Raw genomic sequence first — 63533 nt, forward strand, 5'->3', positions numbered from 1 at the left:
CAGGTAAGTACACCTTCAGTGCTGTCATTTCTCCAGTATTACTGACTGAGAGGAAATGACAGTAACTTCCCTATTTATGTTTAACATTGAATCAGAGATATAATATTTTAGGAAAAAACATTTCCTCTTATTTGCCTTTTAACTTGTTTAAAAAAAATCCCAAATCTATAATCAGATCTTTTCAGCTTTCAATAATAGATTTTCCTTTGGATTATTCAGTTTTCAATGTCACAGTTCCACCTGCATTCATCTGCTGTGATCCACTATGTTCTCTGCTAGGAAGACCTGTGGGCTTAAATCTGTCCAAACAAGAGTCTAGTAGACATCCCGGGTATGATAAAGTTTGAAACACGAAATAATAAATTATAATATAATAAATAACTATAAAAAATAATAATATAATAATAATAAAATTAATTTCCCCACGATTCATTATTGCTCAATTCTGCAAGTGTTCTAATTTACTATCGCTGTTTTCTAGCTGGTCTAAAACAGCTTTTGATGTAAAGGGACACTGTTTGGTTGCCATGGACAATCTCAGGTTTCCAGGCAGAAAGAATAGTACATATAATAAAAAACTGCAGGCAGGGCACTGGACAAATCATTAGGGACAAAACGGGATGTGAAATGATTTGATACAGTAATGTAATCTGTAAGATTACAGTGTACTGTATGTGTTATGCGTTTTGTACTTTTTAAATTTGCCGCCTGGCTCCGCCCCCATGCGTTGCGACGCTCGCAGGGAACAGAGCCCGGAACACAGAGCATCGGGCAGAGGACACCGTGGGGGGGACATCGCAGGATCCTGGGGACAAAGTAAGTTACCTATAACAGGATTCTGCAATGCAATCTCGAGCGTGGCTCGGGGTTAACGCTAATGGTACCGAAATTTAACCCCCCGCCCACACTCCGGATTACCGCCAGGGAGGTTAGGTGTCAATGGGGCGGGTTTACTAAAATATGATAAAGTATGACAACATGAAGTGCATCTGTGTTCACTTCAACATTCAGGAACTATGTTTTAATTTCTTCTCTGACTGGATATTTGACGTGAACACAGACTCCCGTCACTTCACTGCACTCCATTTAGCTTTACATGTTAGTAAATCAAACCCAGTACTTAAAAAAATTGAAAGACAATTGTTAAATGAGACAAAATTCCCAATAAAAAAAGTCCTTATTGTAATTTAGGAAAGAAATGCTGAAGATGCTATTGAGGCTCTTAAGGAATATGAGCCCGAGATTGCAAAAGTCTACCGCAGTGACAGAAAATCTGTACAAAGAATCAAGGCAAGAGAGATTGTGCCAGGAGACATTGTTGAAATTGCAGGTGAGCATCTTAATGTCTTAATATTGAAGAATATATTTCCCTATATACTCTAATTTCAGATGTGTAGCTCAATCCATAGCCACTGTTTCAACGAACATTATCTTTCACTAGAACATACACAATAGGGCAACTTGCTTCTGTGCCATTTTACCCAAGGATGCAATGCATACAACAAATTACTGGCTTTTGATAGATAGAGAAAACTTGCAAATCTATGCCTTTTGGAATATGGCTTTGCATTGCATAATCTGCTGAATATTATGGGGTTTACTCACGCAAAAACAAGATGTACCTTTTCACAAAATGGAGAGAAAAACGGATTGAGAAAGTAATCTAGACCTTCTCAAAAAAATAGCAGACTTTGTGGGCACAACAAGAGGCAGTACGTATATAAAAAAAATAAACTTTACAATTATTGTTAAAATCCCACATAAAATAAATCACTACAACACACAGTACTTAGCAGTAGTTCAACAGATACCCAATTGCAGACATTTCAATGATTTAGAGCATGTAAAACTGTCGATATACAAAAAAGTATGAGCAGATATCAGAGTCAGGTCCATAACTCCTCCATGCTTGATATGGACCTGACTCTTTGATATGTACTCATACTCATGGATGTTGTCTTGGAAATGACTTAATTTGTAAACTTTGGACGTGTATGCTTTTATAGATGCTGACATGTCTTTTTACTTTATTTCTTTTGTAATTTTCGAAACTTGAAAAGAAAGATTACATAAAAATATTTTTTTAAATGACTTTGTGGAATCATAACGTTAGTTTAAAAAAAAACTTTTTTTAAATGTTCCTTCCTAATTTAAAATATTATGAGCTCTATATAATGCAAAATTAAATTTTCATCAAAATACTGTGTAAATTTGTAAAACAAAAAAAAAGTATATTCTTGTAAGTCAAAGACATCTATCTGCATTGTTTGCAACCCCTATGGCAATTGCAAAAGCTGTTTTCTTTTAAGGCGACTTTGCAGTCCTAAACACACAAATAATAAAACAAATACTGGTGTATACTGAATTTATAAGTGTATCTTTATTTTTATATTTGCTAATCTGTAAAGGGTCTATACTACTTAAAACAATGATAGACAATCATAAAAGCTCCAAAACACACACTGACTATTCTAGGCGAAATGTGAGCCTTTCGAAAACATTACATACATTCAAGCAGTGAAAGCATCTACTGCTTAAAACCTTTCATAAAATCCTTTATGATTTTAAATAACAAAAATAAATCTCTTTAAAAGGGGTTTATTATTTGCTAAAGCAGTAAGGCAGAGTTTCTGAACCAGGGTTCTATGGAACTCAAGGGTTCCTCTAGTGCAGGGATATGCAATTAGAGGACCTCCAGCTGTTGCAGAACCACAAGTCCCATGAGGCAAGACTCTGACAGCCACAAGCATGACACACAGTGGCAGAGGCATGATGGGACTTGTAGTTTTGCAACAGCTGGAGGTCCGCTAATTGCATATCCCTGCTCTAGTGGTTGCTTGAAGTTCCAATTTCTGCCTCTCGGATAATTTCTCACTGATTCCCATTGATTTTTTTTTAGCTATCTGTAAGCCCTGGTTCAGCTGAACTCGCACGATTTCACGATTTCACTCCCGCTGGCAGTGCCGATTTCGGCCGCGATTTAAGAGAAATCTGTGCAGGTTTCTGCTCAGATGTCAATGTAAATTGCAAAAAGTAGTACAGGAACTACTTTTTGAAATTGGTGCAGCGCGGCAGATGCGGCGTTGCACCAATTAGGACGGTGTCAGTGCCGACAATTGCCGGCAAATGCCGCCGATTTGAGATGCGATTTCACATGTGAAATCGCATCTCAAATCGAAGCAAATCGTAGTGTGAACCTGGGTTAAGGGGGTAATTCTTCCCAATGACCACAAGTGTAAGGATCATTCTTCCCACTGACCATCACATAAATGTATCCTGAGTTGTAGATAAAGTAATTTTTAGCAGGGGTCCCCTGAGGCTGGAAAGGTATTTTGAGGGTTTCTCCGTGTTGAAAAGGTTGATAAAGGCTGCTCTAAAGGTGTTGTTATGAAATAAAATTTAACTAAAATAAGTAACCCCTGAACATGTCAAAAGCATCCCTTAGGCCTGGTTCACACTAGTACAATTTCAAATGTCACTTGGGGCACACAGAATTGCACAAATTATATAACGTGATTTCAATGGTGCCCATTCACATCAGTTCAACACTACTGCAATGCGACTTTGGTGAAGGTACAGGTGCTACGCACCGCAATTTTGTGCCTCATAGACTTCAATGGTACCAAAAATGCATGTAAAATGCATGTACATGTGTTTTAATGCTTTTTCAGTCTTGTATAGCCTCCATCTCCTAACAAAAATGCATCAGCATGAAAAAAGCGTCAAAAACACATCAAAAACGCCCTACAAATCAGATCAAGTCAAAGCTGCACTAGTCTGGACCTAGCCTTACAGAAAACAGATCCCTGGTTGAGAACCTTTGGTCTAATGTACAATAACCAGTAAAAGGGCAGTTAACCCAAACAAATATTACAGCTTAGTTAATTTGAGAATTGCCGGAATCTTATTTGTTTCTGGGATATCGGAGCCGGTAAGATTTCACCAAGAGAATCACAGACATATAAGCCAACTTGATTCCAAAGGCAGCGGATCTTTTGTGGGGAAAAATGATTTTAATGGTAGTTTGAAAATAGTTAGTAGAAAATTCATAAACATTTCAGCTAGTTTAAAAGATGCTATAACTATGATAAACGTTTCTTCCCAGACATTGCAAAAAAACAAGTTTTTATGAAATAAAGACCTTGTTGGGGTTACGGTTGGGTTTTCACATATCTCTTGTCGTTCCTTCCTAGTTGGTGACAAAGTCCCAGCTGACATCAGAATCATCAGCATTAAATCCACCACTCTGCGTATTGATCAGTCCATCCTGACAGGTGAGACAGCCACTTTCACTATTAACTTTTTGCATCATACTTGTTCATTCATCTTGTAGATGCCTCACATAACATTTTTGCCTCCAACAGGAGAGTCTGTCTCTGTCATCAAACACACAGACGTTGTTCCCGACCTCAGAGCTGTCAACCAGGACAAGAAAAACATGCTGTTCTCCGTAAGTGATTTTGATATTGTTCCTTATTACTGGGCTTTTCGTTGAATTTATCTGTTGCTTTTGTGGAACAGTTGATCACCTTCTTTCTGTTTCTTAGGGTACCAACGTAGGAGCTGGCAAAGCTACTGGTATTGTCATTGCCACTGGCGCCAACACTGAGATTGGTAAAATTCGTGATGAGATGGCAGCCACTGAACAGGAGAAGACCCCCCTGCAGCAGAAACTTGATGAGTTTGGAGAACAGCTGTCAAAAGTAATTTCCCTCATCTGTGTTGCTGTATGGCTTATCAACATTGGACACTTCAATGACCCCATCCATGGTGGCTCTTGGATCAAAGGAGCTGTCTATTACTTCAAGATTGCCGTGGCTCTGGCTGTAGCTGCCATCCCTGAAGGTAAGAGCATTATTCTTTAGGGTGGCTGTAGCATACACAGATAGCAGTAGTCCATTTTTTTTTACTAAGAGTTACTCTTTTCACAAAGGTCTCCCTGCTGTAATCACCACCTGTCTGGCCCTGGGTACAAGACGTATGGCCAAGAAGAATGCCATTGTAAGGAGCTTGCCCTCTGTAGAAACTCTTGGTTGCACCTCAGTCATCTGCTCTGACAAGACTGGTACTCTGACCACCAACCAGATGTCTGTCTGCAGGGTAAGCCTACATAATGACCTTTATTGTGTGTCTTCATCTAATAGGGGGTGTTTTCTATATAAATACTGTCACTTTTTGTGACTATCTGGCATCCAAATCAATACATAAGAAGTATGTTTCAAAAGTTTTTTTTGTTTTTTTAATAGATGTTTGTGCTTGATAAAGTTGAAGGCGATGTCGCCTCCCTGAATGAATTCACTATTACTGGATCTACCTATGCCCCTGAAGGAGATGTGTAAGTTTAAATAGTTAAATAAACATTTCTGTTTACTGGTGCATTCTACTCAACCAATAGTTCCGTAAACTGGAACAGAGGAGGGAACACTAGGAGTTTATACACGGCACCATTTAACCTACGTGCCTACGTTGGAACCTACACTTTTACCCATTGCATACTTTTGCTTTCTATCTGCTCAAATCATTATTCTTGCATTACTTTCTATTTGCAACCATATCCCGCTGTATCTCTAATTTTCTCCCTCCTGTGCCCTTCTGTACAATTTCATACATTTTTTTGTTCTAAAACTAAATTCTTTACTCTACCATGGTATCTGCCATGTCCATTTTAAGACATCCTTTATCATTATGTTACCTAGCGTATATCTGCACATCTGTGTCCCCCCTCTATTCTTCTGTAAACCATCTCTCCCTGTCTCACCAAATCTTTTTCTCCTGTCATCCTTTCCCGGGGCCCCCTTTCTTTCTATGTGGTGTCCTCTCAGTCAGAAGAATGATAAGAACGTGAAAGCTGGCCAATATGATGGGCTGGTGGAGTTGGCCACAATCTGTGCACTTTGCAATGACTCTTCTCTCGACTTTAACGAGGTAAACATAAATAGTCTACACCACTATATGTTTCCCTTAAACTATGTTTGGCCTGTTTATCTAATGCTGCATGGGCTCATAGTTTTGTGAACTATACTAAAAACTCAGTGTAGTGACTTTTGTGATTGTGATAAACTAAATTACAATATGTTTTTTTAATTTCAGACTAGATGAGAAACATAGCACTCCTACTCTTAAGCCCCATACACACCATCAGATTTTCTGCAGATTTTTGTCTTCAGATTTACCAAAACCATATAATATGAGGTCAAACCTTAAGAGTTTCAATTTGTATGCAATCAGGCAGGCCCTTGTACTACATGGTTTTGGTAAATCTAAAGACAAAAATCTGCAGATAATCTGATGGTGTGTATGGGGCATTAAAGTGATTGTAAAGTCCTGTTTTTTTTTGGTTCAAAATAACAAACATGTTATACTTACCTGCTCTGTGAAGTAGTTTTGCACATAGCAGCAAGATCCTCCTCTTCTTGGGTCCTTCCCCAGCTCGCCTGCCCCTCCCTCCTGTTGAGTGCCCCCACAGCAAGCAGCTTGCTATGGAGGCAACTGAACCGAGCCGCAGCTCCGTGTGTCTATTCAAACACGGAGCATTTAAAATACAGTATGTGTCTTATGCAAAGCATGAAGTCATTTCTATCTCTAATTAACACTAAAGTCATTTAAGACTATAGGGTCAGCTAAAATTGCACTAATCATGTTCGTGTGGCTGCTGTGATGACATCTAGAAAATCTAAGCTCAGAACTTACCTTGTGAAACTTTTTCTTTTACCAGACTAAAGGTGTTTTTGAGAAGGTTGGTGAAGCTACTGAAACTGCTCTGACAACCCTGGTTGAGAAGATGAATGTATTCAACACCGATGTGAAGAGTCTGTCCAAAGTGGAGCGTGCCAATGCCTGCAACTCTGTAAGTACCAGATTATATATTGTGCCAGCCACCAATACTGGTCATTGCCTTAGCCATTGCATGTCCAGCACCTAAAGAAAAGCTTTTAATGTTTATACTTTGTGAGACAAAAATGCCTTTAATTTTTTTTAAACTGACCTAACAGGAGAAACAGCAGGATTAGATACAGAGACACGTTTTACTTATCCTGAATATATGATTTACACAAGAGTATATAACCTTCAAATTTGCAGGTCCATCTTGTGACAAGTTACCCCAGCTTACTACCAATATAGAAAGCTAATTACAGCATGTAACTCACAGCAAGTTGGCTGTAGTTTTTTCAAGAGACTTTCTATACCAGACACCTGCCTTGGACTTGTCATGTACAAGAAACCTAACTCCCATCCAACAATCTGCTTCTTAATTAACCCATGTAACACACTATACCAAACACCTGTTATTATAGGCACAGCTTTATGAAACTTAAGAAACTGTTCTAAGAAGAGTTCTATTTGTAAATTTAAGTTAAAAATACAAAACTTTAATTATTTACGATATTACCTTTATTTGTTTGTTAAGCTCAAAAAGATAAAGCTTTGAATATTTCATCATTTTCAAGAAAGCCTTAGTGGTCTTTAGGTCTATAAACCAGTTGCTGTTTTGAAAAAGACCTGAAGAGCTGGAAAGATCAGAGATTCACATATTTCAGGATCTGTCACCCAAGAAGGGCACACTAGCCGCCTCTCTCATTGCTAAGTTATGACAGACTGTGTGTCTTAAGTAAACATGGGGTATCTCCAGGTATGCTAGCAGTGCTGTTTTTTTATATTAGAAATCTGAGAATGCTTTGCGAACTCAGAGTCATGGATCTACCCAACATATTTTTTTTTTTTTAAACAAAAGAAAAAAAGAAAAGTCACACAAGTATACAGTACATTCCCTTTAAATGTCTAAATTAAATAGGATACATTAAATAAGATAGAGTTATTGAATCCTTAATGAAAAAAATCACAAGTATTACTTTAATAGCTAATTTACAATCAACCACAAATAAAGGACAACAAATGCCATTAATGAGAACCCTAACAAAGCAACACTACCCTTCTTATAACTCAGGTTATCAAGCAACTGATGAAGAAGGAATTCACTCTTGAGTTCTCACGTGACAGGAAATCCATGTCTGCCTACTGCACACCCGCCAAGGCTTCCCGTGCTGCTGTTGGCAACAAGATGTTTGTGAAGGTATAATACATTTTAAAACCTTATTTCACTGCAAAAGTAAACTGACGGAAAAGAGAAAAACTTTTTAACGGTGGAGTTTGGGGAGATTCGTGGTACTAATCATCTGTGCATTGTAAAGTATGTTATAATTATTTAGTGAACTGAAATGCATAAACATAAATTATGTGGGCGCAAATAATGTTTATACATGACATGCTGCCATCATCACAAGATGTAAGTAACACGGCATGGCATTTGTATATAGTGCTTAATCAGTATTCATGTGTATTTTGTTTAAGTTAATTTTTGTCTTATATTTTTATGTATAATATAGGGTGCCCCAGAAGGTGTGATTGACCGTTGTAACTATGTACGTGTGGGCACAACTCGAGTACCCTTCACTTCTGGTATCAAGGACAAGATTATGTCTGTAATCAAAGAGTGGGGAACAGGTAGAGATACCCTGCGTTGTCTGGCCCTTGCCACAAGGGACACTCCCCCCAAGAGAGAAGACATGCTTCTGGAAGACGCCACCAAATTTGCTGAATATGAGGTAATGCTGTGGCACTATTTACAAAAGATATGACGTTTTAAAACTGTGTGAGGCAATGTATGCCCCCCCCCCCCCCCTGTTACAAACACATGTCTGCGGAGAGATTTCAGCAGCCAGTTACAGGCAAATCATGTTTCCCATAATAGGTAATCACCATTATAAACAATAAATAAAACCATATCACTGAAAATCTAAAACTTAACTCACATTGACAGCAGAACTGCATATCTCATGCTAGCTCATTAGTATCTCAAAGTATAACCTGTTCTCTGTGCAAATACAAACTTATGACATTAATTTATATCTACTGATTACACTGCTGCAGCTAACTTAACTTCTATTCCACAGACTGACCTGACCTTCGTTGGCTGTGTGGGTATGCTGGATCCCCCACGTAAAGAGGTCATGGGCTCCATCCAACTTTGCCGTGAAGCTGGTATCCGTGTCATCATGATCACTGGTGACAACAAAGGCACAGCTATTGCCATCTGCCGTCGTATTGGAATCTTTGGTGAGAATGACGACGTGTCACACCGTGCCTACACTGGTCGTGAGTTTGATGATCTGCCTCCTGCAGAACAGAGAGAAGCCGTCAAACATGCTTCTTGCTTTGCCAGAGTCGAGCCATCTCACAAGTCCAAAATTGTAGAGTTCCTGCAATCCTGCGATGAGATTACAGCTATGGTATGCAAATCAATTATATAGAGATTTTTATTCCCTCCAAATTATATTGCACGTCTTTCCCTCTGACTGGTTGCATAACTGTACTATGTTTTTCTGCTGCAAAAGTCTAACATCGTATATTACTTTTTTTCTGCCAGACTGGTGATGGTGTAAATGATGCCCCAGCTCTGAAGAAGGCTGAGATTGGTATTGCTATGGGCTCTGGTACTGCTGTAGCTAAGACAGCCTCAGAGATGGTGTTGGCTGATGATAACTTCGCCACCATTGTGGCTGCAGTAGAAGAGGGCCGTGCCATCTACAACAACATGAAGCAATTTATTCGCTACCTCATTTCCTCCAACGTAGGAGAGGTCGTCTGGTGAGTTATTCATTTTCAGACACCATTCATGTCCCAGGGATCTCTAGAGATTTAAATGAGACTCCAAGTTTTGGTCCAAATAAAGTAATACGTTTCAAGTCACATTCACAACTCATTTTGTAATACTTTGGTTCATCCATTAAATTAGGTCACTATGGTGTTTATCATTTTTATTTGTCATGGGAACTTGACGTCTAGGTCCATGTTTTTGTTTCAAACAGTATCTTCCTGACTGCTGCTCTGGGTCTGCCTGAGGCTTTGATCCCTGTACAATTGCTGTGGGTGAATTTGGTCACAGATGGTCTGCCTGCTACAGCCCTGGGCTTCAACCCCCCTGATCTGGACATCATGGACAGACCACCACGTAGCCCCAAAGAGCCCCTCATCAGCGGATGGCTCTTCTTCCGTTACATGGCCATTGGAGGTATGGTGCATTGCTTTGTATTACAGTTTACTTTTTTTGTTCTTGGGTCATAAGTCTTTGTGTTTATAACCATACAAATCATCTTTCTGTTCAGGCTACGTCGGTGCAGCCACTGTTGGTGCTGCTGCCTGGTGGTTTATGTATGCTGATAATGGACCTAATGTAACTTTCTACCAGCTGGTAAGGATATGTTTCTATTTTTTTTTTTCTTTCACATGTTTTCTTCAAAGGACAGTTTTGTACATAATCAGGCAGTGAAGATTGCAAATTTCTCCTTTACTCCTTTAAGAAAATTTTAAAGAAGTATATAATTCAAAAGCTCCATCTTGAATATTGCTATTTAATAGAATATACGTTTTTCTTATTCTAATTTCTTTCCAAACCCAGAGCCACTTCATGCAGTGCACAGAAGACAATCCCGAATTTGAGGGCCATGAGTGTGAACTCTTTGAGTCTCCAGTTCCAATGACCATGGCTCTGTCTGTGTTGGTCACAATTGAGATGTGCAATGCTCTCAACAGGTAAAAACACTATCAGAATCTTCTATTCATTTTTCGCCTTTGTCACACTTTTCTTTTATTATTATATCAGAATGCCAAAAAGAGACATATTAATTCCTTCTTTTCTTCTTACAGTCTTTCAGAAAACCAGTCTCTGATCAGAATGCCCCCATGGGTCAACTTTTGGCTGCTGGGCTCCATCTGCCTCTCCATGTCCCTCCACTTCCTTATCCTCTATGTTGAACCTCTGCCTGTGAGTGAAAATTTTAAAGTTGCATATTATAAAAAGAAGAGCAGACTATAGTCATTGATTAAAGTATAATTTAGCTAATAAATAACAGACCACTTCAGTTTGTATATCATATATTCAATTAACGTTTACTTTCACTAATGTTCCTAAATTGTCATTCTGGCACACATAATGCCTTATTTTTGTTGAATTTGTGTTTATTATCCTTTTTGCAAAATAGAAGAAGTATATATATAGCGAAGCACATCCATTGCAGAGTAATGCCAAAAGAAATTAACAAAGACAGTTATTGTCTAAGCAAGGTATAAGGAGTGTGCCCCCAAGTAAACTAAGAGGAACAAGAACAAATAACATTATAACCAAATAACATAGACCATCATTCCCAGTGTACACAGGTATCAAGTCATGTAGGAAAGGTGTTGTATTCAATAGCCTGACATTGGGACCCTGGCATGTAGAGGGAAGGGCAGACGCATGTACCGCTGGAATGCACAGCCCATCAATAACAAGCCTGCCATTGCCCATAATGCATTATTTATAATCTAATGTCTAGCAAAGTCATGTAACAAATACATGCACCCATATTTCCTCCATTGTTTCAAAAACATATAGTTTATGTCCTGCAAAAGATGAACAAAATTAACAAGTTAGTGAACTTGACAAGAATCTGAAATCTGCTAGTATTAGCTTCATAATTACATATTAGGAAGAAGCTGTTGTTTTTTTCACTTTTAAAACTAACATCCTTTAAATATGAAACCAGTGCTGCATTTCATTCAAAAGTGCAGATCGAGAGTAATATTTTCAAACACACATCAATCTTGAAAGCTAAAAAAAAAATGTATTTTATTAACAAATCACCAAGTATGTGCATTAATTGTAGATTCTCTAGGACATTGCCTCATCCTGTTTGTTTGATCTATTCCTCAGATGATCTTCAAGTTGACACCTCTGTCAGTAGAACAGTGGTTCGTTGTACTGAAAATTTCCTTCCCTGTCATCCTATTGGATGAGCTTCTGAAATTTGTTGCCCGTAACTACCTTGAAGGTAAGTGCAATCACTTTAGTTTGTAGCAACGGTGGCTTATTTGTCAAGATAAATAGGCTGAATTTTAAAGTCAGTAAGATAACTGCTTTATACATTACTATCATAAACAGGAGCAATGTATCACTGTTCGAATGCAAAGTCTGGATAAGTTACAGAAATGTTACTAAATATCATTTCCATTTTAAATGTCTTCATATTAAACCAGTATTTTTCTATCCTCTCCCATAGGATAAATCTTTCCTTACCACCTCCCTGTTGTTGTTTAACAGGTATCCCATCTCATTGCATGCATTGACAGCATTATTGTCTGTATCATCTGCATGCAGTTACCCATATTCATTCACCTTCATGTGCTGCTCCACTGTCTGTCATCTGTAACCTAACCTGAGTACAATATGGCTTCCATATATGTCTTGTCAGTTCTGTCACCCAGTTTCTATTTACAGTACATCTACTTCATCAGTAGACATTTCAAACTCCTAGCACAAAAAAAAAACTGCAACTGTACTTTTACATACAGTCCAATCTAGTTTTTGTACTATGTAATACACATTAAACACTACGATCTATCAAACACGTTTACTTCACAAAATAATACATCACAAAACTTGCTCACTAAAACCTGCAATTAAAACATTAACACCCTACCACAGAAACACCTCACACGGACTTAAATAATTAACAATAATCTGATTATACCCTTTCTACCTGTCAGGGATTTCCCCTTTGTCCAGGTTTACTTTATGATTCACACTATGCGCCATTTATTTATATTTCACATCTATGTTGTCTCTTACGTCATCAAACAACCAGCGTGAGCTCCGAAAGGTCCAATCTTATGAGCTATGTTTGTTGCAATCTCTTTGACAGCTATGTTTGTTGCAAATGCCAATTTCTCAGCAATCATATGATATAAAAATTGTATCATATGTGCCAGATGTCAGATTTATTTTTGTGCAACCAAAACAAAGGTTTGAGTTAAAAAAGAAATAAATCGGATCAACGGATTTGAAAACATGTTATCACGTAGAAGACTTTTTTGTTCACAAAAAAGTATTGTTTGTTTCTGCTGACATGTTGAAAACGCTGCATGAAAAGGGCTGGTGAAATGGATCTATATATACTGTATTAGCTGCTTTTGTGTGCACCAAAGAAAAAAATCAGTGCATGACTGGGAAATGCGGCTCTGGGATGTAGGTCTCTGCCTAACTTAAAGGTAAGCTACTAAAGTACAAAGTACTAAAAGTGTCTGAAAAGGTACACTGCCTATGTTTCCCATATCAACCAGGTAATTCTTTCACTTCTCCAACAAGTATTAGTGAATCCTTGTAGGAATGATGGATTGGTTACTGTAAGCAACATGGCTTCTCTACTTTCAAACATCATCCCATAGAGTAACTTTTTAACCACTTAACCCCGGACCATATTGCTGGTCAAAGACCAGTGCACTTTTTGCGATTCGGCCCTTGCGTCGCTTTAACTGACAATTGCGCGGCCGTGCGACGTGGTTTCCAAACAAAATTGGCGTCCTTTTTTCACCATAAATAGAGCTTTCTTTTGGTGGTATTTGATCACCTCTGCGGTTTTTAGTTTTTGCGCTATAAACAAAAATAGAGCGTCAATTTTGAAAAAAATTTATATTTTTTACTTTTTGCTATAATAAATATCACCCAAAAATATTTAAAAAAATCCTCAGTTTGGGCCGATACGTATTCTTCTACATATTTTTCGTAAAAAAAAATCGCAATAAATGTTTATTGATTGGTTTGCGCAAAAGTTATAGCGTTTACAAAATAGGGGGTAGTTTTATGGCATTTTTATTAATATTTTTTTTTTATTAGTAATGGCGGCGATCAGCGATTTTTTTCGGAACTGCGACATTATGGCGGACACTTCAGACACTTTTGACACATTTTTGGGACCATTGGCATTTTTATAGCGATCAGTGCTATAAAAATGCATTGGATTACTATAAAAATGCCACTGGCAGAGAAGGGGTTAACACTAGGGGGTGGGGAAGGGGTTAAGTATGTTCCCTGGGTGTGTTCTAACTGTAGGGGGGGTGGCCTCACTAGGGGAAATGACTGATTGCTGTTCATACATTGTATGAACAGACAGTCAGGCATTTCTCCCCTGACAGGACCGGGAGCTGTGTGTTTACACACACAGCTCCCGGTCCTCGCTCTGTAACGAGCAATCGCGGGTGCCCGGCGGCAATCGCGCCCGCTGGGCACATGCACGGGAGTCAGGGACGAGCGGGGGGCGCGCGCATGCCTCAGGCTGAGCGCACGCGCCCCTAGTGGCCGCTTAGAGAGCCGACGTAGAGCTACGAGCTCTCGCGCAGGGGAGACGACCTGCTGCCGTATAACTGCGGCGGCTGGTCGGCAAGTAGTTAAACAGGAAATGAAAATGCACATACCGGTGCATATCCCGGGACAAGAAATTAATCTGATTTAGTTAAAAGCATACTGTAAGTCTAATTAATTTCTTCCCCCTCTTTCTTTCTTGACAGATAAACCACAGTAAAAGGAATTCAGCTTTTTACTGAAATAAGTCAGATATCAGCCCAAAACCTCCATTAAGACTTTCTGTTACATTATCCCTTACTGATGTCTCATCTCGATATTCTGAAACACATCACTGCCAACCTTCCATCTGTCTTACCAAAGCCCTTACTTCCTGGTGTCCACCAGGTCCGACTGCAAGGGCTGGGTTATCGATGGGCTGTTTTTCTGTTGATATACCGTATATTTTTTTTTTTTTCAAGTGCCTTCAAAGTTGTGCTTCCAATTGTGCCCCTTTTTATAGCACTCCCTTCATGTCATGCCTCAATTATTCCGCGTACAAGTGAAGGAAAATATCACCCAGCTGGAGTATACCAGGACTAAGAATGTCTTTCCCCCCCCCATTGTCTCCACCATCAGTGAGAGTTACCAAGCCAGTGTTTTGTAAATCGCAGCGTCATGTTATCCTGTTTCCAGCCCTCCGTGGGAGTTGCAGCTTGTAGCAAAGGAAAAAAATGGAAGCGAGAAAACCAAATGAAAACTGTTCTAGCTATTTATTAAAATTAAACAATAAGTTAAACTGATTTCTGTTGTCTGTGTTATTATTCTGTAGGGCATGGAGTATCTGTTTATTGCGTATATTGTTTACATTTCTATAAGTGTCTAAATATGCAAAGCTGGTATAAAAAGTGTGTGTATGAAAATCAATATGGATTTAAATACAGTTAAAGCCAAGTCTAAACCCAAGAACAAAAATGTAATACATTGCAGCTTACTAGTCCCTAAATGTAATGGCTGCATTCGTTTTCTTTTTTTTTTCCAGGGTTTTTTCCCCCCTTTATTTTCACCTGGTGGTCCTGTCAGTAAAATGCTTCCTTTTTGTAGAATTTATTGGGGGGGGTTTAAAAAATTTACAGGAGAGTTGGTAAGTTAAGGTATATCAGCGGAAGAATCATTAATGTCCCTGAGGATCTTAGTCCCAGAGAATTAAAGTGGTTGTTGTAACAAAACTTTCCACACTCCTCTTGAGTGCTTTCGTCATATACCGCTTCATCCAGTCTGAATATAGATATCAGATATTTCAAACCGCTGACAACCAATAACTAGACAGTAATAGTTTTGGCTGCTGAACATGAACTGTTTATTAGAACACAGAAACATTTGAGTAGGAGGTTTCCCGCTCCTGCTCATATTACTCTAGCATAGCCTCTCTGTATTCTTGCAGGTCCTCAAGGGTAGGTTTCCCTTCATCGCCAAACACAAAATGATCTGTAAGGCTCTCCCACAGCAATCCAGCGCCGCCAAAGTCATATGCCTCCGGAGAGCATTTTGTTCCTGCTCTGCATGCCATTGCAGAGCCCGATAATGATTGTCCAACTCTATCTCCTGCTGGACCAGCCTGTCCAACTCAGTCACCCATTGCTCCTGGAGCCGCTCTCCCAGGAATGTCATCCTCAATGCCCGTTGGTCACAGACCCATTGCTCTGGGGTTGGAAAGCACTTACCCTGTTGCATACCAACGACCTGGAGGGCTCCAATCCAGAGTCCTACGTGAATCTGCTGGCTGAGCTCCAGGTATTCATCCACAGACACAGTCCCAGAGTATGCTGAAAGGACAATCCACTGCAGCCCCAGGAAATCTCCGCTGAGGTGGCTAAATCTGGATCCCGGTGAAGGTTTGGATGTCCCAGACTTCAGGAAGCATCCCACTGCTTGCCACCAATGTAACGAAACGTCCCACACTCCGCTTGAGTGCTTTTGTCATATACCACTTCCTCCAGTCTGAATATAGATATCAGACATTCCAAACCGCTGACAACCAAGAACTAGACAGTACTCGTTTTGGCTGCTGAAAATGAACTGTTTATTAGAAAACAGAATACAGGCTTTTAGACATTTGAGTAGGAGGTTCCCACCTCCTGCTCATATTACTCTAACAATACATCTGTAACCAGAAACTTAAATTAACATGAGCTAATAAACTAATCATTTACTCAGACTAGGTGACGCAGAGATATGACCTTTCAGGTCAGCCTTGCCGTCTCCTAACTTACAACTTACAATCCACATAAGTAGAAACACATCCCCCAATTCCTAAATACTTGTAGCTCCCTCAAATGCCAGGGCCTATAGTCGGTAGGCAAGAGGCTAGCATTCAGTCCCCTCCAAAAGCCTCTGTCCCAGGTGAGTCTATCACATTTGTGAGTGAACTCATATAGTCAGTCTGCATGATTCTCGTTCTTGGCTGCAGGGAAAAGTTGTCATTAGTAAGTGTGGGGCAGAGGACATTTACTCTCTGTCCGGCTGGCAGGGCTTCAGCTGGGTGTTTTTTAACATTCCAGGGCTCAGTCTCCTGCTGGGCAGAGGGGCCTGTTCGTCCCAGCTTCCTGAAGCTGTAGAGACACTGTAGGTGCTAGGCATAGGCCAACGGTGCTCTGCCCTGTTGTCAGCGAGTCAGCTGGGAGTAGAAGCTTTACTACATCAGCTTTTCACTAGAGAGAGTTGCCAACTGCCCCTGGAACTCCACAGTTGTTGCTGATGCTGGGCAGAGGTTGGTAACACTCTGCCTTGTTGCCAGAACTTCTGCTGGGGACTCCACATCATCTTCTCCGGCTAACCGTTGGGGCAGGAGGCTGGCTTTCTTCCACTCCCAAACTGTATAGCTGCCATTGGGGAGGTGAACCGGCTGCTTTCTCTTCCATTCCCTTATCTGGCTTTTGGGATGACATTTCTCTGTCACTGTCTCCCAGGTGCATGGATCCTGGCTGAGGAGTGAAGACAATTTCCTCCACTCTGACTGTTGGGAAGGAAGGACGACAACCTCCTCTCCATTCTCCCCCTGGATCCGCATTTGCTGCTGGGAAGTGACCATCTCCTTCTCACCCAGATGCTGTTCCTTCCTTAGCAAATAGTACAGATCAGGTTTAAGCTCTGAGACCCCTACAAGACCAAGCATAGCCTCTCTGTATTTTTGCAGGTCCTCAAGGGTAGGTTGCCCTTCATCACCAAACACAAAATGATCTGTAAGGCTCTCCCACAGCAATCCAGGGCCGCCAAAGTCATATCCCTCCGGAAAGCATTCTGTTGTCTCCTCTAACTATTCCAGGTCTGCGTGCCATTGCAGAGCCCGATAATGATTGTCCAACTCTATCTCCTGCTCAGTTACCCATTGCTCCTGGAGCCGCTCTCCCAGGAATGACATCCTCAACGCCCATTGGTCACTGACCCATTGCTCTGGGGTTGGAAAACACTTGCCCTGTTGCATACCAACGACCTGGAGGGCTCTCCAGGTATTCATCCGCAGACACAGTCCCAGAGTATGCTGAAAGGACAATCCGCTGCAGCCCCAGGAACTCTGATGTCAGATCCATATCTCCGTTGGGGTGACTGAAGTCTGCTATCCCGATCTTGGATCCCGGTGAAGGTTTGGATGTCCCAGACTTAAGCAAGCATCCCACTGCTTGCCACCATGTAACAAAAGGTCCTACACTCCGCCTGAGTGCTCCCGTCATATTCCTCCAGTCTGAATATAGATATCAGATATTCCAAAACGCTGACAACCAAGAACTAGACAGTACTCGTTTTGGCTGCTGAACATGAACTGTTTATTAGAACACAGAATACAGGCTTTTAAACATTTGAGTAGGAGGTTCCCACCTCCTGCTCATATTACTCTAACAATACATCTGTAACCAAAAACTTAAATTAACATGAGCTAATTAACTAATCATTTACCCAGACTAGGTGACTCAGAGATATGACCTTTCAGGTCAGCCTTGCCGTCTCCTAACTCACAACTTACAATACACATAAGTAGAAACACATCCCCCAATAGTTTGACAAAGACAAAGGTGTATTAATGAGCACAATTAACAATGTGTTAAAGACCCTCCAGACTAGTAGACAACAGGAGACCCAGAGCTTTCCAAATCTCATTAATCAGCATTCCTTTCACATACATCTGCTTTGAGTCCCACACTGGCAGAGACCATCATGGCCTTTTGCATTACATAACAGAATATCTTCCTAAATGCTTGTAGCTCCCTCAATTGCCAGGGCTCATAGTCGGTAGGCAAGAGGCAAGCATTCAGTTCCCTACAAAAGCCTATCACAGTCGTAAACCTCAGACATGAAGTATGAACAAAGCATATCTCTCTGTAGTGTGTCTCAATTAGGAGCAATAAGTGTAATTTCTGTCTGCTATCAGCATGAGTCACTTCTGACAAGTTTTCCTGACACCAAGACAAAAATGGTGACAGGGGAGGGACCTCCAGCTGATTGAAAGCCTTAGCTCTGTTTCTATGTGCTGTGTGGACGGGGTGTGTCCCTTGCCTCCAATCAGCTCTCAGAGCTCTCCTTACTGAGCTCTGTAGAGTGTAACTTACTTAGGGGTGTACTCACTTTTGTTGCCAGCTGTTTAGACATTAATGGCTGTCTTGAGGGGGGGGAGTGGGTACCTAGTTTTGACAGGTACCCAGATCCCATTACCAATTGCATCGCCTAGGCGATTCCATCTCTCCCCCTCCCTCCCTGAAATCTTCTGGGACACGTCACAGGTCCCAAAAGATTGCTAGGCCATTCAGGGCGCTCAGAGTGACTTGTGCATGTGCAGTGCGCACCCAGCTGTGAAGCCGCAAGCTCTCACAGCCAGGTGCCCAAATTAGTGATGCCAGCATCTGGGAGAAGCGGGGGAGGGAACCAAGGCTTCAGGCGGCCGCATCGCTGGACTATGGGATAGGTGAGTGTGTGTTTATTAAAAGTCAGCAGCTACACTTTTTGTAGCTGGCGACTTTTAATAAACAGAAAAATGAGTGGAGCTCCACTTTAAGTGCTTGTGCCAGGAGTTACAAATGCATGCCATTGATGCTAATGCATTCCTATGGGCAAAAATACGGTGCAGATCCCGATGCCCCAACAGACGTATTTTACACTATATGCCCATATGGGCCACCAGGCCTTGCATCTCTTTGTTGCATTGCTTGCAACAAAGTGCTTGCACAGGTAGAGGAACATCATTAAAATATTCCCAAACTGGGTCTCTTTTAAGGCCTGCTGCCATTTTGCTCCTCAGGGGAGGAATAAAGCACTTCAAGCTATGTTCAAAGAGATCACAGGGTTTATAGGCTGCTTAGAAGGTTTTGCTTTTATTTTTACTGCTTGGCCTCCCTCCTCACACTTAGAGTCTGGTACAGATGCAATTCTCTTCAAACAATCATACGGTGTGTAATGTACATAGATTTGCAAAACAATGGGATAAAGGAATATTCCTGAACTTTTTATCTCATGGTTAATGTGAAATTGTGTGAATGCATCAAGGCAGTGCATGTTATCTCAGCTTGCAGAGCTTGGATTCATTGAATGGGTTTACCAAAAATGTAAATATTTCAGAATATACAGCCTCATGCTACATAACTAAGCTCCATTTCATGCTGAATAAACTCAGTTAATGTACCTTAAATAGTAAACTATCTTCAGATAGATTTTTACCCCAATAGCATTTTATTAAAATAAATTTGATAAAAAAATTAAATAAAAGATTTAAATCGAGAAAATATGATTTTTTATTTTATTTTAAATCATCGATTTTTATCCACATTGGTAAGGACTAGAAAACAGGAAAATTTACTAAATTTACCTCCTAAACATGGATATAAATGGTGGTAAGGACTCTCTGATAAAGACAAATGTACCATAATAACCTCATAACAAAGAATATTAATGGTGGTAAGGGCTGTCTGACAGAAGTATGTACCAAATTTACCTCATAGACATAAAAATAAATGTTGTGGTTCTCGACGAGAAAAAAAGTTCTCTTTTTTCTCATCGGCAGTCTAAATTTCCTCGTCAAAAACATACACACGACCGTTTTCCTTGGCAAAAAATCTCTGCCACCAAGTTTCTTGATGGATTTTGTCAAGGAAAACGATCGTGTGTACAAGGCCTTAAATATTAATATTAACGGCTCATAGACTAATGTATTAAATTTACCTCTCAAACATGAATATTATCGGTGGTAAGGGCTCTCTGACAGAAAAATATACCAAATTTACCTCATAAATATAAATTATGGTAAGGGCTCTCTGACAGAAAAATATACCAAATTTACCTCATAAATATGAAGGGGGGAAGGGACTCTCTGACAGAAAAATATACCAACTTTACCTCATAAATATAAATGGTGGTAAGGGCTCTCTGACCGAAAAATATACCAAATTGACCTCATAAATATAAAGGGTGGTAAGGACTCTCTGACAGAAAAATATACCAAATTGACCTTATAAATATAAAGGGTGGTAAGGGCTCTCTGACAGAAAAATATACCAAATTTACCTCATAAATATAAATGGTGGTAAGGGCTCTCTGACAGAAACATATACCAAATTGACCCTTATAAATATGAAGGGTGGTAGGGACTCTCTGACAGAAAAATATACCAAATTTACCTCATAAATATAAAGGGTGGTAGGGACTCTCTGACAGAAAAATATACCAAATTTACCTCATAAATATAAAGGGTGGTAAGGGCTCTCTGACAGAAAAATATACCAAATTTACCTCATAAATATAAATGGTGGTAAGGGCTCTCTCACAGAAAAATATACCAAATTTACCTTTATAAATATGAAGGGTGGTAAGGACTCTCTGACAGAAAAATATACCAAATTTACCTCATAAATATAAAGGGTGGTAAGGGCTCTCTTTTACAGAAAGATATACCAAATTTACCTTTATAAATATGAAGGGTGGTAAGGACTCTCTGACAGAAAAATATACCAAATTTACCTCATAAATATATATGGTGGTAAGGGATCTGTGACAGAAAAATATACCAAATTTACCTAATAAATATAAATGGTGGTAAAGGCTCTGTGACAGAAAAATATACCAAATTAACCTCATAAATATGAAGGGTGGTAAGGACTCTCTGACAGAAAAATATGCCAAATTTACCTCATAAATATAAATGGTGGTAAGGGCTCAATGACAGAAAAAAATACCAACTTTACCTCATAAATATAAATGGTGGTAAGGACTCTCTTGACAGAAAAATATACCAACTTTACCTCATAAATATGAAGGGTGGTAAGGACTCCCTGACAGAAAAATATACCAAATTTACCTCATAAATATAAAGGGCGGTAAGGGCTCTCTGACAGAAAAATATACCAAATTTACCTCATAAAGATAAATGGTGGTAAGGGCTCTCTGACAGAAAAATATACCAAATTTACCTCATAAATATGAAGGGTGGTAAGGACTCCCTGACAGAAAAATATACCAAATTTACCTCATAAATATAAAGGGTGGTAAGGGCTCTCTGACAGAAAAATATACCAAATTTACCTCATAAATATAAATGGTGGTAAGGGCTCTCTCACAGAAAAATATACCAAATTTACCTCATAAATATGAAGGGTGGTAAGGACTCTCTGACAGAAAAATATACCAAATTTACCTCATAAATATAAATGGTGGTAAGGACTCTGGTGTCCTTTTATGAAAGTGAGATCAGCGGCGATCCTGAGTCTCACCGCTGATCTCAGGTCATACACAGTTTATGAAGCTGAGGTAATCAGCGGAGAACATGTTCTCCCCACTGATTATCTCAGCACAGTGAGAATCTGTAACTCACTGTCACAGAAACGGCCAGTTTATGAAGGTGCGATCTTGGCACCTCACTGGTGATCTGTGACAGAATTCTCACTTTCTGATTCACCATCTCTGAGGTGGAGAATCAGAGAGAGAAGACGAAGCTGGCTGAGTATTGTGGAGGAAGAAGGAAGTCTTTTGACTTCCATGCTTCACACACGAGCCCGTACAGTCAGAACACATCTCCCCTACCATTACACACCCCAAAATGTGCAGGTTAGGAATTTATAGTGTATGTATATGTGTGTGTATATATATATATATATATATATCATCATATAGCATATATATATGTGTGTGTGTGTTTATTTCTATGTGTATATATATCTATAGATATATATAAATATATATTAACCACTTAACGCCCGCCGCACACCTATTTACGTCCACAGAATGGGCACGTACAGGCAGATGGGCGTATATATACGTCCTTGCCTTCTAGAGGGTGGGGGGTCCGATCGGGACCCCCCCCCCCGCTGCGTGCGGCGGGCGGCTTACCTCGGGGAGCGATCCGGGACGACGGCGCGGCTATTCGTTTATAGCCGCTCCGTTGTGATCGCTCCCCGGAGCTGAAGAACGGGGAGAACCATATGTAAATACGGCTTCCCCGTGCTTCACTGTGGCGGCGCATCGATCGTGTCATCCCTTATATAGGGAGACACGATCGATGACGTCAGACCTACAGCCACACCCCCCTACAGTTGTAAACACACACTAGGTGAACCCTAACTCCTACAGCGCCCCCTATGGTTAACTCCCAAACTGCAACTGTCATTTTCACAATAAACAATGCAATTTAAATGCATTTTTTGCTGTGAAAATGACAATAATCCCAAAAATGTGTCAAAATTGTCCGAAGTGTCCCCATAATGTCGCAGTCATGAAAAAAATCGCTGATCGCCGCCAATAGTAGTAAAAAAATTAATAAAAATGCTATAAAACTATCCCCTATTTTGGAAACGCTATAAATTTTGCGCAAACCAATCGATAAACACTTATTGCGATTTTCTTTACCAAAAATAGGTAGAAGAATACGTATCGGCCTAAACTGAGGAAAAAACATGTTTATATATGTTTTTGGGGGATATTTATTATAGCAAAAAGTAAAAAATATTGCATTTTTTTCAAAATTGTCACTCTATTTTTGTTTATAGCGCAAAAAATAAAAACCGCAGAGGTGATCAAATACCACGAAAAGAAAGCTCTATTTGAAGGGAAAAAAGGACGCCAATTCTGTTTGGGAGCCACGTCGCACGATCGCGCAATTGTCTGTTAAAGCGACGCAGTGCCGAATCGCAAAACCTGGCCTGGGCATTTAGCTGCCTAAAGGTCCGGGGCTTAAGTGGTTAATGGCTGACAGACTAATGTACTCATAACAATGAATATTAATGGCTGACAGAGACTAATGTACTCATAAACATGAATATATTAGTTGGAAGGACTCCCCAAGAGAGAAATGTGATAAATGTACCTCATAAATATAATAATAAATGGTGGTAAGGACTCTGACAGAAACATTTACCAAATTTACCTCATAGACATGTCTATTGGCTAATAGACAAATGTACCTGATAAAGTTGAATGAAGAACTGTCCTGTGACAGAAGAATCCCCACAGATGAATGCAGGCTGGGATGGAGAACACAGGCCATAGCCGTGAGAAAACACCTCAGACATGACGATGTGCGATCACACAGGGGGACAGTCAGTGCCGGGTCGTATACTGGAGATGATGGGACACCTCAGGTGACAGGAAAGTACCGGAGGATGTCACTGGAAATGCCCTCAGAGCTCATAGTTATAAACAATACATGTATATGGCGCTCACTCACACACAAGACACGTACCTCTGAGGGGCGGGGACACCTCTCTCTGTAGGCGGTGACATGGAGCTCTATGGCCTGTCACCGCACATCCCGCCAAATCTTTCCTCACTTTCTCCTCCGCGGAGCTGGATGGTGGCTACATGCAGTGAGGGAGAGTCACATGACCAGTTCCTCCTAACACTCGTGGTTTAGAGCAGTGCCTGGCACTCATTGAACACTCGCATTGTCTATTGGTTAGGACTTGTCTCAAATGTAACAGTGCCCGCCTCCCAGACTGAATGACCCCGCCCTCTTCTCTTCTCACCCTGGACTGTTGAAGGTAGGAAGATGGATGGGTGAAGGTGGGCTTATAGGGGCGAGGAGAAGGGTCCTGGTTATATAATGGGGGGTACTGGGGTCCTGGTTATATACAGGTGGTATAATGTGGGGGTACTGGAGTCCTGGTTATATACAGGTGGTATAATGTGGGGGTCCTGGTTATATACAGGTGGGGTACTGAGGTCCTGGTTATATACAGGTGGGGTACTGAGGTCCTGGTTATATACAGGTGGTATAATGTGGGGGTACTAGGGTCCTGGTTATATACAGGTGCTATAATGTGGGGGTACTGGGGTCCTGGTTATATACAGGTGCTATAATGTGGGGGGGGGGGGGGCCTGGTTATATACAGGTGGTATAGTGGGGGGTACTGGTTATATACAGGTGGTATAGTGGGGGGTACTGGGGTCCTGGTTATATACAGGTGGTATAGTGGGGGATACTGGGGTCCTGGTTATATACAGGTGGTATAATGTGGGGGTACTGGGGTCCTGGTTATATACAGGTGGTATAATGTGGGGGTACTGGAGTCCTGGTTATATACATGTGCTATAGTGTGGGGTCCTGGTTATATACAGGTGGTATAGTGGGGGGTACTGGGGTCCTGGTTATATACAGGTGCTATAGTGTGGGGTCCTGGTTATATACAGGTGGTATAGTGGGGGGTCCTGGTTATATACAGGTGGTATAGTGGGGGGTACTGGTTATATACAGGTGGTATAGTCTGGGGTCCTGGTTATATACAGGTGGTATAGTGTGGAGTCCTGGTTATATACAGGTGGTATAATGTGGGGGTACTGGGGTCCTGGTTATATACAGGTGCTATAGTGTGGGGTCCTGGTTATATACAGGTGGTATAGTGGGGGGTCCTGGTTATATACAGGTGGTATAGTGGGGGGTACTGGTTATATACAGGTGGTATAATGTGGGGGTACTGGTTATATACAGGTGGTATAATGTGGGGGTACTGGTTATATACATGTGGTATAGTGGGGGATACTGGGGTCCTGGTTATATACAGGTGGTATAATGTGGGGGTACTGGTTATTTACAGGTGGTATCGCGTTGTTATATATACAGGTGGTACAATATGGGGGTACTGGGGTCCTGGTTATATACAGGTGTTAGAGTGTGGGAGTACTGGGGTCCTGGTTGTATACAGTTGGTATAGCGTGAGGATACTGGGGTCCTTGCTAATTACAGGTAATATAGTATGGGGGTACCAGGGTCCTAGCTAATTACAGGTAGTATAGTGTGAGGGTACTGGGGTTCTGCTTATATACAGGTGGTATAGTGTAAGGGTACTGGGGTCCTGGTTATATAGCGTGAGGGTACTGGGGTCCTGGTTGTATACAGTTGGTATAGCGTGAGGATACTGGGTCCCTTGCTAATTACAGGTAATATAGTTTGGGGGTACCGGGGTCCTGGCTAAGTACAGGTAGTATAGTGTGGGGGGGTACCGGGGTTTTGGCTAATTACAGGTGGTGTAGTGTGAGGGTACTGGGGTCCTGGTTATATACAGGTGGTATAGTGTGTGGGGGGGGGGGGTCCTGGTTATAGTACAGTGTGGGGGGGGGGTGTGTTCTGGTTATAGTACAGTGTGGGGGGGGGGGGTGTTCTGGTTATAGTACAGTGTGGGGGGGGGGGTGTTCTGGTTATAGTACAGTGTAGGGGGGGGGTGTTCTGGTTATAGTACAGTGTGGGGGGGGGGTGTTCTGGTTATAGTACAGTGTGGGGGGGGGGTTCTGGTTATAGTACAGTGTGGGGGGGGGTTCTGGTTATAGTACAGTGTGGGGGGGGGGTGTTCTGGTTATAGTACAGTGTGGGGGGGGGGGGGTTCTGGTTATAGTACAGTGTGGGGGGGGGGGTGTTCTGGTTATAGTACAGTGTGGGGGGGGGGGTCCTGGTTATAGTACAGTGTGGGGGGGGGGTTCTGGTTATAGTACAGTGTGGGGGGGGTCCTGGTTATAGTACAGTGTGGGGGGGGGGGTCTGGTTATAGTACAGTGTGGGGGGGGGGGGGTTCTGGTTATAGTACAGTGTGGGGGGGGGTGTTCTGGTTATAGTACAGTGTGGGGGGGGTCCTGGTTATAGTACAGTGTGGGGGGGGGGGGGTCTGGTTATAGTACAGTGTGGGGGGGGGTGTTCTGGTTATAGTACAGTGTGGGGGGGGGTTCTGGTTATAGTACAGTGTGGGGGGGGGGGGGTGTTCTGGTTATAGTACAGTGTGGGGGGGTCCTGGTTATAGTACAGTGTGGGGGGGGGGGGGTCTGGTTATAGTACAGTGTGGGGGGGTCATGGTTATAGTACAGTGTGGGGGGGGGGGGGTTCTGGTTATAGTACAGTGTGGGGGGGGGGGGTTCTGGTTATAGTACAGTGTGGGGGGGGGTGTTCTGGTTATAGTACAGTGTGGGGGGGGGGGTTCTGGTTATAGTACAGTGTGGGGGGGGGGGGGGTGTTCTGATTATAGTACAGTGTGGGGGGGGGGGGTTCTGGTTATAGTACAGTGTGGGGGGGGTTCTGGTTATAGTACAGTGTGGGGGGGGGGTTCTGGTTATAGTACAGTGTGGGGGGGGGGTTCTGGTTATAGTACAGTGTGGGGGGGGGGGGGTTGTTCTGATTATAGTACAGTGTGGGGGGGGGGTGTTCTGGTTATAGTACAGTGTGGGGGGGGGTTCTGGTTATAGTACAGTGTGGGGGGGGGGTGTTCTGGTTATAGTACAGTGTGGGGGGAGGGGGTTCTGGTTATAGTACAGTGTGGGGGGGGGGGGGTGTTCTGGTTATAGTACAGTGGGGGGGGGGGGTGTTCTGGTTATAGTACGGGTGGTATAGTGTAAAAGGATGTTTATCACCTTTCCATGGCACTGTGCCTTTAAATTGAACAGAAGTTACCTCTGTGTTTTAGTGACTCACAAGGAAGTCCCGGTCCCTCTTATACACATTGCAGCAGACACTGGAAGCAGCCGGGTCCTCTCTGATACAGAACCTGTGTAAGTACTATTTATTTATTATTTTAAATCATTGTTTGTGTATTGATGTGTGTATGCGTTTAGATGTGTGTAGTTGTGTGTGTTTGCTCACCAGGGAGACACGCTGCACCTATGTCCAACTAGCAGGAGTAGCCAGTAAAGAACTACAGGTCTCAGCAGTCCCATTGACCAGATAGCTTCTATGGGACTTAAAGTTCATGCGCTCCCAGTGTGCAACTAGCAGCAAACAACCAGAATGGGATTAGCAGCATTCAGCCAATGTAGAACTACAGGTCACAGTATGCAGAAAGCAACATGCAGTCCATATGGAACTATAAGTCCCAGCAGTTCTAAGCCACTTATTTAATACTCCTAGTCTCCTGCTAGTACATCCCGGTAATGATGGGTTCCTCTGTGTCTGCTATTGTAGAGCCATCTTGCTGGGTGTACTCTGTGACTTTCTGTGAGCACGGGACTGTTGTATTTTATTGTATAATAGTAATAATAGTGTATAATAATAATAATAATATTGGGAGTTCAGTAATCAGAGACCGGAGCCCTAGTTCCCAGGGTGGGGGTGTCAGTCCCCGGTGCGGAGGTGACAGTCCCAGTACAGGATATGATGAGTCCTGTGTCCCCCCCACACCCCCTGTGGGTGCACAGGAACCCGTTCATCATCCACCGACTGATTTACACCCTAGATTATTTTGTAACATTTGTTATCTAGAGGCTGCTGATTTGACTTTACCATAGAATACAGAGATCTATAGATCGATCACTAACAGATTCCTGGAAATGAAAGTAATTCTCATGTGACAAAAATGAAAGTGAAAGCAGTTGATGTCATAGGGGTGTGGATCTACATGTGTCTCTTCACGCACAACCATTTGTTATTTAGTCATCAGAAACATTCCCTTTGTTAACCACTTCCTTACTGGGCACTTAAACCCCCTTCCTGACCAGAGGACTTTTTGCGATTCGGCACTGCGTCGCTTTAACTGACAATTGCGCGGGTGGGGCGACGTGGCTCCCAAACAAAATTGACGTCCTTTTTTTCCCCACAAATATAGCTTTCTTTTGGTGGTATTAGATCACCTCTGCGGTTTTTATTTTTTGCGCTATAAACAAAAATAGAGCGACAATTTTGAAAAAAAAAAAATATTTTTTACTTGTTGCTAAAAAATAAATAGCTAAATTTTTTCTTTTTCTTTTTTTTCTCAGTTTAGGCCGATACGTATTTTACATATTTTTGGTAAAAAAAATAAAAAAATTCGCAATAAGCGAATGGTTTGCGCAAAAGTTATAGCGCCTACAAAATAGGGGACAGAATTTTTTTTTTTACTAGTAATGGCGGCGATCTGCGATTTTTATCGGGACTGCGACATTATGGCGGACACTTTTGACACATTTTTTTCACCATTCACATTTATACAGCGATCAGTGCTATAAATATGCACTAATTACTGTATAAATGTGACTGGCATTGAAGGGGTTAACACTAGGGGGTGAGGGAGGGGTTAAATGTGTACCTTAGTGAGTGTTACTAACTGTGTGGGAGAAGGGGACTGACTGGGGGAGGTGACCGATCTGTGTCCCTATGTACAAGGGACACAGATCGGTCTCCTCTCTCCCTGACGGGACGTGGATCTGTGTGTTTACACACACAGATCCACATCCTTGTCTCTGTAACCGCCGATCGCGGGAGCCTGGCGGACATCGCGGCCGCCAGGCACGCGCATCGGCATCCCAGTGATGCGGCGGGCGCGTGCCCCCCAGTGGCCAGGAGGAGCGGAGGCCTTATAAAGGCGGCCACTCAGAGAAGTAGAACCACCCTGCGGCCGTACAAAGTCGTACGGCCGTCGGGAAGTGGTTAAAGAAATGAGTAGCAGAGATTGGCTGATTGCTGTGAGTAGGGTCCAGCTCGACAGGTGGGGGGGGGGGGGGCTATTTGTCTTCATGCCAAAGACCAACTGGGGTTCGGTGGGGGGAACAGCCAGGACGCGCACAGTATGTGCCTTTTTGTAAGCTCTATTGTTAGGTACACTATATTACCAAAAGTGCAAAATTAAGGAAAAACGCTCTGTACAGCCGCACTCGAAAAATAAATTGCTTTTATTTTAAAATCAAAAAACACACAAAAAGCATGCCACAGCAGACGGGGTAAAAAGCTGACGCGTTTCACACCAAACTTTAGTGCTTATTCATAGCTTAACATAATATTACCAAAAGTAATGGGACGCCTGCCTTTACAAGCACATAGGCCCGGATTCACGTAGAGCCGCGTAAAATTGTGCGGGCGTAACGTATCTGATTTACGTTACGCTTCCGCAACTGACACGGGCAAGTGCTGTATTCTCAAAGCACTTGCTCCGTAAGTTGCGGCGGCGTAGCGTAAATCGGCCGGCGTAAGCCCGCCTAATTCAAATTTGGATCAGGGGGGCGTGTTTTATGTAAAACTACTGTGACCCGACGTTTTTGCGGAACGGCGCATGTGCCGTCCGTGAAATTTCCCAGTGTGCATTGCTCCAAAGTACGCCGCAAGGACGTCATTGGTTTAGACGTGAACGTAAATGAAGTTCAGCCCCATTTACGGACGACTTAGGCAAACGACGTAACTTTTTCAAATTTTGACGCGGGAACGACGGCCATACTTAACATTGGCTGCGCCTCATATAGCAGGGGCAACTTTACGCCGGGAAAGGCCTAACGTAAACGTTGTATCTTTACTGCGTCGGCCGCGCGTACGTTTGGGAATTCGCGTATCTAGCTAATTTGCATACTCAATGCGGAATTCGACGGAAGCGCCACCTAGCGGTCAAAAAAAAAATGCAGTTAAGATCAGACGGCGTAAGAGACTTACGCCTGTCGGATCTAATGGATATCTATGCGTAACTGATTCTAAGAATCAGTCGCATAGATACGACGGGTCGGATTAGGACTTACGACGGCGTACATGGCGCTGCGCCGTCGTAAGTTCTTTCAGAATCTGGGCCATGAACTTTAAAGCGGTGTTCCACCCAGAAATGGAACTTCCACTGATCCGGTTCTTCCACCCTCCGGTGTCATATTTGGCACCTTTTAGGGGGGTGGGGGGGAGCAGATACCTGTCTAATCCAGGTATTTGCTCCCACTTCTGGCAAAAGCACGCCGCAGAATACACGGCGAACTACACCATGTCTGGCCCCTCCTTCCCCACCCACCCCCCCGCTGTCTTCTGGGTGACACACAGGTCCCAGAAGACAGCAGGGACCATTCAGAACGCGCAGCACAACTCGTGCATGCGCAGTAGGAAACAGGCTTCACTTAACAGGCTTCACTTCCTAATACCCTACGGCTGGTTTCACACTGAGGCGTGCAGCCCCGGTGACGGTATAGCCGCGCTATTTGTAGCGCGGCTATACCGTCGTATTTACCGCGATATTCGGGCGCTAGCGGTGAGGTTTTAACCCCCGCTAGCGGCCGAAAAAGGGTTAATACCGCGCTTTCCCATTGATTTCAATGGGAAGGCGCGGTGAACACACCGCTCCTATACCGCGGTAAAGATGCGGCTAGCAGGACTTTTGGTGCGCTCCTGCTAGCGCACCGCTTCAATGTGAAAGCCTTCAGGCTTTCACATTGAACACTGCAGGGCATGCTTTTTTCATGCGGTATAGCAGCGATATTTTTAGCGCTGTACCGCATGAAAAACGCCCCAGTGTGCAAGGGGCCTTACTGAAGATGGGAAAGGGCCTAAACGACGGCCTTTAAGCCTCCATTATCCAGCCTGTTGTGGAAGAATGAAAGGGAAATGGTGATTCATTGTTGGCAGCTTGCAGTTACAAGGCCCTAATGTTTATTATATCTGTGTTGCAGCTGCATTTGCTGGAAATCATGAAGCCTTTGCTATTGAGCCCCACGTGCAGGTGCCTCTACGAGGAGCTGGTCATCTTGTTCCACCATCACCAGTGTGAAGAATGTGAAGAGACAGCTAATGTAATACAGTACATCACTCTGCCTTTGTGCCGCAGTGTGCAGGCAATGTTGAGTCATATCAAGTATTGTAGAGCTGGGATGTCCTGCAAAAGTAAGATTGCAGAAACTGCACTGACATATTTATGATAGTCATAGAGAACTAGATCTATTACCGTGTGCTTGAACATATGGCCCCCGCAATGTTTATGCCGTCTTGGCGGATGATAAACTGGAGAGTGGGTTTGCAGTGGAGAGTGCGGTTTTTATTTTTTGCGCTATAAGGCTTCATTTCCATGGACATTTTTACAGCCACTTTTCTTTTTATTTTATTTTTTATTTTTTTAAAGTGTATTTTGTGCGTGTACTCGAGAGAGGAGCCGGACTGCAGGAGTTGGGAGTAGGCAGGCCTCCCCCAGAGGCAATCTGCCACCTTTCTCCATGCCCCGGGTGGCAATGGCAGGTGTGTGAGGGGGTCCTCCCACACAGCCCGCCCTACCTGCTCCGCTTTGAAGCCCAACGGGGCAGAGGGACTCCCTATAAGGGAGTGAGAGGATTAGCCCGCTCAACCAGCCCCGTTAGTCCTTCGCCTCTCTTTTTAGAGACCGCGTGGTCAAAGTGCGTGATGTTAACCCAATTTCGAGTGCGTGTAAGTGTGGTGGTTTTTGTGGGAGGGGGTGGGCGTACTAAGCGAAGGCTTACCTCGCATAGCACACCCACCGGGAGCCGGGCTGAGACCACCAAACTCAATTCACATGTAGCCGAGACCGGGATCCGAACCCCTAGCTGCAGAGGTGAATTGCTTGTCAGCGCAGTGCCAATCGCGTTGAGCCACCGCAGCTCCACTACAGCCACTTTTCTAAGCGTTTTTTTTTTGCAGCTTAAAAACGGCTCTCCATGTTAGTCTATGGCCTCATGCCCACCATGACGTTTTTGAGCTGTAGATGGCTGAGCCGTTTTTAAAGCGGATGTGCCACGGGAAAAATATATTAAAAGCCAGCAGCTACAAATACTGCAGCTGCTGACTTTTAATATAAGGACACTTACCTGTCCTGGAGTCCAGCGGCGATCGCAGCAGATGACGAGCCGATCGCTCGTCACCCTGCTGCTCCCCCCTCCATCCTTGGTGAGGGAACCAGGAAGTGAAGCGCTCCGGCTTCACTGCCCGGTTCCCTACGGCGCATGCGCGAGTCGCGCTGCGCCCGCCGATTGGCTCCCGCTGTGTGCTGGGAGCCGAGTGTTCCCAGCATACAACGGGGGACGGACGGGAAGGAAGGAAAAAACCCGTCCTTTGCCCGTATCGTAGGGCCGGAAGTGGGTGCAGATACCTGTCTGTAGACAGGTATCTGCACCCCCCTCCCCCCTGAAAGGTGTCAAATGTGACACCGGAGGGGGGGAGGGTTCCGATCAGCGGGACTCCACTTTAGAGTGGAGATCCGCTTTAAGCTGCAAAAAAAAAACAGGACCAGTGCGTTCTGAAGCTCCAGTGTTAGAGCTGTAAAAACGCCAGACGTTAAAAAACGCTACTGCAGCGTTTTTAAAGCTCCAGCACAAAAAATAAAAAAAAAATAAACATGGACAGGCGTTTTTAAGCTGTAAAAACGTCCATGGAAATGAAGCCTAAACTTTTTTGTTTTTTGTGGACATAGGATGACTTTAGACACAAGAGTCATCGGTGAAGCTGAAACAGGAGTACCCCACACCCTGCAAGAGCCTCTGGGTCCCACGGGCCATTCCGTTACAACCATCATTCACAAATCAAGTGGTTGATTGCTGAAATATACACTCCATTGAAAGATTCATTATACTGAACAGTCATTTGGATGTGTGTGTATGGTCATCATTATCATAAGTTCTTTATTGAAATGTATTTTTACTTGCTCGCTCTGTTTCATAATGTTATGATCAGTTGCCAGCTGCCGTGATTCTCGAATAATCGTGTCACATGGAATAAGCTGCAAGAAGGATTGTCTCGTGGCTCTCAGCCTTAGCCCCAGACGCATGGAGTGGACTCAGGTAAGAGGCTACAATGGGGGTGGGGGCAGGTTTAAGATTAGCCTGCTCTTCCACTTCAAGTCTCCTATGATTTTGCTGTTTGACTCATACATATCCCTTGCTAATTCCAGGCACTGTTACGGAAGATTGGTAGGTGCTCCTCAAGCTCCGAAATGTATGACTTGGAAGTGGGAAACACTCGGCAGTTCTTGTTTGTCTTGTTCCACACCTGGACATGTATGACATTCCACAATGAACCCAACAGTCTTTGTACTCTGCCTCAGTGCCACACCATGGTGAAAATGCTGGGCCACTCACAGTCATGTACAGACCTCACAGGCTGCCTATGTAAGATATTACTTGTAGTTTTACAACTTTAGGCACGATAAAAAATAACATATATGCTTCAGTCTGTCACTCTCAGTAAAGGGCCAGATTCACAGAAGAAGTACGCCGGCGTATCTACTGATACACTGGCGTACTTTTAAATTTGCCCCTTCGTATCTTTAGTTTGAATCCTCAAAGCAAGATACGAGCGTAAGTCGTCCGTGAATAGTAAAGGATGTAACGCACGTCGAAGTTAAAAAAATGACGTAATGTAATTGTACAACGTCATTTCGCGCAAAGCACGGCGGGAAATTTCAAAACGGAGCATGCGCATTTCAATCGGCGCGGGGACGCACTTCATTTAAATGAAACACGCCCCCTACCCGCATGTAAACTAACTTATTTGCAGGGATACATGTATGCTATTGGTTATATGACGGCTATTGGTTTTTGAGGAACAGGAATGATTGTCTGCTGTAAACCTGTTATGCCGTGTACACACGATTGGATTTCAGATGAAATAAAATCCGATGGAATTTTCCGTCGGACTGATGAAAGCTGACTTTCATCAGTCTTGCCTACACACTATCAGACTAAATTCCGACTGTCCAAAAGGCGGTGACGTAAAACACTACGACGAGCCGAGAAAAATGAAGTTCAATGCTTCCGAGCATGCGTCGACTTGATTCTGAGCATGCGTGGATTTTTCTCCGATGGAATTCCACACAGACGATCGGAATTTCCTATCGTTTTTTTTTCCATCAGAAAAATTTAAAACAGGTTCTATTTTTTTTTTACACCGATGGAAAAAAGTCCGATGGGGACCACACACGATCGTTTTTTCCGATGAAAAAAGTCCATCTGACTTTTTTTATCTGAAAAAACGATCGTGTGTACACGGCATTAAGGTAATTGCGCCCAGAGGAGGTCATTCTGATGTGGTGAACGGATGTCAGGTAGGTACTAGGATTGCCCTGGAAAATCTCTGATAAACTTTAACATGTTAAAGCAGAACTATGCTCACCTTGGCTCCAGCGATGCAATGTGCCGGAGCTCCCCGCCAGCCGCTTACATCTTCAGGTGAGCAGTTTCTGGGTTGATTTTATTGATCACTGGCTGCATGCGTGGGAGTGCAGTCAGTGTCGGCATTGCTGAATTTTTACGGTGAGCTACACAATCGCATCTCACTGTACAGGGAGCGGACAGGCAGGTAAGTAATTTTATTTTATTTTTTTAAGTTTTTTATTACCAGACAGCATGGGTTACATACACAGGTAAGTAACTTTAAAGGGGTTGTAAAGGTACAATTTGTTTTCCTAAATAGCTTTCTTTACCTTAGTGCAGTCCTCCTTCACTTACCTCATCCTTCCATTTTGCTTTTAAATGTCCTTATTTCTTCTGAGAAATCCTCACTTCCTGTTCTTCTGTCTGTAACTCCACGCAGTAATGCAAGGCTTTCTCCCTGGTGTGAAGTGTCGTTCTCGCCCCCTCCCTTGGACTACAGGAGAGTCAGGACGCCCACTAACACACAGTTCTTTTCTCTATCTGCAACATAGAGAGCGCCCTGACTCTCCTGTAGTCCAAGGGAAGGGGCGAGCACGACACTCCACACCAGGGAGAAAGCCTCGCATTACTGTGTGGAGTTACAGACAGAAGCTCGGGTCGGCTCGGCTCTATTCGGCGCCTGCGCACCGGGACAGAATAAAGACAAGAGGCTTTATTCACATCAGGGAGAAAGCCTTGCATTACTGTGTGGAGTTACAGACAGAAGAACAGGAAGTGAGGATTTCTCAGAAGAAATAGGGACATTTGAAAGCAAAATGGAAGGATGAGGTAAGTGAAGGAGGACTGCACTAGGGTAAAGGAAGCTATTTAAAGAAAAAAAAAATTGTACCTTTACAACCCCTTTAATGCAGAAGAGACAAAGCATAACTTCTGAATTAAAAATCCTGCTTGTGAGCCCATTTTTATTTGTTAGCATAACGTTCCACTTTAATTTGTTTTCATGCTGTTTTAAATGTGCAGCTTTCATTTTCAGTGTCGCCATCGCATTTATTAGTATGTTGAGAGCACAACACCATGAGGTTGATGTACTAAAGGAGTCGAAAAAATACCCAATCGAAATAATCGTGAATTTACTTTTTACATGGTGGAAGTGAATCTTCACAAAGACAAATGTCTTTACTGTATTCTTATAACCATTAGTAATGGGATAAAATGTTCTCTGCTTATTTTAGATCCCGGGTGTTCTACTTTGCGATTCCTCCTCCAGCACTGTCACAACTGTAAGGGGAAGACCTGTATGATCTGTCACCCCCTCCGGACATTGGTGAACCAGCTGTGTATGTAGCTTTGTGTGCAACACCTAATACAAAAGGGATATACTCTGAGATTAGTGCTAAGCACTCCATCTCAACTGATCCATTTTACTCCATTTTAGTACTTTTGTTTAGTTGCACAGCAATCCTCAAGGATACTGGGAAACTCTGAGCAAGGGGAATCAATAGCTAGTCACAATTGCAATCTGCTTTATTTGTGTGCCCGGAAGCAGATGGCACCGGCCGCATCCTCACTGGGCTTACCCCCTCCTATCGTCTGTAAAAGTAATCTGTAAAAATCATATCTACATAACAGAGAATTGCCGGCTGAACATTTCGATACCGGAATGGTGCCAGGCATCATCCCGGTTAAACCTTAGGACGTCATATGACATCCTACGAGTGGCAAGTGGTTAAAGTGTTACTAAACCCAGTAATATGAAAATAGTTCATCTGCCTAAACCCCCCCGCAGTGCCCACAGCTTACAAATCTTTTTACAGTAAAGAAAGCCACCATGGGTGTCCGCTCCATAGGGCAAGGGGGGGCAATTGACGCCCCCCTGGAAAATCGAGAAGGTGTTGAAGAGTCTAGCGGCTGCGAGCAGTCTCGGCCCGGATGTCACATAGGCACAGCGAACAGAGTGAAGCCGCCTCCCCCTCCGGTGTTTATGTGTACACAGGGGGAGAGAACCTGCTGTGCCACGCTGATGGCTGATCTGAGGTACTGAATGAGATAGGGAGGGGGGTCCGTCTGTGCCGAGGGGGGGGGGTTTGTGCTGAATGTGGGGTCCATCTGTGCTAAAGGGGGGCTCTGTGCGTAAAGGGGGTCCATCTGTGCTGAAGGGGGGGGGGTCCATCTGTGCTGAAGGGGGGGGTCCATCTGTGCTGAATGGAGCGGTCTGTGCAGAATGGGGGGGTCTGTGCTGAAGCGGTGTTGCATCTGTGCTGAATGGAGGGGTCTGTACATTCTCTAGGCTAGCCCTCAAAATTTCCACTCGCCTACTAGCATTTGGCGAGTGGATTTAAGCTGGGGGCGAGTGATGACAGGGCTGCATGACCAATCTCCCTCCAATCTGTGCCTACACTTAGAGTCCCGATGAGATTGGCGGCCGAAGAGGAAAGGTGCATGCTCGGGAAAAGTAGTCTGGTGAGCCGCGCACAGGCAGAGCAGTACACAGGTGCTCTCCTTACAATTCTCATTAAGTCATGGGACCTAACAGTATGACCTCTCTGAACCTTCCCCCCTCCCCCAGACCAATGTAGCTGGAGAGCAGGGAGCAGGAAGTAATGAGTCAGGTGGAGGATTGCGAAAATTACCACTCCGGGTGTCCCAGGTAGGCAGTGCAGCGCTCACTGAAAGTTGCCCTGACATGAGAGTGGCAGCCTTCCAGTTTGTGCAGTTTTCTTCTCCTTGTGCTCTATGTAGGTGTCCAGCAGTTCAGCCTGAGCACTGTGAGCAGACTGGTCTCAATGTGTGCTGTGCGCTGTCAGTGTGCGCTGTGCTATGGTGTCAATGGCTGTGCAGTTGTGTGGATCTCAGCGCTGGATTGTACTTCCTCCGGCTGTGCTGCAGCTCCTCTCCTCTCTGCCAGCCTGAATAAAAGGGGGAAGTGGGGACATGCAAGCGTGGAGCCGCACACACAGGCTCCTGATGATGAGAGGATGGATGGGAGTTGCAGAGGAGACAGCAAGAGAATGGGGAAGAGACCAAGTTCTAGTGCCCTGTCCCTCTGGTCTGCCCCCAGTGCCCTGTCCCTCTGGTCTGTCCCCCAGTGCCCTGTCCCTCTGGTCTGCCCCCAGTGCCCTGTCCCATTTTGTTAAAGTTGTTGTTGTTAATATTTAATTTTGTAACTTGATTCTGCATAAAACATTGTCATTCCATGAGATAATCTACGAGGGCGTGTTTACAGGTACAATTAGGCGCAGGGCAGTGTATGAATTAGGTGGGGCAACTGGTGGCGAGTAACTCTGGAGGCCTAGCGAAGTAGCTCAGGACTTGAAATTTTGAGCCCTGCTCTAGGCTATATTCATATGGGCATGGATGTAGCTGAATTGTCTCAAGATCTATTTCACACTGCCAGCTGGCCGCGTTATCGGTAGAGCACAACTAAAAAGTGGCGCTTTACCATTGCTTTATCTGCGGCCACTAGCGGGGCGCTTTTAACGCCCGCTAGCATTTTAAGAAAGGGTTAAATGCGACTGTGTATCACCGCCCCCCTCTGAAAAAAATTCAGCGGACACCCATGATTGCCACTATATACCTTTTTGGATGATCTTTATACCCCAGGCCAGTGATAAACTGCACAGTTTCTCCAGAGCTGAGAGTTCAGGTGGGAGGATATTTCCACCACATCCTGTATACACGCCCACATGTGTGATGCCAGTATCATGTGACCTGGCTATCTCTGAGAACAAGTTAATGTTCTCTCCAGCATAAAAGACACAACTGAGCATGTGCAGGTTGGCTACTGCCTGTGTGTTAGCTGGCCTTCCCAAGTCCACAATGCAAGAAAGGACGAATCTGTGCATACAGGAGAAAACAGTCTTTTTACACAATGCAGAGGATTAACCCCTTCCACAGTGAGTATAGCGAGCATGCCTTACTGCATATACAGACTGATTTTACTGTTGTGGGTTTAGTAACACTTTAAGTACTATGGAGCCTCCTTTACACGGGTGATTACATGCACACAACAGAACTCCAGCATCAAAAAATCTGCAGATTCTTGCAGCTGGAAAGACTGGTGTTTGTTAACCGCTGTGTAATCGCCTGTGAGAAAGAAGCCTGACCTTTAATAATTTATACTGGAGACATTTGTCCACAGTTCCCAAACTTTGTACTGTGCACCACAAGAGGGCAGCACAGTTCACATCCACCAAGCTGACTTTCATAAAGGGCCAATAAACCTAACGAGCTATGTATGTATTACCATGAGCTGTGTATGTGAGTCATGCAGATATATTTTAGAATACTTTCACTTTCACCTTCTCACGATAAAAGTAGTGTTAAACACTCAGCGTTTTTAGCTTAAAGCGGAGTTCCACCCTAAAAATGAACTTTCTATTAACAGCCTGCCTTTATTGTAACTCACTTCTATCTGGCTGTTACTAGGCACATTTCGTAATCTGCCTAGTTCCTGGTCCTAGGTGGTTCAACTTCCTGTCCTAAGACCCCATTGCCTCCTGGGAAATGATGACACTCATTTCCCAGGAGTCTCTGGGCATTACTGTGCCTAACAATTGCCCAGCATGCACCTCTCCCTGAAAACCAGGAAGAAAAAGGAACTTTACATGCCCACGCATATGATGGATACGGCCACAACATGAGCTGGAGGATATAAGGCAAGTGTTTGCAATGATTTCTGGAACGACTGGGGAGCTATTAATATGTTTTTGGGACTATTTAATGTGGTTAATTTTAGCTTGCTAAAAAAAATTATGCCAAAACCCCGCTCTAAGGCCCCTTTCACACGGGCAGACCGTTTAGGTCGGCTGTCAGCTTTTTAGGCGGACCTGAACGGACGCTCTGTGCACCTCTATGGAGCCACGGATGTCAGCGGTGACATGCCCGCTGACATCCGACCCGCCAAAGTGTGACGGATGGAAACCCTATTTTCCATCCGTCTATCGGATGACGGCGGACTCGTCATCCGATCCACCCTAGGGGAGAGCGGCGCTCTAACAGGTCGGTCCCTGCACAGTGTGCGGAGACAGACCTGTCAACTGCTTGCTCAGCGGATGCCAAGTTTTGGGTCCAGGGGACCTACGGCCGGCCGGTACCGGGTCCCCAAAATTACCGGAGAAATGACCGTTTAACATGGGAGTCTATGTAAGGGGTGCCCGACTTTGAAAAATCGGTGCTCCCCAGCCGTAGGTCCCGCGGATAACAAACTTTGCACACTTGTAGAGGAAAAGTGGGGCTATATGTGTGCCAAGTCCGCGAGATCAGGCGCAAAAAGGTGACTCGAGTATAAGCCGAGGGGGGCATTTTTTTAGCACAAAAAAAAATCTTAAAAACTTGGCTTATATTCGAGTATATACGGTAATTAAGTATGGATATCTAGTGTCAAGAAGTATCATCAAAATGCAATATTTACCAGGTGCTAATGTGTGTAGGTTGGAAATCTCCAACAACAAGAAGCTCGGTCCCCTGAATTTATCCTAGAAAGGGAAACCAAGCCCCTCCCAGCACCACATGGACCCACAGATATAAGGTCTGTTTCCAGAATTATCTTGTCACACACATGTGTCTCTTATTTCAGATTTACGTCATAACACAAATACCTCTGGTCTGCAGAACATCCCAGTGATTGTCCGGATCCCTACCAGGTAAGATTAAAGGGTTACGAACCAGAAGGTGATTTAACCCTGGTTCACACTGGTGAGATTTGACATATCAAATCGGCGGCATTTGCCGGCAATGGCACCGTCCTAATCGGTGCAGCGCTGCACAGGTTTCAAAAAGTAGTTTCTGCACTACTTTTTGCGATTTTGGTCTGCGATTTACATTGACATCTGTGTATAAACTACATGGATGTCTCTGTAATCGGGGCCAAAATCTGGACTGACAAACAGGAGTGAAATCCTGCGAGTTCAGCTGAACTTGCACGGCTTCATTGCTGCAGCCCAGTGTGAACCTGGGCTTAAGAACAGCTTTTTGGCTTTTACCCAATCACTATTTATGAGAGCCTTTCTAAAAGTGAAATTTTACCCAAAAGAACTGAATAAAAGTAATGTTTTTTTAGCAAGAAACATAAATTCCACACTAATAATTATGCTACCAAAATGAGTGTATGCTGTAAATTGCCTCCAGCAATACTATTTTTTTCTCAGTTTAGGCCGATACGTATTCTACATATTTTTGGTAAAAAAAAAAAATCGCAACACAGCATAATTCTTGATTGGGAATGGGACTTTTCTGTATAAAGGACAACTTCACGTTTAGGGCTGAAACACACCTTTGCCGTGCATAGTGGTAAGGCCCGCGTTACCACAACACACATTATTGCATGTTACATGCATTTGGCGCATTGTGGTGCCATTCATTATGAATGATACCTCAGCGCAGCAAGGCAATGCAGCTCCGACCTACTGTGTGTTGCTGCATACTGGGGTTAATTTACTAAAGCTGAAGAGTGCAACATCTGGTGCGGCTCTGCAAAGAAAACAATCAGCTTCCATATTTTTTTTTATTTTTTTGTCAAAGCGTAATTGAACAAGCTGAAGTTAGAAGCTGATTGGCTAATATACACAGCTGCACCAGATTTTCACTCTCCAGCTTTAGCAAATCCACTCCATAGTGTCAGAAAACATGCTGCATGGTTTTTGGGCCGTTCTTTTGCATGTATTAGCAGAATGCACACGATCAGACAGATGTGATTGGGCTCTCAGTGGAGTTGTCCTTTTAACATACACCCTACTCCCCTCAGTGTAGCCTGCATACATATCATATTACCTACCTTCATCCCCTTCACTGTTCAGCCCTGCACATTCTTTGCAAGAAAAACATCCATCCAGGTCCTTTGCTTAGTGTACATACTCATATTGGATTGCTGGGGGTGCCGCCATGAATATGGCCATCCATAGGCACTAGGCAGAGGACCAGGCCTGAAAGTTCTTCTAGCATAGGTTGTGCAGCACTGGTCAGGGCCACTTAGTGAGTGGGGATGAAGGTAAGTGATTTAGTGAAGCAGCTCCACTAAGTCCTATACTAATAACCTGTAGGAGCAGTGGGTACTTGACCCCCATCTACTCACTGCCCTACTTCAGACAGAACCGCTCCTGTATCTTCACTAGCCCAACCCTGCTGGAAGCATGCTATATCCCAAGTGTGCATAACAATATCACATAAAAGCATAAAGGTCCTCCAGGGGGGGTGACATCTAATATAGACAAAAGAAGATGTAGGCCAATCAGTACTGAAAGTACTTTGGAACTAGGGTTTCATATTGGCAAAACAGATGTATGTTGCCTTTTTCTGGAAATTCTGTGTAACCCAGTTCGTATCCTTACCCATACGAGTCCAAAGATTCCAGTATCCCCAACCAGCATCAAAATGCGGGATTTGGAAAGGTGAAGAGTTGAAAGTTTGCAAGCAGATGACCATATACTGTATATACTCGAGTATAAGCCAAGTTTTTTTCAGCCCTTTTTTTGGGGCTGAAAATACCCCTCTCGGCTTATACTCGAGTCAGTACCTGAATTCTTGCCAGGCGTCAGCAGACACTGTGTTAATTGTTCCGCCAATCGCGGACGTCCTCTTGTTCAAGGATGAAAGAATGTCTGTGATTGGCGGAACACTGAACACAGTGTCTGCTGGGAAACCGTGATAGGCAGAACACAGTGTCAAATGCCTATCACGGAACGGGACACCAAGAGGAAGCCGCGACTTTTAAAAAATGGACGCCTGTCAAGATTGCAGGTACTCGGGCACAGAGAGGTATGGCACAGTGAGACTGCAATGGGCACAGTGAGGTATGGCACAGTGAGACTGCAATGGGCACAGTGAGGTATGGCACAGTGAGGTTGCATTTGGGCACAGTGAGGCGTGCAAATGGGCATTGTTGGCCCTCTTTTCCACTTACAGTAGCTGCTGCATTCTCACCCTCGGCTTATACTCAAGTCAATACGTTTTCCCAGTTTTATACTCGGGTTGGCTTATACTCGAGTATATACGCTAATTCATAATGTTTTCTATTCTTTACAAATTGAAACTGTTGTTAATGTAAATTTCGATCTTAAGATAAAGGAAGAAAGGGTTTTATAGTTACAGAGAGCAGCCGTGAATGCTGAGAAAGCTCCAGCTGTCATATGTGAAGCAATTTTGCTTGCAGTCTGCAGTTCACCATTGACTCGTCTACATTCATGCAGGAGTTCCCAAACAAATAATTGGAAGAAAAAGTCAAGGAAAAGTTGGAGAAGTTGGAAAAGATGTGAAGGTCTCTGGATAAGAAGACATCCCTATAGAAACATTGAGTCCAGATCCCGACCAGCACAAAAGCAGCGCCGATCCAAAGGAGGCACCTTGCATGTCCCCTCTTCTCTGTAACTGATTAGAAGCTTGAAGTGACCCATGCCGGTCCTCTTGCTGTTGCATCTTATGGTGCATGTGCATAGAGGCTGGTGAAGCCTCTTTATTGCTCTCTCTTTAATTGTACAGCCTTCTAGCTTTCCCTATATAGAAGCAGTAAAAACTCTGTATAAAAATAGACTTTACCTCCTTTCCCTTAACCTTCCTGTATTCTTCCTTTCCTCATTGGCTGTAATTAGTATTAATGTTTTTTTAATAAGACATCAGCCAATAGCAAAAAAAAATAAAAAATTCCAGGGAATTGTGAAAGGAGGGATAATGATGTTCTGTCCAGGCAAACTGAACACAGAGGGGTTGATTTACTAAAACTGGAGAATGCAAAATCTGGTGCAGCTGTACATGGTAGCCAATCAGCTTCTAACTTCAGTTTTCTCAATTAAGCTTTGACCAAAAAAAAAAAGCTGGAAGCTGATTGGTTGCTTTTCAGAGCTGCATCAGATTTTGCACTTTCCAGTTTTAGTAAATCAATCCCAGAGATTGCCAATCACAATTGTAAAGGTATAAATTGATTTTTGCAAAGATTTTTACAGCTACAAAAAAAAGATGTTTAGAGAGCTGTGTCATGACAGAGGACAAGAGCTTACAGCGGACTTTATGTATAGGAGCTGTTAGATGTGATAGCAAGAGAAACTGGGTGATGTTAAGGGGAGATTATAAAAGTTCTGTTCAGTTTAGATTTAACATTTGTTTATCAGAAAAGGTTATTTTAAAAATCCTCATTGCACTCCTTCCAGGTTCAAAACAACGTACTCTAACAAATACTTTATTAGGACAGTTTGTCAAAGTGTCCAAATGCAGAGCTTGTTTTCTGGCCAATGAGAATGAAAGCAAACACCTGACACCATTATTATTAGTTATTAGTAATGGACCTCAGTCATTTCATAAGTAAGACTTAGGCCCCTTTCACATGCTCAGCGGGGATCGCTCCGTTGATCCCCGCTGAGCCGGCGGATGACAGGGCGGTCCCCGCACACTGTGCAGGGACCGCCCTGTCTTTTCTCCGCTCTCCCCTATGGGGGGATCGGATGAACACGGACCGTCTGTCCGTGTTCACCAGATCCGCCAGACGGATGGAAAAGTAGGTTTTTCCTCCGTCACACTTTGGCGGGTCGGATGTCAGCGGGCATGTCACCACTGACATCCGCGGCTCCATAGAGGAGTACGGAGCGCCCGTTCAGGTCCGCAAAAAAAACTGTCAGGTGGACCTGAACGGGCCGCCCGTGTGAAAGAGCCCTAAGGCCCCTTTCACACTGAGGAGTTTTTCACACGGTTTAACGCCTAAATATCGCCTGAAAGACTCCTGCCCTGCAGTCTTAATGTAAAAGCCCGAGGGCTTTCACACTGAGGTGGTGCGCTAGCAGGACTGCTCCAAAAATCCTGCTAGCCGCATCTTTGGAGCGGTGTGTTTACAGCTTCTCCACCGCTCCTTCCCATTGAAAACAATGTTAAAACCGCACCGCTAGTGGCCGAATACCACCGCAATTCCAACGGTATAGCGCCGCTTTACCGTCAGCGCACCTCCCGGCCCAGTGTGAAAGGGGCCTAATGCTTGCAAGTAAACTGACAGCGGGAAATAAAAAGCAACCACTCTAAATACAATAAGGGACTTGGGAGCCCTGAAACACATTGATGCATACACCAAGTTCTGCTCTAAAAGTTGATCTATGCCCCACCTCTAGTGTCCATCAACATACTCATCATATTTCTAGACCAATAGAAAGGTAGGTTCAAGCTCAGCTTTGGGAGCTAAAGTCAGGATTTTCGTATCTAACAAGCTTTCTTTCAAGCGGTTGCAAACTCACAAAGCCAGACTGAGGCCCATCACACCGCCATGACCTTCATGACTAAGCCCCTTTTGGAGAGAAACATGTTGAAGGAGTAGGAGAGGGCCTGGCGGTGCGTGATGTGCCAAAGTTTGGTTTTGTGAGTTTGCAACAAAGCTTGTTGGATATCAAAGGATAAAAACAGTGGAAGTGTAGCCTGTTGTGCCTGGATACTGCAGGGAGAAACGGATTCCTGTAAGTGTGCACCCCATAGCTGGTGAATGATCTGTATGACGGCCTAGAGTGGTAACATATGTATGTGTACTTGGGATTTGTATAGCTCGGTGCTGGATTCAAGTTTGTTCTTTTATTTGCTGTAACTTTACTACAGATACAATTTCTGTAAACTCCTTAGTTTTGGAGTGGTGCCAATTTGAATTGTTTAAATATTTTTTTGAATAATTTGACTTAATATATCCCTTTGATACAAATGAAAAAATTCTTTTGAGAGTTCTTTACTTCATCCCTGTTTCACTATTTAATTTTCCTATGATAGAGCAATGCAGTGAGCGAGTAGGAAACCCTCATAATGGTCAGGTCGATGAAGTTGGAAGCTCACTGCTTAAAGTGGAGTTCCTCCCAAAAATTGAACTTTCGAACCTCCAGGGGGGAGCAGATACCTGTCTAATACAGGTATTTGCTCCCACTTCTGGCGAAAGATCGCTGCAGATCTACGCCATATCCGGCCCCCCTGTCCCCCCGCTGTCTTCTGGGAGACACACAGGTCCCAGAAGACAGCAGGGACCACTCAGAACATGCAACTCACACATGCACAGTAGGGAACCAGGCAATTTTTAGTTTTTAGCCGGAACTCCGCTTTAAAGCGGGGGTTCACCCTAAAAAAACATTTTTTTTTTCTAGCATGCTATCAAGCATACTAGCGCGATCTACAGTACGCCTTTCTTTTATTTTTTGGCGCCGTACTTACGGTTTACTGCCGTAGTGAAGTTTCAGACTCCCCGCGGGGAATGGGCGTTCCTATGCACAGGGAAGATGATTGACGGCCGGCTATGGCGCGTCACGCTGCCCGAAGATAGCGGAAATAGGACTTGCCTCTTCATGGCGCCTGCGCAGTCAGCTCCGATGTCTGTGCGCAGGCGCCGTGAAGAGGCAAGTCCTATTTCGGCTATCTTCGGGCAGCGTGACGTGCCATAGCCGGCCGTCAATCATCTTCCCTGTGCATAGGAATGCCCATTCCCCCGCGGGGAGTCTGAAACTTCACTACGGCAGTAAACCGTAAGTACGGCGCCAAAAAAAAAAAGAAAGGCGTACTGTAGATCGCGCTAGTATGCTTGATAGCATGCTAGAAATGTGTTTTTAGGGTGAAACACTGCTTTAAGTACATAGGGCTCCCTTCACACTATGCTATTCTGTTATAGTGCATTACTGCATCCACAATAACATGCTACATTTCAATTGTTAACCCATTCATTTAGAAGTGGTTGACAGCGCTAAACTTTTTTTTTTCTTTTAATATTTACCACAATGCGTGTTATGTGTATATTGTGCATTGCATTTCTAGAATGTCCCTATAACATTCATTAGGATTTGGAAAAATGTGTGCTTTACTGCAACTCATAGGTGAGAAACCAGCCTTAAAAAAAAAAAAAGCACCAGCCACTCAAAGATGACATCATTTAAGGCTAGGTTCACATCTTTGTGTGTGGCTGCAGGTATTGGAATCAGATCAGTTCCCGCACCAGCACCCACCTGCAGCTAAATTGCACTGCTCGTAGGAGATACGCATTCATTCCGACTGACACCCCCACGCATCTCACCCCTCAGCTCGTTTGCGGGTGCAGGAACAGCAAGAAAATCACATGGTCAAAAAGACCATGCGATTTGCCTGCGGCCACATTTTTAGCGGAAACACAGGCACAGCAGCCCATTCATTTAAATAGGCTGCCATGCCCGCGCAAACGCAGAAGTGTGAACCTAGGATTAAGGTGGAACTCCCCCTTTAAAAAACCTTCATGTGTTCCCTGTACGTATTCTTTAGTACTAATCGGTGTATTTACAGTTGTTGTTTTATTTATATTACACAATTTTCTGTACCTTTCTGCTGAACGATGTTTATGATTAAAAGGTCTTGTTCTTTGTACTGTAATGACCTACTCCCAAGTTATACCGTGTGTTACTCTTTATAATTCCAACTATGGATAATTGTTAATGTACTCTGTGTTTTTCTTTAATAAAAATATTTGAACGAGAAAAAATCTTCATGTGCAACTACACAATGACACATATATGTAGCATTTTGACATAATGATTTATATGTTGTACATGGAACAAATGTGATAATAAGTTGTCTGGTAACTATACAAAAAAGTCTTTCTCTTCTAAACTGAGTTCTGTTTATGGAATCTGTTACTTTTCTCCATATGATATGAGCAGCTTATCCCTGGGTCCTCATTCACTTGAGGCAAACTAACGAGTACTACCCTGGAGAGCCCTATTTACCTGCACAGAGATGCGTAGGGGTCCTGCGCATCGCTGTGCAGGCAGTCCCATTGGTGTCAATTGATACTCAGCAGCTACATTGACACAGACACTGCTTCTAATCTGACATTTGTGCGAGTGAACGGCCCCGGGTGCAGTGTATGTTCTGAGCCGTGCAAACACACAGATTTCATATTGGGAGCAGCGTCTCTACCCATACAGCCGCTGCGTCCCAGTTGAAATGAGTGGGACTGCCTACAAGGAGATGCATTGAACCCCTGTGCACCTTCATGCGGGTAAACGCATCCCTCCAGGAGCGTACGATTTAGTACACCCCATGTGAATGAGGCCTTGGTAATACTTTGTATTTTCTGAATGGTCTCAGGCTTGTGTTTGTTGTTTCTCTTTACGTTATTGTTACTGTTGTTAATTTGTTATTCTTTTTGATTCATAACAAATAAATGTGTGTTTCATAAATATAAATATGACTCTTATTTAACCTTCCTAGCAGTATTCCCGAGTGTGGCTAGGGAGGAGTTTTTCATTACCAAAAGCGGTAACCCCGAGTCACACTCGGGATCGCATTGCAGTATCCTAGTAAAGTTACTTACCTTGTCCCCAGGATCCTGCAATGTCCTCCGGCAGTGTCTGCGGCAGAGGCGTAACTAGAACCTTCAGGGCCCCGGTGCAAGAAAACATGGAGGGACCCCATGACCTCCGGCCAGGACCCTTCCCACTGATACCAGGGGCAGCAGGACCTGGATAGGAGGGGGGAAAAATCCCCTCCTTTGTCCTCCTCTCGGAGGGAGAGGATGAGAAGCAGACTTTTAGTGGTTGCAGGAGAAAAATGGAGGGGATTTGTTCCTCTAAATGCCCCCCCCATCCAGGTGTTTAGGGGCAACATGTGCGCTATTTAAATTGTGACCCCTGTAGTTACGCCCCTGGGATGAGTGGCAGCAGTGGTGGTGGGACATCGGATCAGTGGCAGCAGTGGTGGTTGGGGAGGGATAGGATCGGGGGTGGGGGATGGGATGTGTGGCAGTGGTGGGGGGGATAGGATAGTGGCAGCAGTGGTGGTTGGGTGAGGATGAGGATCAGTGGCAGCGGTGGTGGTGGGGGGATGTGATCAGTGGCAAGGGTGTACCCCTCTTGGGGTATGGAACCTTCACAGTGCAAGCCACTGTGTCGCTCTCTGGCAATTAAACCAACCTTTTTGCTGTTCTAGTTTTTCCACTCAAGCTCATGTACAAGAGAAAAGGCCTCACATAGTGTTTTATCATTTTTTTAAAAGTTTATTGATAAAGCTTTTAAAATGGGTACTCACACTTTAGTGGAGAACAAATCGCTCGTAATCCTATTAGGAAGTGTTGTGGCGTTCTGCTGCTCGACCGGTTTCGTCTACTGACTTCATCTGGAGCATGCAGGACGCCTCTATTACTTCCTTATTTATGGCAAGTTATGACTGCATTATGAGGGGCTCCCACCATCCCTGTGCTGTGCTCATTATGAGGGGCTCCCACCATTCCTGTGCTGACTTCCTGGGTTTGTAGTAGCCCGTTAATTCGTAATTTGTGTCTGAAATTCAATTTGGATACGTACGAAAGTTCATTAGGTTTGTTAACTTTTCGTAACAATTACGAACATTCGTTATGAGGGGCTCCCACCATCCCTGTGCTGTGCTGACTTCCTCCTGGGGTTGTACCCCTGCTGTGTTCATTATGAGGGGCTCCCATCATCCCTGTGCTGTGCTGACTTCCTCCTGGGGCTTTACCCCTGCTGTGCTCATTATGAGAGGCTCCCATCATCCCTGTGCTGTGCTGACTTCCTCCTGGGGCTTTACCCCTGCTGTGCTCATTATGAGAGGCTCCCACCATCCCTGTGCTGTGCTGACTTCCTCCTGGGGCTTTACCTCTGCTGTGCTCATTATGAGAGGCTCCCATCATCCCTGTGCTGTGCTGACTTCCTCCTGGGGCTTTACCCCTGCTGTGCTCATTATGAGAGGCTCCCACCATCCCTGTGCTGTGCTGACTTCCTCCTGGGGCTTTACCCCTGCTGTGCTCATTATGAGAGGCTCCCATCATCCCTGTGCTGTGCTGACTTCCTCCTGGGGCTTTACCTCTGCTGTGCTCATTATGAGGGGCTCCCATCATCCCTGTGCTGTGCTGACTTCCTCCTGGGGCTTTACCTCTGCTGTGCTCATTATGAGAGGCTCCCATCATCCCTGTGCTGTGCTGACTTCCTCCTGGGGCTGTACCCCTGCTGTGCTCATTATGAGGGGCTCCCATCATCCCTGTGCTGTGCTGACTTCCTCCTGGGGCTTTACCCCTGCTGTGCTCATTATGAGGGGCTCCCATCATCCCTGTGCTGTGCTGACTTCCTCCTGGGGCTGTACCCCTGCTGTGCTCATTATGAGGGGCTCCCATCATCCCTGTGCTGTGCTGACTTCCTCCTGGGGCTGTACCCCTGCTGTGCTCATTATGAGGGGCTCCCATCATCCCTGTGCTGTGCTGACTTCCTCCTGGGGCTTTACCCCTGCTGTGCTCATTATGAGAGGCTCCCATCATCCCTGTGCTGTGCTGACTTCCTCCTGGGGCTGTACCCCTGCTGTGCTCATTATGAGAGGCTCCCATCATCCCTGTGCTGTGCTGACTTCCTCCTGGGGCTGTACCCCTGCTGTGCTCATTATGAGGGGCTCCCATCATCCCTGTGCTGTGCTGACTTCCTGGGTTTTTAAATTCATCATAACGAATAATCGTAATTATTATGACAATAATAAAATGATATTAACGAACATTCTTATTTTGTCCAATTCTGAATCTCCCATTGACTACCAGTACCAGTCTGAGCAGTCTGCCACCCCCGAAACAAAATTTGTCAACGAAATTTTGTATAAAAATCGTAAGAATAGAAATTCGTATTTCGGAATGCTTCCGAATGTACGAATTTTCGGACATTCGTACAAATTTTCGATTAGGTACGGAACGAATCGCACATGTCTATTGCTGGTCATGCTATTACATATAAACTTCTAGGTCCTGATGAAAGTGGGCAAAGCCTAGCCCCCAAAACATGTTGGCCTAAAATGATGTGCCCCTTTGATTCACCCTCTGATCCCTAGATACAGTAGTGAGCTCGAAACTGGCTTACATGACTCTGCAGGATTTTCTACGCTTTCTCAGTTTCGATATTTCGCTCTTATTGGCCTCATTCTGTTCACTCAGTTCTTCAACCTCTCTAATCTTCTGGTCAAGTTCCACTTGCATTTTTCTAAGTGCAGCCTTGTGTTGCACCTCCATTTTCTCAATCTGTGTAACTTTGTTTTCAAGTTCTATCATCATTTTGCTCTCAATAACATCCATTGCTTTCTTTAGATACTCTTGGTGAAGATCCTTCATTTGATTTTCTGATATCTGCTTATCTGCCTCTTGCAGGCACGTGTCCAGGAGCGCCACAATTCTGCTCTTTGTCTCCGGGTTCCTCTCACAGGTTTCCATTGTGTAATTCTCTATCTGAAAGATGTGTTCTGCTCCAAGTGCTTTAAATTTTCTGTAATGGATTGCTGATTCTGTACTGTGATCTCGAACCTTGGTCAGAACAATAATTGGATAGATGCCTAGAGAATAAAAGTATAAGTAACAGTTAATTACCTCTAGAAGCCTAATATTGCAGAATTTACATTAACCACTTCCTTACTGGGCACGTATACCCCTTCCTGACCAGGTGAAATTTCAGCTTCTGGCACTGCGTCACTTTAACTGACAATTTCGCGGTCGTGCGACGTGGCTCCCAAACAAAATTGACGTCCTTTTTTCCCCACAAATAGAGCTTTCTTTTGGTGGTATTTGATCACCTCTGCGGTTTTTATTTTTTGTGCCATAAACAAAAAAAGAGCGACAATTTTGAAAAAAAGTCAATATTTTTTACTTGTTACTATAATAAATAGCCCATTTTTAAAAAAATAAAAACATTTTTTTTCTCAGTTTAGGCCGATACGTATTCTTCTACATATTTTTGGTAAAAAAAAAAATCGCAATAAGCGACTGGTTTGCGCAAAAGTTATAGCGCTTACAAAATAGGGGACAGAATTATTATTAATTTTTATTATTAATTTTTTTTACTAGTAATGGCGGCGATCTGCGATTTTTATTGGGACTGCGACGTTATGGCGGACACATCGGACACTTTTGACACATTTTTGGCGCCATTCACATTTATACTGCGATCAGTGCTATAAAAATGCACCGATTACTGTATAAATGTGACTGGCAGTGAAGGGGTTAACACTAGGGGGGCATGGAAGGGGTTAAATGTATTCCCTGGGTGTGTTCTAACTGTGGGGGGAGGGGGGTGACTGGGGGAGGTGACCGATGCTGTGTCCCTATGTATAAGGGACACAGATCGGTCTCCTCTCTCCCTGACAGGACGTGGAGCTCTGTGTTTACACACAGAGCTCCACGTCTTGTCCCTGTAGCCGCCGATCGCGAGTGCCTGGCGGACATCGCGGCCGCCAGGCACGCGCATCGGTATCTCAGGAATGCGGCGGGCACGCGCGCGCCTCCGGCGGCACTCGCGCGCCCTCTAGTGGCCTGGAAGAGCGGAGGACGCATATATGCGTCCTGTTAGAGATTTAGAACCACCCTGCGGCCGCACATATTCGTACGGCCGTCGGGAAGTGGTTAAAGAGAACCTGTCACCATCTTAAAAAATTCCACTCAAAAGCACCGAAAATGTTGGTATTTTAACCACTTCAATACCGGCAGGGGTCAAGTCCTGGGGGAAAAAGTGTGGGAACTCCCACCCAAGATCCACTCCCCCGCCAAAAAAAAATAAAAAATGATACGCTCATATTTTTGATACGCTTAATTACTAAACCGCATGTTAGTTTTTTTTTTCGATCCACTGTACCTTAGTAATCCTTTATGTTACTGGCCGATTCCTGTATATAGATTCATCGGGTAGTGTGCGGGTATTCCGTCACTTCCTCGATGCCGCAATGTCTCCTGGGAGCTTTTGTCATTGTTCCCAGGAGACTTTGCGGAGTTATCGCGGGATTTAGAAAGAACTTTAAGCAGTGACTCGAGCTCGGGCGGCTCGGCTGCTCTAGTCAGGAGCGGACTGACCATTGAGGGACTCGGGCACTGCCCGAGGGCCCCATGCCACTAGGGGGCCCCATCAGGGTTGCCAGGCTCAGTAAAACCAGGAACAGTATGTAAAAATCTTTTTTTTTTTTTACATCTGTCCCTGATATGTCCAAAATCGACATGCTTTTGATGTGAAAATCCTAAGATTTTAGCTGCCCCGCCTCTGCACTGCCTCCTGGCTTGGTGGAAATCTGTAAGCCCTGGGGCCCCATAATCTTCTATTGCCCGGGGGCCCCATGAGTTGTCAGTCCACCCCTGGCTCTAGTCCTACAAAGAGAACTGCGTTCTTGCTGTGAAAAAGTGCAGGGACGCCGTTCCCACGTGTTTCCGCAGGACTTGAGCCCTGAATTTTCAGCTTTCAGCACTGTCACGCTTTGAATGACAATTGCACGGTCATGTGACGTGGCTCCCAAACAAAATTGACGTCCTTTTTTTCCCACAAATAGAGCTTTCTTTTGGTGGTATTTGATCATCTCCCTAGCACAGTCCCCTTCCTCCTTGCAAGTCATAGCCCTAGTCTCATCTGGAAGGGTATAATTACTCTCTGTGATGGCCCAGCTACTCCATCCCTCTCCCCATCTCCCAACATACCCTTGAAAGTAGCAGCTTGAGAAGGGGGGAGTGGAATACTATAGAGTGTAATTTGAGTCATCTAGGGCTGCTGACATTACAGCCAAGATGGCGGTGCCCAGAAAAAGTCTTGGGGTTTTTGGTTATATACACAGATTTATAACACTAGCATGTCTAAAATGTGTTAAATGCAGATATAATCTACTGCAAGGTGTTAGTTGAGTAACAAATAATGATATATTTGGGAGGAATGCAAATACCGAACATGATGTAGCACCCTGATGTTTAGGCAGGGTTGTTCCTAAATTTACCTGCCAGGTGTAGTTACCTTGGCTCATTGTTAGGGATCAATTGATTTCACCCTAAATCTGAAATTGCTGCACTTCTCTCTTCTGCTACTGTGAGGCCAGGTACCTGGTGGCATTAGATAAGACAAGGGCAAAGCAAGGACAGATTAGGAGTATTTGGGGTATCTCAGCCAATGAGCAGTGCGTACCCGGCAGTGAAGCCACAGCCGGGCGCCCACAGTTAAAATGCCGGCGCCTCAATGAGGAGCGGGGCTTTGTACGCCCGCATCGCTGGACCGTGGGACAGGTGAGTGGTTGATTATTAAAAGTCAGCAGCTACACTTTTTGTAGCTGCAGACTTTTAAATGGCTGGAACTTCGCTTTAACCTCTCCAAAATAAGGTAAATCCCTACTTAGACCATTGTCACCAAAACAAATTTTGGATTTACGCCTCATAATAGCAGCTTTAACTATACGCCGGAAAAAGCCGAACGCAAACGACGTAAAAAAATGCGTCGGGCCGACGTACGTTCGTGGATCGCCGTAACAAGCCAATTTGCATACTCAACGTGGATTTCGACGGGAACGCCACCTAGCGGCCGCCGAAAAATTGCAGCTTTGATCCTACGGCGTACTAAGACGTACGCCTGTCGGATCTAGCCGAGATGCCGTCGTATCTTGTTTTGTGGATACCAAAACAAAGATACGACGCGCAAAATTTGATCTTTGGGGATCTGCCCCTATAACTTTTGCGCAAACCAATCAATATATACGCTTATTGTGATTTTTTTTTTTTTTTGCCAAAAATATGTAGAAGAATACGTATCGGCCTAAACTGAGAAAAAAATAGCTTTTTTAAAACAAAATTGGGGATGTTTATTATAGTAAAAAGTACAAAATATTGCTTTTTTTTTCAAAATTGTCACCCTATTTTTGTTTATAGCGCAAAAAATAAAAACCGCAGAGGTGATCAAATACAACCAAAGGAAAGCTTTATTTGTGGGAAAAAAAGGACGTCAATTTTGTTTTGGAGCAACGTCGCACGACCGCGCAATTGTCAGTTAAAGCGACGCAGTGCCGAATCGCAAAAAGTGGCCTAGTCTTTGCACGTTTTAATAAGTGTCTGGAAGTTACCCTCTGAAGGAATGTTATATATTTTCCCATTGTGGACTGTTGCTTTCTCAAAAACTGTCAAGGCTATAGAATATGCCACTTCTGAGTTGTTCTTGTGAAAACCAATAGTCTATGTCTGCTAAGACTACCTTTAAAATCTTCATGTGCCTTCTAGGAGATCTTCTACCAGAGAAACAGATCTGCAGTAAAGTTGTCAACAGCCAATACTATCATCAGCATCGTTCTGCAATTCTTCGCCTCCTAACCAGGGCCTCCTGACCCCAAGTCCTGCTGGCAACTTTAAAATGAAAAGAGGGTTTCTTGCTAACGACATGGTACTTTACCCGTGATTCTGTGGGCGTCTCTGATGAATGGTTCCAACTCTGCGTATCGTTCTGATGTAACCAAACTCTCAGCACTGGGGCAATCAGAAGAGAGGAACATGTAAGACAGACTTCCTAATATTGCAATAATGATCATCTGACACATGTAAAAACTGTGGCAAAAATACACTTCAAGTTTCTTTTCCTGGCCTGTATTACAAAAAGTTCAACTCAAAGCCGGAGTTCACCCGAAATTTTTTTTTTAACATTAGATTGAGGCTCGTTTTGTCAAGGGGAATCGGGTGTTTTTTTTTAAATCGAAGCAGTACTTACCGTTTTAGAGAGCGATCTTCTCCGCCGCTTCCGGGTATGGTCTTCGGGACTGGGCGTTCCTATTTGATTGACAGGCCTCCGACGGTCGCATACATCGCGTCACGAGTAGCCGAAGGAAGCCGAACGTCGGTGCGGCTCTATACGGCGCCTGCGCACCGACGTTCGGCTACTTTCGGAAAATCGGGACACTATGTATGCGACCGTCGGAAGCCTGTCAAATAGGAACGCCCAGTCCCGCAGCCCATACCCGGAAGCAGCGGAGAAGATCTATCTCTAAAACGGTAAGTACGGCTTCGATTTAAAAAAAAACACCCAATTCCCCTTGACAAAACGAGCCTCAATCTAATGTTAAAAATTACGTTTTTGGGTGAACCTCCACTTTAATTGTCTGTTGTGATCAGCATATGAACATTCCCTCTTTTTCAGATGATCTCAGTTATGTCATGTCAAATCATTCCCTAGTGTCGAGCCAAAGAGTGACAACATTTTGCTTTCAGTGTGGGTACCTTGGCACCTAACGCATGATTGATCCATATCTCAAGGGTTATCCTATCATAATTAGATGGTATGAAATTTGTCCAGTCCAATGGAGCCGGTTCACACAGGTCCGGGTCGGCTACAGTCTGCATTGAAAAAGGGTCCTGTGCGTCTTTGGGTCCAATTCAGGCATGAATTCAGGCAAAAATTCAGACCTGATTCGCACCTGCACCAGGGACACCAGGCATGAACCGGTGGTTGCATATGTTTCCTATAGATTTACCTTCAACTATGTTGTTTAAGGGACTGCCTGATTTCATACAAATTGAAATTGTTTAGGTTTGACCTCATACTGTATTATATGGTTTTAGTAAATCGTACAAGAAAATTGTATAATGTATGACCAGCCTTAATTAGCCAACTGCCGCCGCTGAACAGTGTATTCTGGCAGCACAGGCCTGCTGCCACTATACAATAGCACAGCGAGAAGGATTCCTCCATCAACCTCACTTGTGCGGCTGTGAGAATCTTTTTTATTATTATTAGCCCTAATGCCCCGTACACACCATCACTTTATGTGATGAAAAAAAATGACGTTTTTAAAAACGTCACTTTAATTGACCGTGTGTGGGGGAAAACGTTGTTTTATGTCTTCTAAAAAACGACCAAAAAAAATTTAAGCATGCTTCAATTTTATGTGTCGTTTTTCAAAACGTCAACTTTTACTTCACAGAAATTGACCGTGTGTAGCAAAAACATCGTTTAAAACAACGTTTTTTCACCCGCGCATGCCCAGAAGCTACTTATGAAGCGAGCTTCAATGGAAAAACGTGGTGGAACGTAACCTCGCTTTGCTAGAACATTGTGAGAAAAACGATGGTGTGTAGGCAACTTCGTCTTTGAAAATTGAAGTTTCAAAAACGTCATTTTTTACTTCACAGAAAATGTCGTTTTTTTTCATCACATAAAGTGATGGTGTGTACGGGGCATAAGGCTGTAAGCTGCTGCTAGTATATAATTTATGTATGCATTCTCTGGCAAATATTCATTTTATATATTCTCTGGCAAATATTAACTTATATATTCTCTGGCAAATAATAACTTTATATATTCTCTGGCAAATATTAACTTTATATATTCTCTCTGGCAAAAATGTACTTAAATCTCTCTGGCAAATATTAATTTATATTTTCTCTCTGGCAAATATTAATATATCTCTCTCTAAAATAATTAAAGTACCACCGTCCCTGTGAGTTTGCACGCAGAACGCATACGCAAGTCTCGCCCGCATATTTAAATTGCGTTAAGTTTTTGAGAATCGTGATCTTTATTCTAAGCAAAAGAATTGTGATTCTCATTTTTCCCAGAATCGTGCAGCTCTAATGGAAACTCAAATAATTCGTTCCACAACCATTTATTCATATGTTCTTCAGTTTTAGTCCATATGAAAAGATTATAGCAATGTGATAGGTTGTGTAACCATAAAAAGTCCATCCACAAATGGAAGCCTCCACAGGGGGATTAGAAGAAAAATTCAGAGTATAAAAGAAAAGGGAGTCTCCTCCAAGTGTAGCAATATGTTGCTAAATGTTGTGCCGTCATTAAATGTAACAATATTGCGACACTTAGAGGCGCCTCTCTTCTCTTTTAGGCTGCATTCACACCTATGCGACAGCGGCGTACGGTGTACGCAGCGTATTTTGCCGCGAGTGTGTATCTTTTTTTTTTTTTTTTTAGATTCTTCCCATTGCTGTCAATGGGCGAACGCCAATGTCTTCTGAAAAAAAGGGTCCGGGACTTTTTTTCAGGCGACATGCGTTTGGCGTCTATGAGATGTGAACCATCTCCATAGACAGCAATGGGAATTCTCCCCTCTAGCGGCAGAAGCGTCCGGCGTCGGGCGTTTTGTCGCATTGGTGTGAATGGAGCCTTATACTCAGTTGTGACATGACACTACTTGTATATCAAGACATCGCTTGTATATCAAGTCAAAATGTATTAAAAATGTCGCTCTCAAACCAAGTTACACTCATACCAAGGTGTTACTATACAGTGTTTAGGTGTGACTGAGTCCTTTGCATACTGTGGAAGATGCAGTTACCTGTAAACAAAAATTGGAACAATCACCTCCTTTTTCTGATAAATGAAAGCGAGAACGGCATTTAAATTCTCTCTAAAGCTTCGATCCCATTCCACCCTATCCCGGCCTCGAAATTGACCTATAAAAGAGAAAATAGAAGCATCTGTCAAACTTGCCTGTCAAAAATGACAAATTCTGCTAGAGAACGTTGGGGTATTCCTCTTCACTCAACAGTTAAAGAATGTATGTAAACCCAACATTTTATATTCCTGATATGTGACTGTTGTACAATGTACTTGTATGAGAAAGTATCCTATTCTCTTTGTATGAAATCTCTGGTGTCCCTGACAGTCCCTTTCCTTTTTAAAAATGGCCACCCTAGGCTTGAGAGCACAGTGTGATCAGTTCTCTAGCTGTAGAATAGCAAAAATAGTGCAGCACTAAAACAAATGCCCTATTATATACAATATATAAAGTCCCAGTAGTGAATATGTGACGTTACCAAAAAAGAAATCTCTATATGCAGAGAGCTGCTCCAATGATAAGTGTAGTGTGCCAAATCACTCACCAGAAGAAACCAAAATCCAGCATCAAATATACACATTTAATCTGTGTTACAGAGTGATCCTCCATTGTGGTGTCCCTCCAAAAATCTAAACACTTACCAGATGCATAGCTCCCAACTGTCCCGGATTTCGAGGGACTGTCCCTGATTTGGAACAAAGTCCCTCTGTCCCTCTTTCCTCCTCATTTGTCCCTTATTTTGGTCTGAACCATACAGTTGTAAATAAAATACACAATTTATCTTTCAAAAAAAGTTTCCCATTGCTAAACCTTTCATTTAAATTCTAAGTTTCTGCATTTGTGAATTTCAAAAGCCAATATAAAGTAACAGTAGTGATAAAAAAAAAAGCCCTTGTGGGTTTAACTAATTTTTTGGGGGGGTAATTCTCCTTTAACCACCTCATCCCCGGACCATTTTGCTGGTCAATGACCAGGCCACTTTTTGCGATTCAGCACTGCGTCACTTTAACTGACAATTGCGCGGTCTTGCGATGTGGCTCCCAAACAAACACCCCTCAAAAGCCTGCTTTTAATGCCAGTTTGAATTTAGCCTTAAAGTGATACTAAAGTCTTCTGCTTGTTTAGTTAAAAATAACAAACATGTTATATTTACCTGCTCTGTGTAGTGGTTTTGCACAGAGCAGACCAGATTCTCCTCTTCTGGGGTCTCTCTTCGTTACTCCTGGCCCCTCCCTCCTGTTGAGTGCCCCCACAGCAAGCAGCTTGCTATGGGGGCACCCGAGCTGAGCCGCAGCTCCCTGTGTCCATTCAGACACGGAGCTGCGGCCCCGCCCCCTTTCTCTCCTCATTGGCTCACTGGCTTTGATTGACAGCAGCGGGAGCCAATGCGGAGGGAAAGTCCCGGGCAGCCGAGTCTCTCGTGCTACATTGCTGGATAAAGATGGGGCTCAGGTAAGTATGAGGGGGGCTGCTGTACATAGAAGATTTTTTATCTTAATGCATAGAATGCATTAAGATAAAAAACCTTCTGACTTTACAACCAAGGTGGCACGTGGTGTTTATATAGAAGCTTGGTCATTTATTCTACACTGATGTGGGGAAAAGAAACATGGAAGTCATAGTCACCCTTCAATGTCACTTACAGAACTGAGCTGTAATCTCCACCAACTCTTCCTTGCTCATTTTGTTCACTCCTCGGTTATCAGTGATGACAATTTTATCTGCCAGATGATAATCTTTTCTCTCCATTGTGATGGGTTGATTGGATTTCCCAGCTCCGGCCACGTTCTTAAGGTCTTGGTCTTTGGCCTCGCACACAAATGTGTTAATAAGGGAGGACTTGCCATGTCCTGGCATCCCAAAGAGCTGCAGGCACACATGCTCATACTGGTGACCCGGAGAATAGGTGAGGAGCTTCTCTAGGATGTTATGGTCAGTGGTAGGGTCCTGCATGGTTCCTGGACACACACAGGCAGAGGAGATCCAGAAATCTGAGTGTGACAAGAAATATCAAACAGTAAAAGCAAAACTTCTATGGAGAATCTAGGACACCTTTTTGGAGACCTGAGACTGAATCCAGGGTAGTTATGCAAGTGAAGCCACCATTTTACTGTCCAAGACATGGACCTGAATCTCAAAATAATGTTTGTGGAATTGTGAAATCCATACCATGGAGAATCCATGGAATCAATGTCAACATGGACCTCAATCTCAAAGGAGTGCAAAATTCATACAATGGAGAATCCATGGAACCCGTGTCAACATGGACCTAAACCTCAAAAGAATGTTTGTGGAATGTGAAATCTATACCACAGAGATTCCATGGAATCCATGTCAACATGGACTTGAATCTCAAAAGAATACTTTTGGAATGTGAAATCCATACTACGTAGAATTCATGGAACCCGTGTCAACATGGATCTGAATCTCAAAGGAATGTGAAATCCATACCATAGAAAATTCATGGAACCAATGTCAACATGGACTTGAATCTCAAAAGAATGTTTGAAGAATGTAGAATTTAAAGAGCAAAAAGAGGCCCAAACCAATATTCGTACTGGTTTAAGATTAGTTCCTAATAAATTGTCCAGTGATTGAAAATCTTAGATATTCCATAGTGAAGCTCAGTGAAGTGTTCCCACTGGTCTCTATTCTAGAGGAGCTTTCACTCTTCTGTCTCCATTTCATGCATACAGACACTTCTAGTTATGGACAATTTTGGTACAAAACATTTTGTCACTAGCAATTGTAATAATCTGTATAGCAAAAACAATTATACAGTATATATGAAAGAAATGGTAAGTCTATGGACAGTCTATGTAAAGCTGATCACCTGCTATACCCTTCTTGGTCAAGAAGAAGGAAAATAGCTTCTAATTTCATATTGGCAGGTCCCAGTATTGCAGCGATTCCTGCAAGATTAATTAGAGCTCCCTCTTTTTTTCAATATTGAGAGTTCCACCCTGCTGTGCCCTAAAAGACAGATAACAATGTGCCTTAGAATGTTCCTTACCAGTAGATCCAGTGATTTTGTGTGCAGAAATGTCCAAGACTGAAGCAAAACTGACAAGTGCAGTAAAGGAAGCCAAGGTAATCAAAAACATATTTTATGAAAGAAATTTGCATAAGAGAGGGTGTAGTGCCAAAGTCCTTAACAATTACCTTGTAATGACATGGCCCTGTATATTTCTTCCTGCTAAGCACAGCATGTAGCTAGAAATTTACAGGTCACATATCACAAATCACTTGGATAAAACCCAATGGTATTCTCACAGTGTACATAGTGCTATGGTCTACATCTTAATAAGAGATACGTGTATTTATACTGACAGATAAAAAATAAATACTGTATCAAATGATTGTGCATGCTCCAAAAAAAATATGCTAAGCATAAGGGACCTCAGGCCTGAGTAAAGTCTGACAATTTGTCTTCCCCAAAGTAGAAAGGACTTCTGGGTTATGTCATACCTACAGTGCCTTGAAAAAGTATTCATACCCCTTGGAATTTTCCAAATTCTTTCATGTTACAACCAAAAAACTTAAATGTATTTTTTTTATTGGCATATAACACTCACTTTTTTATCCTGAAAATAGAGGATGAACTGTGCCTGCGTGTTATACGCAGGGGGCTGTGGAAAGTTTTTTCCTGAAACTGTCCTCTTAAAGTTAGGGTGCGTGTTATACGCCGATAAATACGATATTTTATTGGGATTTCATGTGATGGACCAACACAAAGTGGCACATAATTGTGAAGTGGAAGGAAAATGATAAATGGTTTTCAATTTTTTTTACAAATCAATATCTGAAAAGTGTGGGGGGCATTTGTATTTAGCCCCCTTAGGCAATACTTTCTAGAACTGCCTTTTGCTGCAATTACAGCTGCAAGTCTTTTTGGGGATGTCTCTACCAGCTTTGCACATCTAGAGAGAGACATTTCTGCCCATTCTTCTTTGCAAAATATCTTAAGCTCTGTCGGATTGGATGGAGAGCGTCTGGGAACAGCAATTTTCAAGTCTTGCCACAGATTCTCAATTAGATTTAGGTCTGGACTGTGACTGGGCCATTCTAACACATGAATATGCTTTGATCTAAACCATTATTGTAGCTCTGGCTGTATGTTTAGGGTCGAAATTTTTAATGGCCACTTTTCTCGTTGAGAAAAATGCTCTGGAGCATACACACGGCCGTTTTTCAAGACCAATTAAAAAAAAAAAAATTCTCGTCATGAAAAACAGTCATGTGTATGCGGCATTACATTACATTTGTCTCCATCCATCTTCCCATCAACTCTGACCAGCTTCCCTGTCCCTGCTGAAGAAAAGCATCCCCACCACATGATGCTGCCACCACCATGTTTCACGGTGGGGATGGTGTGTTCAGGGTGATGTGCAGTGTTAGTTTTCCACCACACATAGCGTTTTGCTTTTATTAAAAAAAGTAAAATTTTGGTCTCATCTGACTAGAGCACCTTCTTCCACATGTTTGCTGTGTCCCCCACATGGCTTCTCGCAAACTGGAAAACATAACTTCATATGGCTTTCTTTCAACATTTGCTTTCTTCTTGCCACTTGGACAGATTCCCCCCCCCCCCCCCCCTGAGCTGTGGATCTCTGCAGCTCCTCTAGAGTTACCATGGGCCTCTTGGCTGCTTCTCTGATTAATGCTCTCCTTGCCCGGCCTGTCAGTTTAGGTGGACGGCCATGTCTTGGTAGGTTTTGGTCTTGGCCTGTCTGGTGTGTTCCTTGGCATTCATGATGCTGTTTGTTCACTAAGGTTCTCTAACAAACTTCTGAGGGCTTCACAGAGAAGCTGTATTTATACTGAGATTAAATTGCACACAGGTGCACTCAATTTACTAATTAGGTGACTTCTGAAGGCAATTGGTTCCACCTGATTTTAGGTATCAGAGTAAAGGGGGCTGAATACAAATGCACGCCACACTTTTCAGATATTTATTTGTAAAAAAAAATGAAAACCATTTATCATTTTCCTTCCACTGCAGAATCATGTGCCACTTTTTTCTGTGAGCTCCCATGTGCCAATCCTGCAAAGATCCACTCCCCAGCTCACATCGCCGCTTCTCCCGCTCCGGGCATGCTCTAAATACTCCCTGGAGCCCACTGCACTTGCCGACCTGCTGGACTGCAGAGATGACCAGATCTAAGAGGTATGATGTGGCAGACCCCCGACTCCAAATGTGGCCCTGCCACTAGGTACGCTACGAGGGGCAGACAATAATTCTTCTTCTTCTTCCCACAAAGAAATCTTCATAGCCAAGAAAAACTATTTTTCCAAGGCTATCAACAGCGCCCTAAACCACCCCCGCAAACTCTTCAAGATGGTCACTCAGACCATGAATCCCGTCTGTCTTGAACCCCCCAATTCAGATACCCAGGAGTTTTGCAATGAATTGTCGGATTACTTCATTAATAAAATTGAGGGAATCCGGGAAAGCATTCAGCAGAACAATAGCCCCGGAAGCCCCCCCCCCCGCAATTATTCACATAATACCCACAGAAATTCACCACAATCAGGAAAGTTCACTCTAGAACCCATCTCCATCGATGCCACAAAAAATATCATCGGTTCTCTGCGAAACAGCACAGCGCCAAATGATATCATCCCCACCAAACTGCTGATGGAATGCGCCGACATCCTGGCACCTCCTATCACGCAGCTCATAAACCAGCCTTTCAAGGAAGGCTCAGTGCCCTCCCAGTTGAAAGAAGGCATAATCCAACCCATCTTGAAGAAACCCACTTTAGACCCCAAGGACCCACTTCACCGCCGTCCCATAACAGGCCTAAACGTTCTCTCCAAGGTAATGGAAAAAGCAGTGGTACAACAGCTGCAACAGCATCTAGATACCCATAATCTACTTGATCCATTTCAATCGGGTTTCCGTCCCCTTTAGTAAATCAACCCCTAACTGTCTACTAGCAGTGAATAGAGCCCTGTTCTATCTCTCTCTACTCCGATATCACACAAAAAATTCCGCTATTGAAATAATACTTTTATAGTGTGGGGCTAAGAGCAATGAGCCATGATTGGATAGAGTCATCATGACAGCATCCAATCATGGCTCTGATAGTGCTCTGTGCCTTGATTGGGCA

At 43.6% G+C, this 63533-nt stretch overlaps 3 protein-coding genes across 4 annotated transcripts in view; 2 read left to right on the top strand and 1 right to left on the bottom strand.

Moving 5' to 3' along the window:
- Positions 1–14955, top strand: part of ATP2A1 (ATPase sarcoplasmic/endoplasmic reticulum Ca2+ transporting 1) — a 22952-nt gene extending 7997 nt beyond the window's left edge. The window contains exons 4-23 of one of the 2 annotated variants that reach the window (XM_040356245.1): positions 1–3; positions 1192–1330; positions 4194–4274; positions 4365–4450; positions 4548–4845; positions 4934–5100; positions 5247–5335; positions 5823–5925; positions 6716–6847; positions 7946–8071; positions 8385–8603; positions 8952–9287; positions 9425–9645; positions 9867–10069; positions 10164–10249; positions 10457–10590; positions 10705–10822; positions 11750–11867; positions 12096–12136; positions 14380–14955. The exon at positions 1–3 is cut by the window's left edge and continues 102 nt beyond it. In XM_040356245.1, coding sequence (XP_040212179.1) covers positions 1–3; positions 1192–1330; positions 4194–4274; positions 4365–4450; positions 4548–4845; positions 4934–5100; positions 5247–5335; positions 5823–5925; positions 6716–6847; positions 7946–8071; positions 8385–8603; positions 8952–9287; positions 9425–9645; positions 9867–10069; positions 10164–10249; positions 10457–10590; positions 10705–10822; positions 11750–11867; positions 12096–12100 — 2664 coding nt within the window. In that variant the 3' untranslated portion in view covers positions 12101–12136; positions 14380–14955. The remainder of the gene's footprint in view (positions 4–1191; positions 1331–4193; positions 4275–4364; positions 4451–4547; positions 4846–4933; positions 5101–5246; positions 5336–5822; positions 5926–6715; positions 6848–7945; positions 8072–8384; positions 8604–8951; positions 9288–9424; positions 9646–9866; positions 10070–10163; positions 10250–10456; positions 10591–10704; positions 10823–11749; positions 11868–12095; positions 12137–14379) is intronic. The other variant, XM_040356244.1, reaches the window with a different exon arrangement.
- Positions 14956–23647: 8692 nt separating this feature from the next.
- On the top strand, positions 23648–43087 carry LOC120943125. Its single transcript, XM_040356246.1, has 8 exons — positions 23648–24165; positions 27069–27153; positions 30985–31195; positions 32990–33096; positions 33207–33423; positions 35640–35744; positions 39983–40049; positions 42591–43087. Exons 3-8 carry the CDS (start codon positions 31003–31005, stop codon positions 42766–42768), a joined length of 867 nt encoding a protein of 288 aa, XP_040212180.1. The 5' UTR covers positions 23648–24165; positions 27069–27153; positions 30985–31002; the 3' UTR covers positions 42769–43087.
- Positions 43088–50062: 6975 nt separating this feature from the next.
- LOC120943126 lies at positions 50063–60608 on the bottom strand. The gene is made up of 5 exons (XM_040356247.1): positions 60434–60608; positions 59064–59411; positions 57418–57535; positions 54528–54601; positions 50063–50685 (listed from the first exon to the last, which is right to left on the bottom strand). The coding sequence occupies exons 1-5, from the start codon at positions 60522–60524 to the stop codon at positions 50216–50218; spliced, it is 1101 nt and encodes a 366-aa protein (XP_040212181.1). The 5' UTR covers positions 60525–60608; the 3' UTR covers positions 50063–50215.
- Between the last annotated feature and the right edge of the window lie 2925 nt (positions 60609–63533).

Source organism: Rana temporaria, chromosome 6 (genome assembly GCF_905171775.1).
Source record: "Rana temporaria chromosome 6, aRanTem1.1, whole genome shotgun sequence".
Lineage (NCBI taxonomy): Eukaryota > Metazoa > Chordata > Amphibia > Anura > Ranidae > Rana > Rana temporaria.

Bases quoted from the DNA above. Each gene is read 5' to 3' on its own strand.
- LOC120943125 (XM_040356246.1), top strand. From the start codon at position 31,003: ATGAAGCCTTTGCTATTGAGCCCCACGTGCAGGTGCCTCTACGAGGAG. The intron at 31,196-32,989 runs GTAAGATTGCAG...TGTTATGATCAG, and splicing joins AGCTGGGATGTCCTGCAAAA to TTGCCAGCTGCCGTGATTCT. The intron at 33,097-33,206 runs GTAAGAGGCTAC...TGCTAATTCCAG, and splicing joins GACGCATGGAGTGGACTCAG to GCACTGTTACGGAAGATTGG.
- LOC120943126 (XM_040356247.1), bottom strand. From the start codon at position 60,524: ATGTTTTTGATTACCTTGGCTTCCTTTACTGCACTTGTCAGTTTTGCT. The intron at 57,536-59,063 runs GTAAGTGACATT...TCTCTTTTATAG, and splicing joins GGAGATTACAGCTCAGTTCT to GTCAATTTCGAGGCCGGGAT. The intron at 54,602-57,417 runs GTAACTGCATCT...TGATTGCCCCAG, and splicing joins GTTCCAATTTTTGTTTACAG to TGCTGAGAGTTTGGTTACAT.